General features: G+C 35.6%; 2 protein-coding genes and 1 long non-coding RNA gene across 6 annotated transcripts; 2 read left to right on the top strand and 1 right to left on the bottom strand.

The window, feature by feature from the left end:
- Positions 1-27,675: 27,675 nt before the first annotated feature.
- LOC100248381 (cytochrome P450-like) lies at positions 27,676-56,126 on the top strand. Its single transcript, XM_002266847.4, has 14 exons — positions 27,676-28,103; positions 29,994-30,171; positions 31,281-31,388; positions 40,277-40,361; positions 42,059-42,297; positions 49,771-49,944; positions 51,437-51,484; positions 51,613-51,672; positions 51,992-52,078; positions 52,883-52,971; positions 54,734-54,825; positions 55,372-55,433; positions 55,529-55,675; positions 55,765-56,126. Exons 1-14 carry the CDS (start codon positions 27,979-27,981, stop codon positions 55,987-55,989), a joined length of 1,719 nt encoding a protein of 572 aa, XP_002266883.1. The 5' UTR covers positions 27,676-27,978; the 3' UTR covers positions 55,990-56,126.
- LOC100243250 (pentatricopeptide repeat-containing protein At2g26790, mitochondrial) lies at positions 55,181-62,788 on the bottom strand. 4 transcript variants are annotated; one of them, XM_002268028.4, is made up of 4 exons: positions 59,924-62,788; positions 59,762-59,853; positions 58,180-58,249; positions 55,181-56,234 (listed from the first exon to the last, which is right to left on the bottom strand). In XM_002268028.4, exon 1 carries the CDS (start codon positions 62,444-62,446, stop codon positions 59,993-59,995), a length of 2,454 nt encoding a protein of 817 aa, XP_002268064.1. In that variant the 5' UTR covers positions 62,447-62,788; the 3' UTR covers positions 55,181-56,234; positions 58,180-58,249; positions 59,762-59,853; positions 59,924-59,992. The 4 variants fall into 4 exon arrangements, with proteins under 4 accessions (XP_002268064.1, XP_010648206.1, XP_019074680.1 ...); XM_010649904.3 differs by having other exon boundaries at positions 59,762-59,815; XM_019219135.2 differs by lacking the exons at positions 55,181-56,234; positions 58,180-58,249 and adding an exon at positions 58,257-59,110.
- A 2,047-nt stretch (positions 62,789-64,835) lies between these two features.
- Positions 64,836-67,242, top strand: LOC109122385 (uncharacterized). Its single transcript, XR_002029837.2, has 2 exons — positions 64,836-65,952; positions 66,987-67,242. It is a non-coding gene; the product is annotated as an uncharacterized LOC109122385 (long non-coding RNA).
- Positions 67,243-72,089: the final 4,847 nt, after the last annotated feature.

The following is a 72,089-nucleotide window of genomic DNA, read 5'->3' as shown; positions in this document are numbered from 1 at the left end:
TAGCTGAAAAAAAAGGTAGGCACCAAATAAGTACATCACAGTTGACCATGGGTGGCACTGTGGACTATGACATTTATTTTAATATAAGGTAGAAGGATAAGCTTAGTAGATTAGGACTTCCATATCTAATGTATACACATTTCTCTCTCTCTCTCTCTCTCTCTAAAAGTAAAAAAGACCATTTGAAGTCTATCATTCACATGCTATTTTAAAAAATGAAAAAAAAATAGACTTAATTAATCTCAAAACATTAAAAACTAAAAAAATATTTATAAAATATGTCATAAAATAATATTACTGTATATATTTCATATTATTTTTTATTCATTACACAAATCAAATATAAATATAACATAACATATCTCATTAGATATATGATCTTAAAATATCTATCATATCTTATAAGAAATCATATCTTAAAATAGTATTTCTTATCTAATAAGATATGATATCTTAAGATATACATATACATATCTTAGAATATTATGTTTTATAAGAAATTATATCTTAAGATATCAGATAGAAAATACATATCTTAAGATATAATTTCTTATCAAACATAATATTTTAAGATAGTGTATATGTATATCTTAAGATATTATATTTTAAGATAGTGTATATGTATATATACACCATCCTATTTTATTCCACCAACCAAACGTAACCTTAATAAATATATTTTTACAATGTAAGTATAATCTAATTCCAAAGGATTTTGGAGTTGGTTTATTTGATAGAATAAATCTTAAAATTTTCACCAAATAAACCTTAAAATTTTGTTCAATTTTGAGTTTATTTCATACTTTTTTTAAAACTTTTATGGTATTCTTAATCAAACATAAAATAATCATATTCAAATTTTATTAGGTCCTTCAACTTTATTAAAAAAAATAATAAAAAAATTTAAAATTTATAATGTTTTCATCATTTTTTTCCTTTAAAACAACATAAAAATATTGGAGGAAAAGTCTCTTTTTGACTTCTATTCTCTTCATTATAAAAATTGCTTGTGGCCAATGTTTTCTCATATTTGAAGTAAAATATCTCTAATTCTCTTATTAACATAGCAAATATATTCAAAATTGTCCTTCAAATTACAATCTCCATTTTCAAACCAACATGATTAATAAGCTAAAAAAATTAAGTAATATACAAAAAAAAAAAAAAAATTCTCAGTATTAGATCATCTATTTCTCCTACATGTCAGAAGTTTTCAATTTAAGTCATTACATAATAAAGAATGATAGTAAATCAATATTAGTCGCATAATAAAAACAATCTCGTCTATTCATATATTGTTATCTTAAGTTTCATTTACTTATATCAAAATCTTATTTACTTGAATTTAAATGAATTAATTGATTAAAATGGATGAAATAATCCTCATATTTGTGAATTTAACATCTTTTATATATTTTTTTAAAAACAACTTATTTTTGACATAAATACCCTTAATTATTTCAAATATTTATATATAAGTTTTAAAATAAATAGTTATTTTTATAAGAAAAAAAAGAAGGTATTATTATCAAAATGTAATAAAAAAAAAGGACATTATTTAAATCTGATTTCTTTATATTTGGGTCTCATTTTTTTTTTCAATGTTATTTTCATATCTTTAATAATATTTAAGGTTTGTTGGTCCAAATTACACTATATATATATATATATATATATATATAACTTATAATATTTTTCTTTCAATTTAAATTAAAACGTGTCCTCATATTGACTAGTATATCCTATCATTATTATTTGAAGCACATCATCTCTATTTCTCTAACATACCCACTCTAATTCTACAAAAAATACACCCAACTCTTCATCTTGAAATTAAAACTTGTCTATTTCCAATCTCAATATCAAAAGTTAATGTTTCACCTAACACCATAAATATGTCCGTTTTTGCGTTTTGAATTAAAATCTCCCTCTTCTGATTTTTTGAAAGAGTCGATTTTATTGTCAAATGGAAAAGAGATCTAATTTCAGATAATGAAGATATAGACATTTTTGTATGGCACACATTTCAGTAGTAGTCTGGTGAGAGGTAGGGGGAGATTTTGACTACCATGAGTTATGAATTATTGATTGACTCCTTGGGCATGAAGTATGAACAATATTATTCATTGACTCTTTGGTATATTATTTCCTACATATCCCAAAGAAGTAGATTTATACTTAGACAAACATTCTTCTTCTTTTCTAAAGTCTTGCTAGATGTTTTTTTATATTAAGTCTTATTTTAATATTATGTTTACATAAGAATTTTTTTTAAAAAAATATTGAAATTCAAAGTTTGCATTATAGTCTTATTCTAGATCAACTTTTATACAGATTTCAAACATATTTAAATGTATTCATACTAACAATAGTATCTGATTATTTTAATAGACAAAAATCTCTTCTAACGGTGTGTTATATTTGGTTCTTGAAAAGTAACAAAAAAAAAAAAAATCTAATACTTGATTGTTTCATTCAAACAAAAAAAAAAAAAAACAAAAAACAAACAGATTAAACAATATTTCAAAAAGAAAAAAAGAAAAATACTCAAAAGATTTCTGTCCTTATTTTTCTTATATAAGAATGAATAAAAAAAATTAAAGAAAACACATTCTTTAATGATTTAGGACATGTTTGATAATTATTTTCAAAAATAGTTTTCTATTTGAAAAAAAAAAAATAGAAAACACGTTTAACAATCAGAAAATATAGTATTTTTAAATAATATTTTTAATTATTTTTAGTTGTTTTCATTTTTTTTAAAGTTGTTTTAAAAAATAACTATACATGATAAAAATTATTTTTAAAAATATTAAAAATAAATTAAAAATATTTCAGACTCTCAAACAAACTTTTGTTTTACAAAACATTAAAAACCAATTTTTAAAAACTATTTTTTAGAACCGTTTTTAAAAATAATTACCAAACAAGACTTTAATTTTCTTTCTTAGGTTTTTTCATAAACATCTAGATAAGAGAAACACATTTTATTTCCTTATATTTTTTTCTTCAATTTTTTCTAAATCAAACTAATCTTTAAAGCTTATTCATAAATTGTTTTTGAAAACTATTTTTTGTTTTGTAGTATAAAAACCAATTTTCTATTTTAAAAAATATATTTGAATGTTTTGAGAATTTATTCTAAAATAAGTTATTTTTATTGAATTATTTTTATTTTTTTTATAAAATGTTTTAAGTAATTAACAAAAAGCATGAAAAATACTTTAAAGACTTTTATATTATAAAAAGTTATATAATGCCTTTACAAAAAATAATTTGAAAAAACTATTTTTCATATTTAAATTCTCAAATAAAATTCTATTCTTAATAACCTTTTCGAAACATACCTAAAATCATGTTTTTCTTTGGCAAACAAGCCTACAATTTTGGTGCAAGGTTCCTTGGAGCAAAAAGCCATAGAAGTAGGTGATAATTGGCGTGAAAATTTGTTCATAATACATAGTGACATTGAGTTAAAAATTCCAAGAAAAACCACCAACATATGTATTGACAAAGTCTAATATTCTAAAATGCCACCTTTGTAGGGACCCCTCCCTCCGACAGCACGTGGCACGCATCTTACAGTGACACATGGCACGCATTGTCATCCGGGTCACCCTCATCCGGATCTTCCTATAAAACACACATGGCATGCTTTTCCGGACTACCTCAAGGAAGATCAAACGACACTTATAAATATATCATCCAGACGACTCACACAATACATCCGAATGATCAACATATGCCATCCGGATAAAGTGGTCCGGATCATTGACTGAAGTAAGCAAGTCTCACACGTTACCACAACAGCCTGTCATGGCCCACGTTCCGCCGTCTGCAGGGTGAGAGGACAAGATGAAGTGACAACAAGTCACTTCCTATGATCATTCCGCATGGTCACTTCCCACGATCTCTGACAGTCGCATCACCTGCCACGATCCCTGTCAGCCGCCTGTAGGGTGATGATGGCCATGCTGCCACCTAATGTCATCATGACAACATAAAATATCTCCCCACCATTAATGAGAGGAACAGTATTCCTGGCACTATATATAAACCTTCACACGAAGAGGAAGGTAATCTCCTAAGAGCTAGCAAAAGGCCAACTGATTTATATCTCCCTCTCTAACCATGGCTAACAAAACCATCGGAGGGTGCATCCGGACACCCTGTCCGGATGCCTTTTGTAGGTATAACGACTGAATCAAGAACTTTTGTGTGTTGAGGTCGCGTGTCTTTCCATTTGGCAACTACGTGGAGCACCAGGAGTGCGAGGTATCAACATTGGCGCCGTCTGTGGGAAAACTTTTTTATTTTGATTCAGTCACTAGCGAAGATGGCCACACCTTCCCGAAGCCATTCATCTGGTAGGGGAGAGGAAGATGATTTTGAATGGCGTCAAACCATCGAAAAGAGACAGTTGGCAAGCGAACGACAACTAAAAGCTCTCCTCCAGGAGACAGAAAGATTGAGAGAAGAAAACGTTGTGTTACGCATCCAGGCTTCAACATCAGGGCCTCCTCGACGTCAGCGTTCAAGAGGCCAAGTAGCAAACTCAAGGCCTCAACAAGAACCAGAGTCAATATATCCTGGGACAACAGGAGCCATCCCAGGAGCATGCAACGTAAGGCCTCATGAGCCACACACGCCTATGCCCCGAGCTCCCCGTGAGGAAAGCTCAGACTCTACTCACTTTTCGGCGAAAAGACAACGCGATAGAAGATCTCAGTTGTCAAATTCAATGCGCGCAAGACTAGGCCCCCAAGAGCCTGGAAGATCAAGGCCACCAGTAGCCACAACCTGGGCACCACGCCCTGACCCTATAGTCACCCCCATGGTGCAGAACGTACACCTGCATCGTGACCTCATCGTCACCCCCGTGATGCGGAACGTTCACCCGCACCTAGCGGTACAACAAGCTGGGAGAAACCTCCCAAATGAGCCACCCATTGGCTCCATCAGCAAGAGGTTGGATGACATACTCTCCACGCCTTTCTACTCTCACATCATCCATTACGAGCCCCTAAGGGGATTCCTCGTACCAAAATTTTCCACATACGATGGAACCAACGATCCCTTCAATCACATCATGCATTATCGACAGCTCATGACGCTCGATATTGGCAACGATGCACTACTATGCAAGGTGTTCCCCGCCAGCCTACAGGGGCAGGCCCTCTCATGGTTTCATCGCCTACCTCCTGATTCTGTTGGCAATTTCAGGGACTTGTCCGAAGCTTTCGTGGGACAATACTTGTGCTCCGCTCGACACAAGCAAAATATCAGCACCCTACAGAACATAAAAATGCAAGATAACGAATCCTTGAGGGAATTTGTGAAGCGATTTGGCCAAGCCGTACTTCAAGTAGAGGCTTGCAGCATGGATGTTGTTCTGCAGATCTTCAAGCGAAGCATCTGTCCAGGCACTCCATTTTTCGAATCACTGGCCAAAAAGCCTCTTACGACGATGGACGACTTGTTCAGACGAGCCAACAAATATTCAATGCTCAAAGATGACGTACGTGCAGCCACCCAGCAAGTTTTGGTTGCCGGACGGCCATCTAGAGGTGATGGGAGAGAAATACTAAACCGCCGGATCGGCCAAAACCGTCTGACCGAAGGCACGAAGGGCCAAGTCGCCCGAAAAGGCCGCCTCTCACACCTCTCTTCATATCATATGAAAAACTTCTCCCTATGATCCAAGGCTTGTCTGACTTTAGGTGGCCAAGACCCCAAGGAACAGACCCATCTACAAGGGATCATAGCAAGAGATGTGCCTTCCACAAGGAACACGGTCACACGACAGAGACATGCAGGTGCCTCCATTTCTTGGTCGAGAAGCTCATCAAGGCAGGACATCTAAAGCAATACCTCCGCTCAGATGCTGGGGGAAGAGACGTTCCCCAAAATCGCAACTCTGGAGCCCCCAGGGCCCCAGCTGCCCCCAAGGTCGTTATAAACTATATTAACGGGGGTCCATCTAACAAGGAATATAACTCTAGGCGAAAAAGACAGAGGTTGTTGCGTGCCGCATCAACACGCGAACGCATCAACTCCATCCGCCCTGGGCTCACCGGAGGGGGTCCTCACCCCATAGATGGGACAATTATTTTCCCACCAGTTGACCCCACCCGGACACTGCAGCCACATCGCGATGCCCTCATCTTGTCCCTAGAAATAGGGGACTTCGAGGTGAGACGCATCTTGGTTGACCCAGGCAGCTCGGCCGATCTTATACAAGCGTCGGTCGTCATCCACATGGGACACACTCTCATAGGTCTTGAAAACCCCGGACGAATCCTGTCCGGATTCAACGGGTCATCAACTATGTCCTTGGGAGACATTGTACTGCCGGTCCAAGCAGGCCCAGTCACTCTCAACGTACAATTCTCAGTGGTACAAGAGTTATCACCCTTCAATATCATCTTGGGGCGCACATGGCTACATTACATGAAAGCCATCCCCTCTACATATCATCAAATGGTGAGTTTCCTCACCAACAATGGGCAAATTGACTTATATGGCAGCTAGCTGGCCGCTCGCCAGTGCTATCAGATAGCACAAGAAGCAGGGGCCAACCAGGAGGATGCATCTCCCCCTGAACCCAGCCATGCACATGACCAATAGCAATTATTGGGTCCGGCGGACAAAGATCCCCCGGCAGCAGATCCCTTACAAACAATCCAAATTTCGGAGGAAACCACTCACCTCACGAACATCAGTTCCCTCAAGACAATCGAAGAAACTCAGAGCATGCAAAACATTCTCAGACAGAACCGTGACATCTTCGCATGGGCACATTCTGATATAGAGGGAATTCATCCTTCTATTGCATCTCACAGGCTTAACGTCTTTTCAACTGCCAGACCCGTCCGACAGAAAATTAGACGCTTTCACCCCGATAGACAAAAAGTCATCCGGAATGAGATTGACAAATTGCTGGAAGCCGGATTCATCAGAGAAGTGGCTTATCCGGATTGGTTGGCAAACGTAGTGGTGGTACCCAAAAAAGAAGGAAAATGGTGAGTTTGTGTAGATTACACCAATCTCAACAATGCATGTCCAAAAGACAGTTTTCCCTTGTCGCGAATAGATCAAATTGTGGATTCCACTTCCGGGCAAGGGATGCTCTCTTTCTTGGATGCCTTCTCTGGATATCACTAGATTCCCATGTCCTCGGATGACGAAGAAAAGACAGCATTCATAACGCCACACGACCTCTATTGCTACAAAGTCATGTCATTCGGACTCAAAAATGCTGGCGCCACTTACCAGAGATTGATGACTAAAATCTTCAAACCTCTTATAGGCCACACCGTAGAGGTATATATTGATGATATCGTGGTTAAAAGCGAAACCCGAGAGCAGCATGTCCTTCACTTACAAGAAGTTTTTCACCTCTTACGAAAGTATGACATGAAGCTAAATCCTTCTAAATGCGCCTTTGGCGTAAGTGCTGGCAAATTTCTAGGATTTATGGTCAACCAAAGGGGCATAGAAGTCAGCCCAGATCAAGTCAAGGCAGTCATGGAAACACCCCCTCCCAGGAACAAGAAGGAGCTACAACGGCTCACAGGCAAGCTCGTCGCACTAGGGCGTTTTATAGCCCGCTTCACTGATGAATTGCGACCCTTCTTCTTGGCAATACAAAAAGCTGGAGCGCACGAATGGACGAACAGTTGCCAAAACACTTTCGAAAAGATTAAGCATTGTCTTATGCAACCACCCAACTTGAGCAGCCTCATCCCAAAGGAGAAATTGTACATGTATTTGGCGGTATCAGAATGGGCAATCAGCGCCGTTCTATTCCGCTGCCCCTCACCCAAGGAGCAGAAACCTATCTATTACGTCAGCAGGGCATTGGCAAACGTAGAAACCAGATACTCAAAAATGGAGCTAACAGCCTTAGCCCTTCGAAGCGCTGCCCAGAAGCTCCGCCCTTATTTCCAAGCTTATCTAGTGATCGTACTAACTGACCAGCCCTTTCGCAACATTCTGCACAAGCCAGATTTGACCGGGAGAATGCTACAATGGGCCATTGAATTGAGCGAGTTTGGAATCGAATTCCAACCCAGATTGTCCATGAAAGGCCAAGTAATGGCTGACTTCGTGCTAGAATATTCCCGAAAACCCAGCCAACACCACGAATCAAGTAAACAAGAGTGGTGGACTCTGCGAGTGGACGGAGCCTCACGCTCATCAGGCTCTGGAGTTGGGCTCCTACTATAGTCCCCAACTGGGGAACATTTGGAGCAAGCCATCCGGCTGGGATTCTCTGCCTCTAACAATGAAGCAGAATATGAGGTCATCTTGTCCGGATTGGACCTCGCCCTTGCTCTATCCGTCTCCAGACTCCGGATATACAGCGACTCACAACTCGTGGTAGGGCATGTCCAGAAGGAATATGAGGCTAAGGAAGCACGCATGGCGCGATACTTAGCTAAAGTAAGAAACACCTTGCAGCAATTCACCGAATGGACAATCGAAAAAATCAAGCGAGCTGACAATAGGCGCGCTGACGCCTTGGCCGGCATAGCTGCCTCCCTCCCTATCAAAGAAGCCATTATGTTGCCTATACATGTGCAAACCAACCCCTCTGTCACAGGGAACTCCACTTGCAATACCATTGAGGCAACCCAAGTAAGCAACCAAGAGTGGACGGACAATATTGCAGAATATCTCCGGACAGGCACTCTACCCGGAGATCCCAAACAGGCACACAAAATCCGGGTGCAAGCTGCCCGTTTCACCCTGATTGGGGGGCACATGTACAAGCGATCCTTCATAGGACCTTACCTTCAGTGCCTAGGGCATCCAGAGGCCCAGTATGTGTTAGCTGAGTTGCATGAGGGAATATGCGGGAATCATTCCGGAGGACGATCTCTGGCACATAGAGCCCATTCGCAAGGATACTATTGGCCAACAATGAAGCAAGACGCGGCAGCCTATGTCAAAAAATGCGATAAATGTCAAAGGTATGCTCTCATTCCACATATGCCATCAGCAACGTTGAAATCAATCTCAGGCCCATGACCCTTTGCGCAATGGGGCATGGACATAGTGGGACCCCTCCCGGCAGCGCCTGCCCAGAAAAAGTTCTTCCTTGTCGCCACTGATTATTTCAGTAAGTGGGTGAAAGCTGAAGCATATGCTAGCATCAAAGACAAAGATGTCACAAAGTTCGTATGGAAAAACATTGTTTGTCGTTTTGGAATCCCCCAAACCATCATAGCTGACAATGGTCCACAATTTGACAGTATTGCATTCAGGAATTTCTGTTCGGAGCTGAACATCCGGAATTCATACTCCACACCACGATATCCTCAAAGTAATGGGCAAGCAGAAGCCACAAACAAAACCCTAATCACTGCCCTAAAGAAAAGGCTTGAACAAGCCAAAGGGAAGTGGGTAGAGGAGCTACCCGGCGTCCTATGGGCCTATCGAACCACACCCGGACGACCAACAGGAAACACTCATTTCGCCCTCGCATATGGAATGGACGCAGTCATTCCTACTGAAATAGGTCTTCCTACTATCCGGACTGACGCAGCAAAGCAGGATGATGCAAACACGGAATTAGGAAGAAACTTGGATTGGACGGATGAAGTAAGAGAAAGTGCAGCCATCCGGATGGCAGACTATCAACAAAGAGCATCCGCCCATTACAATCGCAAAGTAAAGCCCAGAAGCTTCAAAAATGGTACGCTAGTCTTTAGAAATTTTTTTGAAAACACTGCTGAAGTGGGCGCAGGGAAGTTTCAAGCTAACTGGGAAGGACCCTATATAGTATCTAAGGCAAGTGAAAGTGGAGCCTATCATTTACAAAAGTTAGACGGAACTCCGTTACTTAGACCATGGAATGTGTCCAATTTAAAACAGTACTACCAATGAAAAGCAAGACAAGTACAAATGGAAAAAAGAAGTATTTTATTGATATATGTAAATGTATGTACAAGGAGGTCTCCGGACCACAAGAAATACAGAAAGAAGATTACAAGAAAAATTGCAAAAAGAAAAAAACTATCAGGGAGCAGGTTTAAAGTTTCTTCTCTTCACCTGGAGGAATTGAAGGGACAATTCGTTTTATGCCGTTCTTCTTCATACAGCAGCAATAGCCGAAGATGAACGTATCATCCACTTGTTTTTTATAGTCCGCTTCAAGCTCCTCCCTCTCTGCAGCAAACTCTCGCTCTAGCTCTTCTTTTTGCGCTGTTAAGCGCAGCTGCAAATCTTCTTTCTGCTTCTTTTCAATTGAAGCCTCAGTCCGGAGTTGCCTCACCTCCCCCCTCAGCCGGGCCATCTCATCCTCTGCCTCATGCAGGCGGGCAATCGTTGATTCCTCCCGGATCGTAGCCTCAGCCAAATCCGCCCGAAGGGCTTCATTGTCCTCTCGAACAGTGGATAAGCTGGCTTCAGCCTCCTCCAGTCTAAGGCGCAATTGGTTTTCACTATCTTTGCGCCAAGAGGCAAAGGTCTTCATATAATCAATGGTCCGCAGCAGGTCAGTGAAAAGATCATGTTGTTGGGCCATGCCGCGGAGACCACTCACCAACTGCATCCAAGCACACAAGCAAGAAAAACAAAGTTATAAATCACACCACAAAGTTATCAGAATGACAAAGAACCTAGAAGCGCAAAAACAGTATATCGTTTCCACCATCTCGAACATCTTGGCTGAGGGTATTATAGTAGTCAAGCCGGGTGGAATCTGTTTCAGCTTATCTTCCAACTCCGCGTAGCTAAAAGGGCTAGCGGATGTACAAGTCGCGTCATTAACAAGATTCCCACCTGATGAGACGATAGAAGGCGACTCTTGTTCCGGATTCGGGGCCTCAACATTTACGGCCGGATGGTTCTCCCCGGGTGCAACCTCATCCGGGACCATCACCGGGGCGGCTGACGTCTCAGTTGCTATCTCTACTTCGCCCTCCTCCGGATGAGTGTCGTGGGCGGATGAACAACTAACTTCAATCTCTTGCTGACGATCTTGAAGCCGCCCGATGAGTCCGGATCTCAGATTGCGCGCCGAACGGGGCCTCTTTGAAGGTGGCCCCTTCACCAGAACAAGAGCCAGACGGTCCGGATCGTCAGAGGGCTGACTCTGACTTTCTGCCCCTGCTTCCTCCATCGGGGTCGCACAAACGGCCTCAGTTGCAGCAGCATCCTGATGGGGAGAACCGGGAATGTTTATAGACACAGCTTCCTTGGCCACAATAGCCAGGCGAGCATCCACCGACATGGAGGGCCCCGAATGGTTCAGCCCCACGACGTGTCCGGGGCCACTTGAAATAGAGTGGGGGGCAGGGTTCACTGGCTCCTCTATTATTACCTCCGCCGCATGAGTAATAGGCGGAGGAACAAATTCCTTGGGAGGAGTGGGCTCTTTCACTCCCTTCCCATTCTTCACCAGCTTCCTCTTTTTCGTTGGAGCTTTCAGTGGAGGGGAGGCTGCGCTTCTGTCCGGGAGCCTTCCGAAAAGTCCCCTCGTTTTTTCTCTTCTCCCTATCATCAAGGAGGGCTCGACGTTTCTCAGCATCGGCTTCTTTCACCTTCTGATAGATAGGAAGATCCTTCACAGTATAATGCTCCCCAGGCACTACCTCCTATGGCAGCTTCCTGGGGAGAATATTGATGACATATTCCTGAGACTCCTGGACGACCGCCATTAGATTCCGCGCAGAAAGCAGCGTCTTGTAGTGCCTCTCCTTGGCGTCTATCTCAAATAATTTGTTGAGACAGGCAAAAGACGCCTTTTCCACCCAATCCACGATGTGACCCATTTTTTCCGGACCTGCATTGGCAGCAACAAAGGATGAGAATATCGTCCGAAAAAATCAACAAAAGACAACAAAGTAAAAGCCGGACAAAAATGGCAAAGCAAACTTACCCGGAATCACTGAGGAGTAGTTTGGAGAGAAAGGCCTCGCCGGGTGCTTCGACCCCGCCCATGCACCCCGGACTACCACGAGTCCCTTCGCCCCTCTCTTCGTGGAGTCCGGCAGCTCCGTCACCAATTGAAGGGAGGGCAGGTGAGCGGACATGCTGAAGATGTCATTTTTTACCTTCTTCAGAGAATAAACAAAAAACACCTCCAGCAGCGTGAGGTCGAGGTTGTATAGCATGTTTATGATGCTGCATCCCATCAGCACCCGCACGATGTTGGGATGAATGAGGGCGGGGGGAATCTGGGTGAAATGGAGGAATTCCTTTAACAACACCGGCAGAGGGAACCGGAGCCCCGCGTTGAATTGTTCCTTTGAGAAGATGATGGCATCTTGTTCAGCTTTCTCAATAGAGACGACATCCTCCCCCTCATTCAGAAATTCCACGATTACGCCATTTGGGATACAGAATCGATCCCGAAACTCCTTTACGCTCAGTTTGTCTGTAGATTTCTCATGAGCGTCGCCGGCGCGGACAGATGAAGTAGTTTTCTGCTTTGAAGACATTTTTTAGCCCGAGGTTGAATCGAAACCTACATGCAAAAAGTGCAACAGTCAAACACAGCAATCCAAAAACTCGCAAACCCTAAACAATACCAACACTCAGAAAACCTCGCACCACCAATGTACCCATCCCAAAATCCTTGACTTTACCCCAACAAGAAACCCCCAACCCACAAGAAACGCAGGGGGGCAATCGAAACCCTTAAAACAAACCAGCAACAAACCAACAACACCAAAGTGCAGAAAAGAGAAGAACAAGGCACGAGGAATACGTACCGAATGTAAGAGAAAAGCAAGGGTTGCAAATCGCAAGGCAAACACCGTCAAAACGCAACAAATCACCGTCAGGAAATTCTAGGGTTTCACTCAGAAAAAGCAGAAGGAATAAGAAGCAAAGGTACGCACAAGGTTGAAGAAGAAAGCAATCTCAGAAAAAACGCAGTAGGAAAAAAGCAACAGTGGGCACAGTATGCTATTTATAAGGAGACAGCCCCTCGGAAAGCCAAACGCCCAACAAACGCCATCATTAAAACGACATGCTGCCTGGGAATACCCAGAGTCGGCGGCTCATCATAAATGCCTTTTTGGCTCCTGCACCCCCACTCGCCACGTGGCCCAACCAGACAAAAAGTCGATTTCGGTTTCAAAAACCAATTATTTTTTAACCCGCCCATTTTTGCTCGGGCAAAATAGGCAAGTTAAAAAGGGGGGCATTGTAGGGACCCCTCCCTCCGACAGCACGTGGCACGCATCTTACAGTGACACATGGCACGCATTGTCATTCGGGTCACCCTCATCCGGATCTTCCTATAAAACACACATGGCATGCTTTTCCGGACTACCTCAAGGAAGATCAAACGACACTTATAAATATATCATCCGGACGACTCACACAATACATCCGGATGATCAACATATGTCATCCGGATAAAGTGGTCCGGATCATTGACTGAAGTAAGCAAGTCTCACACGTTACCACAACAGCCTGTCATGGCCCACATTCCGGCGCCTGCAGGGTGAGAGGACAAGATGAAGTGACAACAAGTCACTTCCTATGATCATTCCGCATGGTCACTTCCCACGATCTCTAACAGCCGCATCACCTGCCACGATCCCTATCAGCCACCTGTAGGGTGATGATGGCCATGCTGCCATCTAATGTCATCATGACAACATAAAATATCTCCCCACCATTAATAAGAGGAATAGTATTCCTGGCACTATATATAAACCTTCACACGAAGAGGAAGGTAATCTCCTAAGAGCTAGCAAAAGGCCAACTGATTTATATCTCCCTCTCTAACCATGGCTAACAAAACCATCGGAGGGTGCGTTTGGACACCCTGTCCGGATGCCTTTTGCAGGTATAACGACTGAATCAAGAACCTTTGTGTGTTGAGGTCGCGTGTCTTTCCATTTGGCAACTACGTGGAGCACCAGGAGCGCGAGATATCAACAACCTTCATCACATCACATGTAATTCATTTTTCAAAATGAACTTAATAATTAAGATTTTGTTTAAAAATAATAGTAACTCTTATAAAATATAAGAATTTTTAATGGCTTCTAAAAATTATTTTAAGTTCATCAAATATTTTATATAAAAATTATTATTCTTTTTTGTTTTCTAAAGAAAATATATATATATATATATATGTTAGGAATTTGAGGCAAATCCAAACTATGGTAATCACCCTGGGGGGGTAAATAGGGTGATGGTCTCTTTTTCACAAATTTAAATTATGCAAAAATAAGAGAAAATTATATGCAAATATATAATAAACAAAATAAACACAATTGCATATAATTTAAAAGAGTTAGGGAAGAGAGAGTGCAAACACGAGAATTTATAGTGGTTCGACACTTCCTTGCCTACATCCACTCTCCTCAACCTCCTAACTGAGTAAGGGTTCCACTATCTTGAAGCTTCAACCAAACTTCCAATCTCTTTACAATTGGATTATGGTTCCAATTCACCATCTTGGACTTTTGGCTCCAAGCACTCTTTACACTTCTTCAAGAGATATCTCTCTCTTGAATAACCTCTCAAGTGATACCCCTCACTTGAGAAATTTCCTCACAAAGATATACAAATAATGATCTCACAAAAATCCTAGTAATAGAATTTTAGGCTCAAAGATAAAAGAAAAACTATGATTGAATGGTACACTAAAGATATGCAAGTTATGAAACAATGGTGCACTCAAAAACACTCTTCCAAGGCTCAAATATAATCAAGAATGATTTGGGAAGGTTAAGTTCATGAAACAATGAAGATTGGAGCCTTTTTATAGAAGAAAAAAGTCAAACTAGCCGTTAAGGGTTCGACCGGTTGACTAACCGTTAGGAAAAGTGACCGTTGGGTCTCAACCGGACCTCAACCGAACCTTGACCGGACCTTAACCGGTTGAGGTTCAACCTTGACCGGGAAGAGAAGGTCACTGGGAGAGAGAGAAACTTTTTGGCCTCCCTCAACCGATCCTCGATCGGTTGAATCTGTTGAGCCATTTTTTTAGCTCAACACAACCTTTTTCAACTTAAAACCTTTTAACACAAGTTTGAAAATCATTTAACACAAGGTTTTAGTTGAAAATATGAAATCATCCAATTTTTAAGATATTTAAAACAATATTACTCTTGGATGATTTTGGTGCATAAATAAATAATGAAATGCATGAAAGTCCTAGTGCACCAACAACCTTACAAAGAGATCTTAAAAAGCTTTGGTCTTGAAAAACTCTTCTCTTTGAGGTGGTCTTCTTCTTCATGATTTCTCCTTGGCTTAATTTGTCTTTGTGATTGCCACTTTGGAAATCATCTTGCCTAATCACACTTGAAATATGATTATTAGTTCTAAACCTTGTTTTGTTATCATCAAAATCAAGATTAACCAAACCAATCCCAAGCCACTAAAAAAGCAGACAAAAAAAAAACTTATGAAAATGGAGTCAATTAATTAATCAAGATAAATATATATATATATATATATATATATATTTTATGGGCTTATATATATATATATATATGAAAAAACTTATATCCAATAACGTAACATCTCGAATGAATGATTTTTAAAAATTATAATATAAGAATTAAATAAAATTGTCAATACATAAAATGTTCTAACAAAATATATATATTGACCTATTGATATCAATCAACATAATTAAAATAAACTTGTTATTAATAGTTTTAATTTAATTATATTGACAGATATCAATAGGTTACTTTTAGGTGAATAGAAAAAACCAAATATTTTGACTCGGATTTGATTTTTAAATCCTTTAAATTCACTTTTGTAATAACAATTTATCACAATTAATTTGTTTGATAAAATAAATAAAAATTTATTTTCAAAGAATATGACTCACTTTAAGTTATTTATTATATCTTCAAATAATTTTATTTTATTGTTTATTGACATTTTTCCTCCTTTTTTTATTGTTTATTATATTAAATGTGTTTTCTAAATTAAAAAATTATTTCACTATCTTAGAAAAATATTAGTTTGATTCCATTGCAATGAACTGGTTTGAAATAAAATGTCTCTCTCTTTGACTTGAAATAATTAATGCATAAAAAATAATTAAAAAAAAAGTCCTTTAGAAACTATTCCCTTGAGGCATAATCATTTGATGGAGGATTTTGATGGATCATGGGTTTGGTGACACCTTGGGTTTAGTCTCCTCAGCACACTTGGATGATCTCGGATACCTACCTCCTTTACATTTCACACCCAGACATTCCACTCTCGATGCCTTCATGCTTATATCTATCCTATTAGAGTTTGACCGGTATTTTCCTTCTTTTGGCTCATACATTTCACGATGACACATGACCTCACACCTTACTCTCTGGATTAGGGAAGGATGTAAACCAATCCTCGACTTCCCTAGTCGAGCTTTCATGTACCTTTTGGACTTTGAGTTCAATATTTTCCATGATAACATGGCTTAACATATTACAATTTTTTTTTTAGTGACGATGCTTTCATTTTGACAATTAACATGTTGAGTTTTAACTTACTTGCATTTTGCATTTTGTGTATTAGTCATCATTATTTTTTTGTCCACCAATCCGTTTTGTTTGTCAGCACGGTATCTCAATACATGGTCATGTTTGGCATTCCCATTTGAGGTTGGACATCTTCATTACATGGTTGATGAACATATCCCAAAGTATAGCAGTTCTTGTAACATTCCACATCTCAATCTTTTCACCAGCACATACTGGGGCATACCCCCCTTGTTTGAGTTCATTAGACCTTCAGCAAGTTTCATTACCTTTAGACATAGTTGTCGACCCTTACGAGGCTCATATTGGGGCATACCCCCTTCTTTGAGATCACCAGATCTTTAGTAGACTTTATTGCATTTTGATCTAGTTGTCGATTCTTATAGGTTGTCATACTAGGGAATATCCTCTTCTATGTCAAGTATGTTTGCATCGCTATCTCCAATATCCTTTGGTTTTGAGTCATTTGGTCGGATCATCATCATGTCAGTTCAGTCTTATCTTTAGCATAGACCACACCTTATATGATTGGTCACATTTTTGTCTTTTCCTTGGTTTTAGATGATTTCGATCATGGTGACCACGTCCTGTCTATTTTAGGTGATTTCAGTCATTGAGGTTGCGTTCCATCTTTCCTTCTGTTTTAAGTGATTTCGGTCATGGTGAACGCATCCCGTTCTTTCCTATAGTTTGGTGATTCCGATCATTACGAGCGCGTCTCATTCATTCCCATATGTTTTAAGTGATTTCAGTCATGGTTACCGCGTCCCGTCTGTTTTAGGTGATTTCGGTCATTACAACCGTGTCCTGTTCTTTTCTTCAGTCTGGTGATTTCTATCATGGTGACCGTGTCCCGTTCATTCCTTTAGTTTGGTGATTTTAGTCATGACGACCGCGTCCTCTCTATTTTAGGTGATTTCGGTCATGACGACCGCATCCAGTTTGTTTTAGGTGATTTCAATAATAACGACTGCGTCCCATCTGTTTTAGGTGATTTCGGTCATGACGACCGCGTCCTTCTGTTTTAAATGATTTCGGTTACGACGACAACATCTCATCTGTTTTATGTGATTTCGGTCATTGCGACGATGTCTCATCTATTTTAGGTGATTTTGGTCATTACGATCTCGTCCCATATGTTTTAGGTGATTTCAGTTATTACGACCGTGTCCTATCCTTCGTATGTTTCAGGTGATTTCGATCATTGAGACCACGTCCCATCTGTTTTAGGTGATTTTAGTCATGGCGATCGCGTCTCGTCCTTCATATGTTTCAGGTGATTTATGTCATTGCGATCACGTCCTATTTATTTTAGGTGATTTCAGTCATGGTGATCGCATCCCGTCATTCCCATCTATTTTAGGTGATTTCGGTCATGGCGATTACGTCCCATCTATTTTAGGAGATTTCGGTCATTGCGACCGCGTCCCATCTGTTTTAGGTGATTTCGGTAATGGCAACCGCATCCCGTCCTTCGTATGTTTCAGGTGATTTCGATCATTGCGACCGTATCTCATATGTTTCAGGTGATTTCAGTCATGGTAATTGTGTCCCGTCCTTCATATGTTTAAGGTGATTTTGGTCATTATGACCACGTCTCATCTGTTTTAGGTGATTTCGGTCATGGTGACCGCATCCCATCCTTCGTATGTTTTAGGTGATTTCGGTCATTGCTACTGCATCCCATCTGTTTTAGGTGATTTCGGTCATGGCGACCACGTCCTGTCATTCATATGTTTCAGATGATTTATGTCATTGTGACCACATCCCGTATGTTTTAAGTGATTTCAGTCATGGTGACCGCATCCTATCCTTCCCATCTAGTTTAGGTGATTTTGGTCATGGTGATCACGTCTCATATGTTTCAAGTGATTTCGGTCATTGTGACCTCATCCCATCTGTTTTAGGTGATTTCGGTCATGGCAACTGTGTCCCGTCCTTCGTATGTTTTAGGTGATTTCAGTCATTGTGACCATGTCCCATATGTTTTAGGTGATTTCGGTCATTATCACCGCGTCCCATTTGTTTTAGGTGATTTCGGTCATGGCGACCGCGTCCCATTCTTTCCATATGTTTTAGGTGATTTCGGTTATTGTAACTATATCACGTTCCTTTCTTCAATCATGACAACCACGTCCCATATGTTTTTGATGATTTCAGTCTTTGCAACCGTGTCCCATTCTTTCCTTTAGTTTGGTGATTTCGGTCATGACAACCGTGTCTCGTCTGTTTTAGGTGATTTCAGTAATTGCGACCACGTCCCATCCTTTTTCCTTATTTTAGTGATTATGATCATTACAATTGTATTCCATCCATTCCTTTAGATTTAGGTGATTCCAGTCTTTGCACACCTTGTCCTCACAACTTCATATTTCATCATACTTCATATAGTACATGTATGGTTTTTCCCTTTGTATGCATTTGTTCATGTGCTCCTTGGTGGTTCGACCACTATTCGACTTCGACATCGATTTCGAGCCACTTTTGGAGACTTTTGGGAGGAAGTCTAGATCCATGGTGTAACTTTAAAGGCACCTTAGGAGTTTTCGTTCTTACTCTTTTTGTTGGATTTTAGAGTCCGTTTGTTCTTGTTTTGGTTTAAGAGAGCCTGTGTCATACTGAGACAAATTTGGTGGTCTTTCTTTTTCTTCGGCAAAGCCCACTTCATTTCGCTTGTATATACACTCACTTTACTCATAGACTCTACCGAAGATGCCCATATTTGTAGATCACAAAATTTGTCCTAATTTTATTTTTACATTCATTTTTAGTCCAATTTTACTCTTAAAATTAAATCCCGATTACTGAATTGTTTGGTCTACTTATACCTTTTAATTCTTAGTTTTTATTATTTTTATTTTTATTATTATTATTATTATATTCTATTATATTATATTTATTTTTTTCTTTTCCCTTTCCTTTCCCATCTCTCGTCCTCTTTTTCCTTATCCTACCCACTCGACCTACTCCCCTTACCTATTCCCTTCTTCTACATGTCTAAACCACTCCTCATACTCCCCTTGAACTTCCCTTTTTTGATTTTTTTCTTTTCTTTTACTCTCATCTCTTCATTCCCCCCCCCCCCCCTAGGATTTCTCTCTCTATTCTTCCTCTTCTGGCTGCCCCCCGACACCCACACACACGACCGAGAACCCAGATGTTTCTTCCACTCTCCTTTTGATTTTTCTTTTGCTTTTTTTTTTGGTTCCTTTTCTTTTTCACTTCCTCTTCTTTTTCTTATCGACCACTGCCACTTTCAGAGACATTCTCCACACCCACACGACCCCCCTTCTCTCCCTCATCTTATTCCAATTTTTTTTTTTTTTTTTACTCTTTCTTTTATTTTATTTCATTTTTTTTCCTCAAAAGCCCGTCAATCTTTCACGTCGGCCGTCACCATCTCCACTACCGGCGACATGTCGTCGACACCACTTCCAATGACCACCCTTTCCACCTATCTCGCACCTCACCACTCTCTCCCATTCTGTTATATTTTTATTTTATTTCTTTTATTTTTATTTTTTTCCATCTCAACACATTGCCACCCAAAACACACTGCCTCTCCTTTCGAGGTATTCGAAAATTATGTAAGATTATTTTGTGTTTTTTTATTATTTAAAATTTAATGTAATCTTATTTTATTTTTTATTTTTTTATTTCAATAATATTTGTTTATGAGATTTTGATTGATGAATTAATATAAAATTTGAGCTTTGGTAGATTACATTAAATTTGGGTTATTTTTGTTTTTACATAAGCCCATTATGCAATTCTGTTGGTTGAGTACGGATTTATAACATGTGTAGCACGGAATTTCATGGAAGAAAGTGAGACTCGAAAAGTTGTAGGAAGATATTGAACTTGTTGTAAGCTTGTTTGGATACATGTTTTATTTCCCACTATTATTTGATTTTTGTAAATATTTGTTTGTATATATTTATTGAGTGTATACAGAATTGGATATCGAACAAACCAAAAATTTTATTTAAATAAGAGGAATAATTCAATAAATATTTTTTAATAAAACAATAATTTTAAGATATTCTTCTTAATAAAAGAAAGTTTTTTATTAATAAAAAATCATAAAAATGTTTTTAGAAAAATCCAAAGTTTTTTTTGTTTTTAATAGAATTTAAAAAATTGTTTTTAATAACAATGGTTCAAAATTTTCTTTGTTTAATAAAAATTGTCCAAAAATTGTTTTGTAAATAAAGTTGTCCCAAAAATTAATTTTTAATAAAATTGTCCAAAAATATTTTTTTTAAATGAATTTTTTTCCTTAATTAAATGGAATTAAAAGTATTTTTTTGAAATAGAGGATTTAATTTTTTTTCTTTTTAATTAAAAATTCTTTGCAAATAAAGTTATGTCTTTTTAAATAATTTGTATAAATCACTTTTTTAAAATGAAAACAAATTGTAAATTTTTTTGTAAAAATATGTAAAAATAATTTTTGTTACCAAATTGAAATTTTGTAATAAATTCTTTTAATATAATAAGTGTAAATAACTTTTTTGAAAATTAAATACAAATGAAATTGAATCAAATCACTTGAAGAAAATATTTTGTAATAAATAAATTGAAATCACTCATTCAAAATTGTTTTTAATAAAATCCTTTGAAATTTTAAAAAAATTAATTTTTTTCAAATATTTTTTTTTAATTAGTTCAATAAATCATTTTGCATAATTATTTTATTATTTATTTTGTGTATTCTTATAATTAGATTTCATCATTATTTTTGTGTATATTGATTTTCACCATGACTTGTACATACTCATTTGCATAATTTTTTTTTATATACATAATTAATTAATTAATTTTCACAATTCTCTTAACTCGTTTAGTAAAAGTCATACGTATACGGGCTTAGAGGGGTGTTATGGCTTAACACCGTGCCTTCCCAATAGGTAACTTGACCACCGAATCCAAATTCTGTTTTTACAAACATGTCTTTTCCAAATAAGAAGTCATACAAGTTTTCTTTCTTATTTGGTTTTCTCTCTTAAAAAAAATTAAAATAAGTGACGACTCCAAGTCTTTTTCTTAAAATCAATTTTTAACAAATAAATAAAAAGCGAGTCTCGTCATTCAAGTGGGGACGGATGTGGAAAACACAGGTCCACCGTAACATCCCGAATGAATGATTTATAAAAATTATAATATAAGAATTAAATAAAATTGTCAATACATAAAATGTTCTAACAAAATATATATATATATTGATCTATTAATATCAATCAACATAATTAAAATAAACTTGTTATTAATAGTTTCAATTTAATTATATTGACGGATATCAGCAGGTTACTTTTAGGTGAATAGAAAAAACCAAATATTTCGACTTGGATTTGATTTTTAAATCCTCTAAATTCACTTTTGTAATAACAATTTATCATAATTAATTTATTTGATAAAATAAACAAAAATTTATTTTCAAAGAATATGACTCACTTTAAGTTATTCATTATATCTTCAAATAATTTTATTTCATTGTTTATTGACATTTTTCTTCCTTTTTTATTGTTTATTATATTAAATGTGTTTTCTAAATTAAAAAATTATTTCACCGTGTTAGAAAAATATTAGTTTGATTCCATTGCGATGAACTGGTTTGAAATAAAATGTCTCTCTCTTTGACTTGCAATAATTAACGCATAAAAAATAATTTTAAAAAAAAAAGTCCTTTAGAAACTATTCCCTTGTCTCACCTGCCTAAAGCATCCTACGTACACTAAAATTTTCTCTCATTAATCAAATCAAAGTTCAAGATGAAACAACTCATTTATCATGATTAATGTGCCAAACTTCTTTGTCCACGCCAACCTCTTTCTCCTCAAGCATGATTAATATTGACAAAAATTAATTAAACATGTTTCATACAAAAATCTCTATCTATTTGGCAATACTAATTTACCACTAATTGGTGTTTAAACTTAAAAAAAAAATACTTTTGATAAACATTCGTGCAGAAAAGAATTTTTTGAAAACTTGTTCCGTAAAAAAGCTATTTTCAAAAACAAATATATGTTTGAAAGAATATTTAAAAGACTTTTACATTGTATATAAGTATATAATATATTTATAAAAAATGAATGAAAAAACTATTATGATAAATTTTTTTTATAACGACTTATTCTTCATTGAAGATTTTAGTTTGTTATTCACTAGACTGAAAAGTCACAAGTAAATTTTAAAAAGTTGAGTAAATGCAAGTTAGTAAAGTAGGATTGAATTGAAAGTTTTAATTAAGTTAAAATATCTCAATTAATTTTTAAAAAAAATTAAATTGAAAATTTAAAAAGAAAAATATTTCCAAATAATGAAAATATTTTGGAAAATAATTTTAAATTGGGGATTTAAATTTAAGAATTTAAAAAAAAAATTAATCTTTTAAATTTAAAATATGAAAATTTTCCAAACCTTTTAAAACTCTTAAATTTATAAATTATTTTTAGTAAAATAAGATTTTTAAATTGATTACAATTCCACTATTTTTTTTTTCTATATATATATCCCACCTAAATGTGGTTTTTGGGAACATATGAAAGAAACTCACTCTAACTTGTTCTATCATTCCCAATATCTCTTAAAGATTGTTACATCATAGATATGGATTAAATTGTAAGTTGTGAAAAGTAAGCTTACTGGGTAAAACAAGCAGGTAATTTTATATGACTCATGGTTTTTTATCTCGTATCCTTGCTTATTTGTTTATTTCACAACTTAAAATTTAATAAAATATTAAACTCTCTATTTAATATTTTTTTATACACACACCTATTCACCTCATTTGTTGTTATCCTATTGGACAATGGTTTGTCAAAAACTATCATATATACATGGGTTCTCAATCTCATTTTATTCTTAAAAACAATAAAAAGTGATTTCTAAGAACAATTTTGAAAAGCAATTTTGTAATATATGTTTGAAATCGTGTAGGATTGATATATATAAAATTAATTCAAAAAAAATCTCAAACACACAAGTTCTCGTCTAGAAGATCTTTATTTAAGCATCAAACTTTGAACATGTTTGTTGTGTTAGGTGAGACATTACTTTTAAGTTTACTAGTCAAGTAAGACAAAAATAAAAAGGATTTAAATTAAACAACTGATTTTTTTAATATATTTGTTGTATCAGAAAAAAATAGAATCTTTTGACTATAATCCATTATTGATTAACTTTTAGGTAGATTAGTCACGCCAAGTCATAGAGAAAGAGATCTAAACCTACTAATGGAATATACAAGATTCTTTAATAAAAAAAATATATATCCTATCCAATTGGTAAAATATTAGACTTTTGATATGTATAGTACCAAAAATGTATCCTTCCGTATAATCAGACCCTTCTTTTATATATTATTTTTATTCTATGAATTTTTTATATGTTAATAATGATGAAATAAAAAACAAAAAAAAAGAATTAAAAGCCAAGAATCAAACAGGAAATGCTACATAAATCCCTTTAACCCCTTCCACTCCATGAAATTCACTTATGGCCAGATGGAAAATTTTCATTTGGTAGAAATGTAGAGACATGGTTGCAATCTTGGGGAAGAAGTCATAATTAGAGTAGGAATTGATAATAGTGAAATTGAATTCAAAGTTCAAAGTTCAAAGGACAAGACCGCCCACGTTTCTATTGACTCATTCTCATATTCCGAAATGTCACTCTCAAGCTCACATGTTCTCTTGCTTAACTGATAGGAAGCATGTTTTGACTGTCTTCCTCGACATCCAAACCGCTACCCCTTTTCATATTCATTCGGGTATTGTGACTTGGGCTTTTGAGTTTTTTCACTTGGGTTTGGGCTGGCCCGGTTCGGAATTTTTGGATAAACCCTAATGAGAGTGACTTTGAACTTGGTTGGGACTTGCTCATGGACTCCCCCTAAGCCACACCACTTCCTTTGAGAATATAATTAGGTGTTTCGGGTTTAGGGTTTGGATTGAGCTTGGGTTCGTGAAGTTTTTGGATAAGCCCAAAAGAAGGTGACTTTGAATTTGGGCTGGGCCTGTCTCATGGGCCCTAACTCCCTTAGCCACTTTTTGATGGATCTTCACTCCTCGTTTGAGAATGGGATTTGGGCTCTTGGGTTTTGGGTTTGGATTGGGATTGGGATTGGGATTGGGTTCACTCACGATATTTTTGAAGTTTTTGGATAAATCCAAAAGAGTGGGACTTGGCCCATTTGGGTTTTGGACTTTGGGTATGGTTTCCATGATTTTGAAGTTTTTGCATAAACCCAATTGAAAGTGATTTAAAATTTGGGCTTATTCTAGCCCATGGGCTCTACTTAGCCCCACTTTGCATAATGTACTTTTAATCCCTTTCTAAATATAGTTTAAAATTTTTGTTTCTTCTACAATTAATCAATTCTCTACATTTCTAAATTTATATCTTTATCTTTATCTTCAATGGCAATTGAACAATAAAAGACATAAAATTTTCTAAGTTTAGCACTTACTTTAAGAGAAGTTTTTATTTTTAATTTAGAACATTATTCATTTTAACCAAATTTCACCTTAATAATTTAAATGAATTTATTTAGAATATTGTTTTCCATTTCTTAAAATAAAATATGATGATAACTCCCAAAATGATATTTTAATGATAGTAAGAATTCTTTAAGATTTATATTAAAAAGATCATGATTTTTAAAACTATTTAAAAAATTTTGAAATATTAAAAAATATTTACTATCTCAAATTTTAATAATTTTTAAAGATATATATATATATATATATATATATATATATATAGAGAGAGAGAGAGAGAGAGAGAGAGAGTTAGAATGTTTTATATAGAAGTTAGCATTATTTTTTATTTTTAAAAATAAAAAATAGGATACCAATCAAAAGTACTTCATGGATTTATTATCAAAATTGTCATGTGACACTAACTTAATTTAGTATATTTTGATATCTATAATCTAAGATTAAATAGATAAATTAGATAATTAAATTTATTATCTACTTTGTTATGTGAGGTTAACCCACTCATCCTAGTGTGTGTATATATGGATTGTTGAAGAAGACTATGACATATAAATAATTTCAAGTATAATTCCCATATTGAAAGTTTGGGTTATTTTTCACATTTAGAGATTATTTTACTTATTATAATTTAATATTTCAAAAAAATGAAATTTAGCGATGACACGATTACCTTTTTTGGAAGGATAATATACAAAATTGGATTTTTCTAACATATCCTAAGAGCAATAAACCAATTAAACTTGCACTTTCTTTTTTGGCCTACACATTTGTTTTGCACTTTTATTTGATAAGAAAAGAAAAAATATATATTAAGAAAAATATATTTTTTTATATTTAAATATATCATTAAAAAAATATATAAGAAAATAAAATATAATTAAAATTAGTTAGAAACTCGTGCATTATAGAACTCTTAACATAAAATAATTAAAATAAATAAAATAAATATGAAATAATAGTAACAATGATTTATTAACTTTAAATCCATTTTTTTATTTTTCTTCATTTTCTATATTTTTCTTCTTTATTTTCTTTCTTCCATACTTTCCTATAATTTTCTTGAAATCAAATATAACCTTAAGAAAAAAAATAGGGAGAAAAAAAAAGAAGAAAATGAAAAAAGAAAAAGACTTAAATTTACATTTATTTCACTTATTTTTTCATTTTAAAATTAAATAATTTAAAATATATACGTATGTTTTTTTTATGAATTAATAACCTCACTCGAATAATAATTTTTTTATAATTCCGCAATGTATTAAATTAATAACCTATCTTAGAGATCCTTAAAGACATAAGAAAGTATAAATTATCATAAATGAAATGCATAAAAAATAGAAAACAAAATTTATAATAAAATATTGAGTAACTTTTTATGATGTCAATTTTCTCAATTTTTTTTTATATATATAAAATATGCATCTAAAATTATATGTGCTTTTTTATACCTAAATTGTATTCAACCTCATCTTTAATTTTTTGCAATGTAATAAACCAATAATCCGATTAGGATAATAATTTCTCCTAATCCTAATAGCATTATTTTATTTGAGTTTTATTGAGATTTTAATTCATTTTAATTATATTTATTTTTTAAATATATATTATTTTGATAGTAAATCAAATATGAAGAAATATTTTTTTTCTTTATTAAGTACTTTGTGGAAGACAACATATCCAGTGAATTTTTATTGAGATTTTGGTTAAAAGACTTGAAATATTCTTAAAATTTGAAAAATAACATCCTTTCTTTTTATCTTTTTTTAAAAACTAAACCAATTTTTTTATTTTATTTTATTTTATAATTTTACCCTTTCTTTATGTCAACAAACATTACCCCTCGTTCCAAATTCATTTTACTCCCATTCTAATTCCTAACTCTCTCCCATTCTCTCACAGTTTGCCCCCTCAAGAGATAAAGACTCACTAAGGAAATAAAATTAACTGTAAAAATCCTTTTATCTTTCTTTCTTCTGCAAGATCGTCATTCTCAAATTTTGCCGTAATTTTTTGTTGGGTTTTTGCTATTGTTTTTTTATTAGAAATATTTGCAATTATTTTTAGTTTATATATTTTTTTTTGAATTTAGGGTTTGCAATTTAACCTTATTTTTTTAAAAATCAAACTTAACTTTCGTATAATTAAGGTGAACACCCTTAATGAAAAATAAAAAATAAAAAAGTGAAAATGAAAAATATTATAAGGTGAAATGAATATAATGAAAAAAAAAATGAGAACATGATTTTTGTTTTTTTAGGCAATGTAGTTTGGGTGAATATGAACAAAAATGAAAATAAGTTATTTGGAAGATAAGAGAGTGGATGGAGCATTAGGAAATGACAAAGAATTTTTTCAAAATAAAGTAAATTAAAAATATAATGAATGTTCATGAAATGAGAAAGAAGGAAAGTTTCAACTCACATTTATAGATGAAGTCATGTAGCGAGAGGGAGTATGCTCGGATCGTGGCAAAGAAAAAAAAAAGTTTGAAAGATATGAGTAGGTAAAAAATGAAATTAATAAAATAAGTAGAAAGATGTGTTTTTGGAGGGAAACAAATCAAAAGGGTAAAAGACTCCAAATTAGATTATTTTTCAATAAAATTAAGAAGGAAGTCAATCTTGCAATTTTACTATTATTTTGGCCTAGCTGACCAAATAACCCATTTTTATTATTAGACTCAATCGAAAGACCCATAGTGGAATTGCATACAAAATTCAAAGAAAATGAGAAAAGAAAGGTAGGCATAACCACAAGAAGAGCACTTCGGTAATGGTTAGGTGCGTCTCACACACAAGCCATGAAATGATTGGGTGAGGAGGGCTCGGTGGAATTCCTGCGTCATCCTCCAATCTATGGGTCCCAGATGTTTTTTCTTTTGTATTTACATCCAATCGTGTTGGTATGCCTGTGATGGGTGTGAAAGACAACTGCTGTGATTTGAGCATGCGTCAAGTGGATATATCATATATGTTTTGGGTCACTACTACTGGGTGTGGAATCTGAGTTGGGCAATGGCTACATGTGTGTTGTTGCAGCATTTTCATGTGAGTGATAGCTGTTTCTCAAGAACCCCTTATTTGCAGTCTTCTAGAACTTCTCAGCTTTCGAAGCTCAGGCCTGGTGGGTCTTCAATCAGGTAATACTTTGTGTTTGGGTGGTGGGAAAATGGAAGAAAACAGGAGGATTTTTTGCGTTATATGACGGTTCTTGGTGCCTTGGTTTACCGAAAATGGAAAAAAAAAAAATTCCCAATTAAGCAGAATAGTTGGTTGTCCATTATTAATAGGCCCAGGAGTTGATGCTTAAGGGGTATTAAATCAGGTAATCCTGTGTTTGGATGGTGTGAAAATGGAGGAAAACAGAAGGATTCTTTGAATTACATGATGGTTCTTGGTGCTTTGGTCTACTAAAAATGGAAAAAACGATACCCAATTAAGCAGAATAGTTGGTAATATTCGACCAAGAAGTTCAAGTCTAAAGGGTATTAAATCCGGTATTCTGTTTTTTAGATGGTGGGAAAATGGAAGAAAACAATCGAATTTTTTAGCAGTGATGGTTCTTTTTGTTTTGGTTGACTAGAAATGGGGGAAAGAAGAGGATACCCAGTTAAGCATTAGAGCAGGTTCTATTAGGCCCAGAAGTCGAAGTCTAAAGGTCTCAATTAGGAGACCCTGTGTTTGGGTAGTGGAAAAATGGATGAGAGCAGTAGGGCTTTGACTTACGTGATGGTTTTTGTTGGTTTGGTTTACTAGAAGCGGAAAATTAATGATTTCCAATTTATAGGCCCACTTAGTTGTGTTTGGCCCAGAAGCTGAAGGAAAGGCTTTCTATCAGGTAACTCTGTGTTTGGGTGGTGGGAAAATGGAGGAAAATAATGCTGTTTTCAGTAACATAGTGGTTTTTATTATCTTTTTTGTTTTGTTGTCTTGAAACAGGACAAAACTGATGCCCAATTAAGCAAAACAGTTGGTTGAACTAGGTGCAGAAGTTGAAGTCTAGACGGCGTTCATAGGTTGGAAAATGGCTAAGATGGTAGAATCTAATAGAAGGGGATGATTGTGGCATAGACATATGTGTCTTTATGACACAATCAATAATTTGATTCTTTTGGGTAACATCATGGCTCTTGTTGTTGTAGTTTCCTAGGGCTAGACGTTCAAGTCCAAAGGGACCTCAATTAGGTAACCCTATGTTTGGGTGGTGAGAAAATGGAGGAAACAGTAGGATTTTTTAGTACTATCATGGTGTTATAGAAATGGGGAAAAAATAAAAGAAAAATGAAGAAAATCGGTGATACCAATTGAGCAAAATAATTTAGTTCTATTATGCCCAGAGATTCAAGCCTAAAGGGTCTTAAACTAGGTAACAATGGGTTTGGATGGTGGGAAAATTGAGGATAACCACTGGATTTTGGGCATCATCTTGGTTCTTCTTGTTTCGTTTCTTAATAATGGGACGAAAAAAAAAATGTCAACCCAATTAAGCAAAATTGTCAGTTTTATTAGGCACATTTGGATGTCGGTTAAAGAATTCTAGGGTCCCAATTGATAAATATCTGAGATGAGAAATCATTTCCTCCTTTTATTTTCTTGCATTTTTCTTTGAGCAACCAAATAGAGCTGGGACAGTTTTCTTTCATTGCTTCCATCTAATTGCAGAGAAAAGAATTGAGACTTTTCTTAGTCTGATATTTATTTTGCCTTGGCTTCCAAACTTCAAAAAATAAGTTGGCATACCTTATGTTTGGTTGCTGAGAAAACTAAGAAAGAGGAAAGTAAATTCAGCTGAGTATAAATTTTTCTTGGGTGGGAATTCTAAGCATAAAAAAATCTTTAATTTTCTCTTCTTTTGAGTTCTCTCAGAAACCAAACAGAGCATATGCAAACTAGGTTCAACAGAGTGGAGGTTTTCATCTTGGTTAATGAGAAGTCTAATATCTAAATTAATTTATTTCCTACTTTTTCCTTGGCAGCCTAAGAGTTACTAATTGGATTTGGGGCTAATTTGTTATTTGTTTCTCATATAGATGCCAATCCACTAGCACGGATAAACAGAAATCAAGAAATCTATTGGACAATGCGAGCAACCTCCTAACCAATTTTTTAAGTGGGGGAAGTATAGGGTCAATGCCTGTAGCTGAAGGTGCAGTTTCTGATCTTTTTGGTCGGCCTCTCTTCTTTTCACTGTATGATTGGTTCATAGAGGTACCATTTCTTTTCAGGAATGTATTCCTAATATTTCATTTGTGTATATTACACATGGCCCCTACTTGTTTAGTGGTAGATGCTTTGATGACTATGTTACTATTTGGTTGCCGATATAAGAGGAAAAGTACAAAAGAATAATAAATCTATAGTCTTATATTTTTGGTTGTGATAGGGCTCATTGGAAAACAAATCTTGACTTGATTTAGCTGATTGGTCATTGAAAACTTCATTGATTTCATCTGTTAGCGAAAGGGACATGAAAAATAGAACCTGGCTGGATAGGTCTGGGATGGTAGTGCCCATTTCTAACCAGTTCCGACAAAGTTTGCTAATGCTGGAGGGGAGCAACCCCACTTAATGATCAGTCTGCAAGTTCATTTAAATCAAACAAAATTTATCATAAACAAGGCTCATGCAGGGAAGCTTGCATGTGTTGTTCTTGCCAGGCTTTCCTGAGGGAAGCTACTAACCTTTCTGGTCTCTGGCACACCTCTCCTAATTGTTACCTATTTATCTGGTGTAATCCTTTTAGGGAGGATAATTTATATATTGTTGCCCTGTTCTGTTGTTAGGCATAGGTAGCATGATATCAATGTGTTTCAATTCTTCTAAATAAGAGACTCCACTGTGTTAATTCTACTTTCTACTTGTATTATGCTAATTTTGATCTCTGATTATAATTCAAATGCCATGTATTTGGCTATTGAGTCTCAAAATTTATCTTATATGTGATATGATAATCAAAAAGGAAGTTTGAACTTCCCATGGAACCCAGCTCAAAATGTATGATCTTGGATGCATTTTTCCCAAAGACCATAAATCTATTAGGTTTTGCTGTTATCCTGCCTGGGGTCTTTATAAATACGTAGAATTATTCCCTTTGAGTAGCATTGATAGAGTATAAATCCATGCCTGAAAACCAAAAAGTTGGAAAATATAAGGGTTTTGACATTTTTTGGTTTCTTTTCCTCCAGTTTCTTGGGTACCAGATGGAGGATTCATGAATTGTAGTCTCATTGTTCTATTTTTTTGCCACTCTTAATATTCTGAGTCTCCCCAATTCCATATCGTTTCATATCCTCTTTTATTTTGGTTTAATTTGGCAGCATGGCTCAGTGTATAAACTTGCTTTTGGGCCAAAGGCATTTGTTGTTGTGTCAGATCCCATTGTTGCAAGGCATATTCTTCGAGAAAATATCTTTGGTTATGACAAGGTATTATCTAATAATGTGCTTCTTTTTGCTGTTCTTTTTATTTCTCCCTTGCTTGCAGAAGATATTGCTTAATGTAGCTTTGTCTCATGGTTTTTGCCATGTTTTATTGTTTGGACTTGACATTTTTTTCTAAAAAAAAATGTGGGTTAAATAGATCATGCTCTTGGCTTGATGTTGTATGTGTTATTCTACAATGTCAACATATATCTCCTGAAATGTTTATCCAAAAATTTTCATGTTTTGCTAGTAATTTCTGCATTCTTTTTGGATCCATATTCAATATTTACTTGATATCTTTCTCAATGACTCCATGTTTTCAAGATGCGAACCTGATGGCCAATATCAATATTTTATTATTTTGTTCCATATATGAAATTGCCTTCAATGAATATGGATTCATGCATGTATATGTGCACATATTTATTTATTCATTATCTCAATGTATTAGTTTTGCTTTAACCTGTTTTGTCTCTTTGAAATTACATATCGAATAGAGAAGCAATATACACAGAAACCTTTTATGCAGTTCTATACCTTCTGAACAATTTACTGAATGCATCATTTTAAATTTTATGTGGAGGCAAACCTTCACCATTTCAAGCTTGCAAACTGAATTTGTTTCATATGTCTTAGTTGGGTCTTGAACCTAATAGGGAGCATAAACTTTGAAGTAATGCATCTTGGTGACAGAAACAACTTGAAATATACTACTTTACTAATGCAATTACTTTTCTAAAACAGTTAATTTTTGGAGACTGTTGTGATAGACAACAGCTGATATTTCTTCCTCCATGTTAGTAATAGATTACCTAGAGAAATAGGTAAAAGAAATTTCCATCCAAGATTTAATAGTTGGTCCATTCTCAGCCTAGGTAAAGTCCATCTTGCTGTGATAGGAATGAACAAGAACAAATAAGTTTTGGCTAATGTAATAAAGATACCTATTGTCGTTCCAAAGACTTCTCTCGCTTTATTTATTTAAAAAAACTAGCCAAGCAGACAAACGACCCTGGATCCTTTTAATTTCTCCTGCATTTTTATTTGATAAGTATTTCACATTTACAATGAAATTTATGTGCTGCTTGTTATTCTGTACAAAAGGATCTTGACTAATTCACCCTTTTTTTTTTTGTTTGTCCACTACTTCTTATATGTAACAAATCTAAAATTATGATAAACCTAGAAAAAAAATCTAAACTAAGAATAGGAATTTTTGACAAAGGTGTCAAGGATCATTATTATTTCGACAAAAGAAAGGGATGTGGAAAATCCAACATGGTATTCTTTCTACCACTATATTAATGCGGAGGTAATTTCAAAATGAATAGTTGGAAATTTTTTTCGGTATCAAACACTCTTGTCAATAAAAAATTCTGAGTGAAAATGGAGGAGAGAGAGAGAGAGAGAGCAAGAGCGACGGAGGAGTGTGAGGATTTCTGAGTGCAACTGAGAATGCAGAGGGCGATGTCCTTACGGGGTCTTGGAAAAGCTTCAGGAAGGGTGGCTTCGGAGTGGAGTCGAAGTCGTTTGAGGTTAAGGTGGAGGAGAAGAAAGGCAGATTGCAAGCTACAATTGTGGAGAGGAAAAGAGGGATTTCCTCGTGGATTAGGCTGGGACCGGCGAGCCTTGGGCTATTCCTCGATTGTCTGGTTCTTTGTATTAAGGATGTGAGAACTATAAAATGAGTAAGAAAGTGGAAAGAAAATGGGAGGGCTTATTCTCTGGTGCGAGATCAAAACAAAGGGGGGTGCTTCCTCCGGTTAGATGTTGTGGACCTGGAAAACAAAAGGTTTAGCATATTTATCCCCAAAGGAAGAGGAGCAAAGGGTGGTTGGGTTTCAATGGTGGAGATGCTACGACGCTTGGGCTGTGCTAATGGAGGAGTGATAAGCCAAAAAGAAGAAGAGCTACGGTTGAAACCAAGTATGGTGAAAACCTTTGCGGAAGTGGTTAAAATGCCGAGGGGTAAAGATAGAGCAACAATCAGGGTGGAGGTCACAAAGAAGGAGCTATGCCGAAACTTAAACAAATTGGCTCACTGTGTGGTTGGGATATGGAACCCTAGCGCAGCAAGGGGGGATGACCTACGAAGTTGGGGGACCCATTTGGCAAAAATCTGGAGTTTGAAGGGCAACCTAGGGTTAGCAAAACTGGAGAGGGGCAAGGTATTGATGGAATTTGAGCTTTTGATAGAAGCAGAGCAAGCCATTAAACTTGGAAGCATCTCGGTTGGGGGGATCTTTCTTCGCCCGGAGAAATGGAGGCCTGAGACGGGATGTCTGAGGGAAGGGGAGAACAAGAGTGAAGCTTGGGTGCGGGTTGTAGGCTTACCCGTCTCCTTATGGGATCGGGACATTCTAAGAAGGATAGGGGAGGAGTGCGGGGGTTTTCTCGTAGTCGACTCCCAAGCGGAGAAGATGGAGGAATTGCAGTGGGCCTGGATATTGGTGAAGCGTAACGGTGAGGAACTCCCCAATGTGGTGGAGGTTTGGGTTGAAGAGCTATGCTACTTGCTAACTCTCTGGTGGGAGGTCAGGCCAGTAATGAGAGCGGCGACGATAGGAAAGAGAGGAAAGAATGTCGCAACAGGAGATGAGGTTGGGGGTGAGGTTTGTACATGCGTGGGTGAGCGCGTGCTGGAGGCGAAGGACAGTTCGAGGATCGAGGCCCTGCCGTTGCCTACCGATGGGACGTAGGGCCAGTCAAGTGGGTCGGGGCAAGTTCTGGATCCTATTCGGAGCTTTGATGGGTCGCCGGGTGGGTCCCAAGGATCAGGTGGACTTACTTTGCTGGGCCTAGCAGAGACTCCTTGGAGTTCTAAGGAATTAGAGCCCATTGGGCTTGCTCATTTCTCAGACTTCCCTTGTGAAAATGGGCCGTCTCTTCTTGGGCTGTCGTCTAGGAAGAATTCTGGGCGGGCTAAGATTTTGGAGCCTTCTGTGGTGCCTGGGCTGGACAACTGAGGCCCGTCTATGCCCTTAGTTGTGGTTAGAGCCCAGTTGGGGGAGGCCTGTCCATCCATGGTAATTGGCCAAAGCCTAGTGGGGGGTCCAGACGCTGGTATTTCTCTTTTCTGGGTGAAGGATGGCTTGCGGAGGCCTTCTGAGGAGGAGATACAGTCCGAGGGGAGATCGAAGATTGACTGTGCCTTGTTGGAGGAAGCTGTAAGGTATGAAAACGACCCTATCACTATTGGACCGATGGTTTCTGGTTCTCTTTTTTCTCCCTCTTCTATTTATGGTCGGACTCCATTGAGGGAGTATTACGACTTTTCTGGGGTTGGCTTGGACTTAACCTAGGGGGTTACACCGGGTCGATTGTGTAACGTCACTGGGTCTACAGAGCAGGAGACAGTTACGTGCTGGGAGTTGATGGAGGTCAATACTGACAGTATTGAAGAGAGTAGAGAGGAATTGTGCTTAGTTCGGTCTATGCCACAAGAAGGTAGAGGATGGAAGGAATTAAGTTGGGAGGAAAGCGATCTGGCTAGGTTTAGCAAGTTTTTGGGATTTTCTACAGAGGGATTGGAGAAAGATATTTTGGAGTTTCTGGTCAAAATTAGAAAGAGAAGGGAGAGAGTTCATAGCAAAACTCTTCTGGAGAAATCGAAATTCGAAAGGGAATTGAAAAGGCTTGAATGTTCCATCAATTATGAGAGGGGGGAAAAGAAGAAGTGTGCTGTGCAAGGAAGAGGGTGCCAGATTATGGAAGTCCAATGAAGATAAGGTTGTTGAGCTGGAATGTGCGTGGAGCTAACGATAGCTCTAAAAGAAAGGTGATTTAAGGCCATGATCAAAAGCCAGGAAGTGGATTTGTTTTGTATCTAGGAGACGAAAATTTAGTCAATGTCAGAGGGTATGGTGAGGAGTTTGGGCTCTGGGAGGTTTCTTGATTGGGGTGCCATGGGTGCTTAGGGAGCTACGGGAGGGATTTTGATATGTTGGGATAAAACGACCCTGGAGGTGCTTGAGATGGAGATGGGGTAGTTCTCAATTTCTTGTAGGCTTAGGAATGTAGAAGATGAGATTGTTTGAATTTTCACAGGAGGGTACGGGCTGTTTTCTAAGGAAGAAAGGGAGATTCTGTGGGAGGAGCTCGGGGTAATAAGGGGCATCTGGGATGACCCTTGGTGTTTAGGGGGCGACTTCAAGGTTACCCTCTCCCAAAGGGAAAGGAGCAATCAGGGAAGGCTGATTGGTGCGACGAGAAGATTTGCTCAGGTTGTTGATGAGTTAGAGCTCCTGGATCTTCCTCTGCAAGGGGGTGTGTTTTCCTGGAGCGGGGGTAGGAACAATCAATCTTGGGCTAGACTGGATCGATTCCTAGTGACCCAGAACTAGCTTGATCATTTTAGTGGGGTTGTCCAGAGTAGGTTACCTAGACCCACTTCTGATCACTTTCCCATCTTGCTGAAGGGTGGTGGGTTAAGACGGGGCCCTTCCCCGTTCAGGTTTGAAAACATGTGGCTCAAAGTTGATGGGTTTAAGGATCTTTTTTGGGGTTGGTGGCAGGGGTCGGGGGGGAGAGGGAGGGCCAGTTTTAGATTGGCTACTAAGCTGAAGGTGATGAAGGAAAAAATCAAAGGGTGGAACAGGGATGTGTTTGGAAGGCTGAAAGTTAATAAAAACTCAGCCCTCCAACAAGTCGCATTCTGGGATGGGGTGGAGAGTGAAAGGAGTCTGACAGAAGGTGAAACGGAGCTGAAAAGAGAAGCTAAGGAAACCTATAAGAAGTGGGTGTTATTGGAAGAAACTCATTGGAGACAAGTGTCAAGGGAGCTGTGGCTTAAGGAAGGGGACAAGAACACACACTTCTTTCACCAGATGGCCAATGCCCACCGAAGAAATAACTCCTTGGATAAAATTAAGATCAATGGGGTGTGGTTGGCTGAGGAGCAGGAGGTGAGAGAGAGGATTGTGAATGCTTTTCAGCAACTGCTTTCAGAGGAGCCAGGCTGGAGAGCTGATATTGAGGGGCTGCACCTTCAAAGTCTAAACCGTAATGAAGCTGAAGTCTTGGAGCTGCCCTTCATTGAGGAAGAAATCCACTTTGCATTGATGGAAATGAATGGAGATAAGGCTCCAGGCCCGGATGGGTTCACAGTGGCTTTTTGGCAATCTTGCTGGGACTTCGTGAAGGAGGAGATTGTGGACCTGTTTAAGGAGTTTTTTGATAAGAAATCTTTTGCTATGAGTCTCAATACTACCTTCCTAGTCCTCATTCCAAAGAAAGGTGGGGCTGAGGACCTTGGGGACTTCAGGCCCATCAGCCTTCTAGGGGGACTGTATAAGCTTTTGGCCAAGGTGCTGGCCAATAGGCTGAAGAAGGTTTTAGACAAGGTGGTCTCTGCGGACCAAAATGCTTTTGTGAGGGGAAGACAGATTTTGGATGCCTCGCTCATAGCTAATGAGGTGATTGATTTTTGGCATAAATGTAAGGAGAAAGGGTTGATTTGTAAACTGGATATTGAAAAAGCCTATGATAGGATTAATTGGAATTTACTCATGAAGGTCTTGCACAAGATGGACTTTGGATCTCGTTGGATGGAGTGGATTTGGTGGTGCATTTCAACTGCAAAATTTTCTGTTCTGGTTAATGGGGTGCCAGCAGGTTATTTCTCCAACTCCAGGGGGCTGCGTCAAGGAGATCCTCTTTCTCCTTACCTTTTTGTTTTGGGTATGGAAGTGCTAAGTGTACTTATAAGAAAGGCTGTTGATGAGAGATTCATTTCAGGCTGTAGTCTTCGAGGGAGGGGGCGAATGGAGATGAATGTGTCCCATTTGCTCTTTGCTGATGACACAATTATTTTCTACGAAGCAAGGAAAGAACACCTAACCTCTCTAAGTTGGATTTTGGCTTGATTTGAGGCAGCCTCTGGTCTAAGAATAAACCTATCTAAAAGCGAATTAATTCCAGTTGGGGAGGTTGAAGACATTGACGAAATGGCAGTGGAGTTAGGGTGTAGAGTGAGGTCTCTTCCTACTCTATATCTGGGGCTGCCCCTTGGAGCCAACCACAAGGCCTCGTCTATTTGGGATGGGGTGGAAGAAAGAATGAGAAGAAGGTTAGCACTTTGGAAAATACAATATTTGTCAAAGGGTGGGAGAATTACCCTCATTAAAAGTACATTGGCCAGCATACCTATTTACCAATTGTCCCTTTTTCGAATGCCCAAGTTAGTAGCAAAAAGGCTCGAAAAATTATGAAGGGACTTTCTTTGAAAAGGAAATCCTTTGGAAGAAGGTGATCGGGGTGAAGTATGACCATGAGGGATTTGGTTGGCGAACTAATGAAGCTCGCGGAACGTTTGGAGTGGGGGTTTAGAAGGAAATTTTGAAGGAGGCGAACTAGTGTTAGGATAACATAGGGTTCAAGGTGGGAGAGGGGACTAGGTCAATTTCTGGACAGATCAGTGGTGTGGTAATGAGGCGCTGTCCCAAACTTTTCCCCAGCTATTTGCCTTGGCGGTCCATAGGAACGCTACGGTCAATGAAGTGTGGGATTCAAGCCTTGGTCAAGGAGTTTGGAACATTAGACTTTCCAGAGATTTTAATGATTGAGAGCTGGATGCTATAGGAGAGCTGTTTCATATGTTGAGGGACTTGAGGATTTCTTCAGAAGAGGACTCAGTGATATGGAAAGGAGGGGGTCATGGTTCTTTTTGGATTAGGGATGCTTATAAGCTGCTGGCAGCTCCTAGTCCCATCACCTTCCCGAAAAAAAGCATTTGGGTGGATAAGGTTCCAACCAAAGTTGCTTCTTTTGCTTGGGAGGCCACGTGGGAGAAGATCCTAACTTTGGATAGGCTCCAAAGACGAGGTTGGCACCTTCCTAATCGTTGCTTTTTGTGTGGTTGTGAAGAGGAAAATGTAAATCATATTATTTTACATTGTATAGTGGTCAGGGTCCTCTAGGAGATCGTCCTTGCTTTGTTTGGGGCTCAATGGGTGTTCCTAGAGACAATCAAAGAGGTATTATTTAGTTGGAGGGGCCCCTTTGTGGGGAAAAAGATTTGGAACTCCATCCCGTTGTGTATTTTTTGGACGGTATGGAAGGAAAGAAATATATTAGCTTTTAGGGGAGGCTCTTTAGCTATACAGAAACTGAAAAATTCTTTTGTATGTAATTTGTGGAGTTGGGTTAGGGTGTATATGGGAGAGGAGTCCTCTTCGCTTTTAGGCTTTTTGGAATGGTTTGCGGTTCCTTAAGGGCTGGTGAGGTTTTTTGTTCATGTGTTTTTTTGTTTATAGGCTACTATGTATACTACCTGTATGCTTTGTGGTTTTTCGCCCTTTAATATATTTGTACTCATTTATCAAAAAAAAAAAAAAAAGAAAACACTCATGTCAATAAAATGATTGAAGAAGGCGTTGTTACTAACATGTTTACTTCCATTGTGGGTAATGTGTTTGGGTTCAAAGCTTTGTGCGCTCTACGTCTAGAGGATTTGCGAATCTCCCCTGCTTATTCTAAAACTTTCCAAGGCCCGCCTCATGGCATCCAAGTTGAGAGAGATAAATTGAACAAGTATGGTTGTGCCTTATTGGGATTGCCAAAAACGGACCACACCTAAAGTTAGATCAAGTTCTAATTGTTCAAGTTGACTCTGTAGTAATAAGATCTAGAAATTTATTTCGGACAATTGAACCTTCTCAAACTGTTTCTTTTTAAGAACCAAAAAGATTTGTGCCAAAATAATAGAAGACAAGAAGAACAAAAGGCCTTGGATACGTAATGGATCTTAAAGTACTATTTCTACATCTCCCTGACCAAATCCACCCACATTAGGATTACTCGTTAATTTCATTAAACATTGCTCAGATGATACCTACCAATGTTAAGAAGAAATCTCTTGAACTCTTTTCCTTTGTATTTAATTGAGTTCAATCTTCTCAAATTGGAGAATCTTTGAGTTATTGCATTCCTCCCAATTGGTTTTCCCAAAAAACAACATTTTGAACCTTGTTTTCTGTATGTTGAATACAACAATTTTTGGATACATTCTTAATCTTGTTGTTAGAGCTGTAATTGCTGTGACAAAAAATTTATAATATGTTAGCTTTAATGGCACTACAGGAGAGGAAGCAATAACAGCCTAAAGTTGGAATAGTAACAGACCGAAAGTTTGCATTTTTGGATGCAATGGCCATACACAGGCTCGAACCTGCAGCTTGATGCTTGACAGTCTTCGAGGTTACCATTGTCCCAAGTAGAAACCACCTATTGTGCATGAAAAGCACCTATCATAAGAGATTGAGATAGTGCCCGACTTACTTTGCTCTCATATTGTTTCAGTAGCTATGAAAGACTCGTGTATGAATCTTCTTATTGCTTGTAGGAGGGCGTTTCCATTCTGGTTATGTTTTAGCCACCCTTCAAGACAGCAAAAATATTTTGAGTTTTCTTTCTTGTTGTATTGCATAGTAGACTTTAACTTTTTGTTCCGTGTATCAGAAAATCTCAAATTTCATGAAATAGAAAGTTAACGTGGCTATCCCTTTTACTTCCCAGTCCCATCAGTGCTATATATCAGCTAACGAATTATTTAGGTTATGATTCTTATGAATACATCACAAAAAAACTGGTCAAAGGAATATTGTTTTGTGGTCCTCTTTCTTATCCCCCTGTTTTCTCTCAAAAGGAGTTTGGTTGTCTATAATGATGAAAGAAAAGGGGAAATGATTATGGTTAATGAAAATAAGGGCCAAGCATTTATATGTGGTTTTTTGTTTGACCAAATAAGCCAAAAAATAGGTTGTTATGTTGGCATCTTTGATTTTGTGCATGTTTATTACTTATATATGCATATATTTTACTTCTAGTCATAATTGTTGCATGTCATTTATCCATTCTGATCTTTGTACCCAAGTTGTCATATCTTTAACTAGGGAGTTCTTGCTGATATACTAGAACCAATAATGGGGAAAGGACTCATACCTGCTGACCTTGACACCTGGAAGCAAAGGAGAAGAGGTGAGGGCTTTGCACTTAGGCTGAGGTTTGCATCTTAGCTTATGACCAAGAATTAAGATTCTGAAATGTATTAACTACATACACATTCATTAACTGATAAAAAATTTCTGTTGTTGAGGTTTTCAACTGTTTATATCCATTCTTGAAAATTGTGGGCATGCAAGTATTGTTTTTGATCAGTACTGTTGAGAGGATTGTATCGCCCATGCATGCTATATCCAAATTGGTAAGTTAGGAGGAACTTGTTGGTTTCAGGATGGTTCTTGTAATATAACATATTGCCTGAGCATCCATTACACTTTGGTTTTACTTCAACCATTTCTAGTCCCTACTTTGGTGGATTTATGCGGCAACTTGTATTCACTTAACAAATCACCAGCACCATCAGTTGGTTATGTAACTAGATCATTTACAGTTCTGTGTTCAACCTTTAAAAAAGAATAATTTTCTTCATTATGTTAAGTAATTATGAGGCCTTACATTTTAAGCAAGATTTCATGGATAGTTATCATGAATCTAGGTTTTTAACTTTTGACAATCATTCTAACTTATTATTTAGATTTCTGTTTTGAATATTGACACTTGATCCTCTCCTATTAAAGTTTGATGAAAATGTTGATTTGAATCCACAATGCTAAACAATATTAATTGTGTAAGCATTGCAGAAAATGTCAAGTGACAAGGAAATTACAATAGAAGCAGTTAAGTACTAGCTGGTCATCTTGGGATTTGGAGATTTTATTGGCAACTGTAGTCTATTATTTAATGAACTTCTAGTATCAGGAAACACTAACATGTGATAATGGATTCATGAGCTGCTGGATGGCTAGTTAGAAGGTGTCTAATCACTTGAGGGCCATTTCTGTGAAGCTAATAACCTAAATATTCTACAAATACTGGACTTTGCATACATTGTCTAAATTCCAAAAAATCATCTACTTTATGAGAACGATTTTTCAAAATAACAAACTGGCTTGGCCTCCTATGTTTTACTTTCTCTGTACTAGGAGCTATTGGTTGGGCTATGAAAGCTGGATTTTAGTCTTACTGAAGATTTGAGAGGCTTTTTCTATAGGGACTGGGCATCTCTTGGTTGAAGGTGCCTTCTAGGTTGTAAGTACTTGGGCAGGTAGATAGTTTAGTTCTGGATGATTTTAATATGATTTTTAGCCTCTATGAGGATTTGAGGTTTTTGTTTACTTATCTTTTTAGTTTCTTCTGTTTTTTCTTGTTTGCACTGTCCTCTAGGTTTTTGAAGATTTCTTATCCCTCTTTTGTAAATTGCCTTTGCTTTTGATCAACAAAATTTTGTTTCTTACAAATATTATTCTGTGATTATTTTTCACTTGTTAAACTGATAAATTGGTAGCATGTTAAGTTTCTTTCATTACTATTGCAATAGAATGGCTGATGGTTCTAAAGAGTGTGAGAAAGCCATGAAATACCATGTATAAGGTTGAAAACACTACATTTAAACCTCTTGTTGGTATAATCATTGCATTTGGTTGACAAAAACTAAAGGGCATGATTTGTGTTGCTAACAAGAAGTGCTTGTGACAATGGTGTATGAATATTCACAGGTTCTGCATTTTCTATTATTGTTCTGGTTTCTACAGATATATTTTCATGGTCTTTGATTTTTGGAGCTCTTTTTTCGTTAAATGGACATCTTTAATTTGTTCCAAATTAAATTGCAGTTATTGCTCCTGGGTTCCATGCTTTATACTTGGAAGCTATGACAAAAGTATTTACTGAGTGTTCAGAAAGAGCAATATTGAAATTTGAGAAGCTTCTAGAAGGAGAGCACTTGCATGGGGGAAAGACAATTGAGTTGGATCTTGAAGCTGAGTTTTCAAATTTGGCACTTGACATTATTGGGCTTGGTGTCTTTAACTATGATTTTGGATCTGTCACGAAAGAATCTCCAGTGATAAAGGTTCATGAAATGAATATACATTCTAGAATTTCTGTCATGGGGTTGCATTTGTCTTTCAATGCATTTAGATTTTGTATATTTATTCAGTAATTTATACTCCTCTCATATATGCATAAAAAAACCTGATTTGGCACTTGACATTATTGGGCTTGGTGTCTTTAACCATGATTTTGGATCTGTTACAAAAGAATCTCCAGTGATAAAGGTTCATGAAATGAATATACATTCTAGAAGCTCTGTCATGGGGTTGCATTTGTCTTTTAATGCGTTTAGATTTTTTATACTTATTCAATAATTTATACTCCTTTTGTATATGCATTAAAAAAACCAGTTTCTATAACGTTTAAGTTACTCTCTTAGATTTTTCATCTGCTTTGCCACTTTTATTTTCCTCAAGTATATTTACTAGATGCAATCAAAGTTAATTTATAATTATAATTTGCTATATACTATGAAATTTTTATTCTCATGAACGAAAATTGTGGCAAATTGCAATTATGTATACTGTCTCACTTTCTTTTCATCATCTCTTCCAAATATCATTGTTTTTCTTCCAAGGTCTGCCACCTTTTATTTTTCTTGTCTATATTTACGTAAAAATTTAAATTTGAATTGGTGTTATCATTGTATATTTGTATGTGCATCATTAATACTCGTATTTGTACTGATGTGATGCTTACAACTTTTATCTTCTTCTTCTTCTTCTTCTTCTCTCTCTCTTTCTCTCTCTCTCTCCTTTTGTTTTTCTTTGTGTCAGAGCCAGTTCTAAACCTGGATAGAGGGATTGTTGCTCTAGGTAGATTGCCAAGATGAAACCTTTTCTTAAATTCTTAAGAACATAAAACATCAACAAACAGTGGTAGGGATCCAATTCAGATTCTTGGGTAAAAATAGAATGAAAAATGGTGTGAAATTGGATTGCACGAAGCTTAAAATGGATTTAGTTGTTGGAATAGATGGCAAAACAGGCATGGTGCTGTTGACCTCAAGTAGTTAGGCAGGTTGTCTTTTTCCATGATTTTAAGGAATGAAAGAAATGATGAGGAAGAGTCATGAACTTATGCAGAAACTAAGGAAAAAGTTAAGGAAGAAAAGGTAGATTACTGCATATCTTTTTTGATGAACACATAACATCACATCTTGCCATGCATTGGTTCTCCTTGTAAAGAAGTTGAAGCTAGATCCCTTGGGGATATGAGATCACCCTAGTCTACTAGTTGTGTACCTGGCTCAAGATATTGATATTGACCAAATTATTGATTGTTCAGATGTATGATACCAATGGAAATACTGGTGTCTAAATTTTTTTTAATGAAACTGATGCAATCATTAGTTTCTATTGTTAGCTTCCTACATCATTAGTTTCTATTTTAGATTAGTTTTTATTTCCATTATTTTCTATTTTTAGTTTCCTGCATCATTAGTTTCTATTTTAGATTTATTTCTATTTCCTACATCATTAGTTTCTATTTTAGGTTAGTTTCCATTTTCTACATTATTAGTTTCTATTGTAGGTTCATCATTAGTTTCCTATTTCTTTCCTAGTTTTCCTAGTTTCCAATTACCTTGGTTTCCTATTTCTAGTTTCCTATTTCAGTTATTTCCTTTATTTTTGTATTACAAACATTATTTAAAGGCTCATTGTAATTGTTAGAGAGGAGTTCAATATATTTTTTCAGAATTATTCTCTAATTTTCAGATCCTATTGTGACCTTTGTGTTGGTTTTTAAGTGCTTTTCTATTTCATTTTGAAACAAACCTTTCGCTGCACCAAAATTGGTATTAGAGCAAGGATTTTTACCTCGATCTGATGGTTGATGACGGTTCTAGTGGAAAACGAACCATCGATGACGAATGATGGTTCGAAAAAATCGAGCAACGACTCAACGGGATCGACAAGACTCTTCGCAACCTCATGCAGATGGTGTCTGCGTTGACTATTGAAGGGAAACATGAACCCATGAAGCGACGACTAGACCAATGTGGTGATTGGCAAGAGGACGACTACGATGACCAATGTCGGCCACAGATCGGTTCAAAAATCAATGGCGGAGGCGTGATTCGCACGAATCCAATCATAAATCGTGATTTTTGTGAGGCCTATCCATTACGAGTGTATGAGGGTCGGAATCGGGGAGCTCTTAGGCACCATGAAGACGACAACCTCCAACGAGGGTTTTTTGATGACCAAGATGAGTTTTGTCCACCTTTTCGAGATGGTGATGATATTCGACTTTCACAGCGGAGGAATATTCAACAAAGGTAGCAACAGAGGTTGGATTATTCATCTAGAGAAGAAGATGATTTTTGTTTCAATTATCGAGCTAACAATCGGGGTCAAAATAACCAAGAATTTAAGATGAAGATGGATTTACCAAGTTTCGATGGTCGACTACACATTGAAGATTTTCTCGATTGGGTCTATACTGTCGGAAACTTTTTCAACTATTTGAGTATTTAAGAAGAAAATCAAGTAAAGCTTGTGGCATATAAGTTGAAGGGCGCAACTTCTGCATGGTGGAAACAACTTCAATATAATCGTCAACGACAAGGAAAACAACGTGTTCGTACTTGGCCTAAGATGAAACAGTTATTACAAGGACAATTTCTCCCTCTGTATTATGAACAATTTTTATACCAACAATATCAAAATTGTTGGCAAGCCAATCAGACTGTGAACAAATACACGGAGGAATTTTATTGATTTAATGCCCGAGTTAATTTGTCTGAGATGGAGGACCAATTAATTGCTCGTTATATTGGGGGCCTAAAGCTGGTCATTCAAGAGTGACTGACTCTTCAAGGGGTTTGGACAATGATAGATGTAGTTAATTTGGCGATGAAAGTGGAAAGTCAAATCCATAGGTCCACGGTGTTCACTCCGAGTAACTTTCGCCGACCAATCCTTCAAGAAGCAATGATAACAACGATAAAGATGCCCCTTCAACTCAAAATTTGATGCAGAATCGAAGTGGAACTTTAACCCCTATTCGATCTAATACTCAAGGCTGAAACCAGCAGTAACAACGAATCAATAATGACCCTCATGTGTGTCCAAATCTAGGGAAGCGTTTTCAGTGCAACCAGCCAGACCATCTTTCAAATAATTGCCCGAATAAACAATTTGTTAACTTTGTAGAAGGTGGTAGAGAAGAGGAACAAGTTCTTGAAGAAGATATCTACGAGGGTGCTGAGTTTGCAGAAGGAGATATGGGAGAAGAAGTGGCGTGCATTGTCCAACGACTTTTGCTTACCCCAAAAAGTCAGATGACTCTCAACGACATAAAATATTCTGGACTCAATGCACTATTCGTAATATAGTGTGCAACGTGATCATTGACAGTGGAAATAGCAAGAATGTTGTTTCCAAGGTTTTTGTGAAAGCACTTAATTTGAAGACTGATAAACACCCTTCTCCATAGAAGATTGCATGGATTAAGAAAGGCCCGGAAGTTTGCAAAGTTCCTTTGTCGATCGGAAAGTATTACAAAGATGAGATCGTATGTGACATGGTGGATATGGACGCTTGTCATATTTTATTGGGGAGGCCGTGACACTATGATGTTGATGCCACTTATAAAGGTCGAGATAATACTTTTATTTTTTGGTGGTTTGATAAGAAGATTGTTTTGATGCCACAGTCTCAATCGTCAGAAAATAATTCGGTTACTAAGAAAGATAAGTCATTATTCACCAACATAACGAGCCTAGATTTCTTTAAGCAAGTAAAAGAGCCACACATACGTCCTTCGGATGAGTTTTCTTTGTAGCCACAAAACTCGAGGGTGAGTTTTCTTCAAGTGGAGGGGATTGATGCAGCACACAATCATCGTTAGTTTCTATTTTTAGTTTCCTACATCCTTAGTTTCTATTTTAGATTAATTTCTATTTCTTACATTGTTAGTTTCTATTTTAGGTTAGTTTTTGTTTTCTACATTATTAGTTTCTATTGTAGGTTCATCATTAGTTTCCTATTTCTTTTCTAGTTTTCCTAGTTTCCAGTTACCTTGGTTTCCTATTTCTAGTTTCTTATTTCAGTTATTTCCTTTATTTTTGCATTACAAACATTATTTAAAGGCTCATTGTAATTGTTAGAGAGGAGTTCAATATATTTTTTCAGAGTTATTCTTTAATTTTCAGATCATATTGTGATCTTTGTGTTGGTTCTTGAGCGTTTTTCTGTTTCTTTTTGAAACAAACCTTCCGCCGCACCAGAAACAACCTAATTTACTAACCTGATAGTAAATGAAACCCTAAGCAATAGGATAAGTATAAACAAGGCTTAATGAGGTGAGAGCTCTCCAGAAGAATGATATAGGGGACTTGTTTTATTTGCCTCTAGGCAAGAAGCTTGGTCGCTAATGGGTTTTCAAAGTGAAATATAATGTTGATGGGACAAATAGAAGTACAATAGCTGAGCGATTTCCTAACACACTGGGAATTGATTATTGGTAAATCTTTGCTCCAATTGCCTAGACAAATTCTCCTTGGGTTGTTCTATCCATAGAAGGCAATGGTAATGGGTTACTGCACCAATTTTGCTGAAAAAAATGCATTTGTACACCGGGAAAAGGAAGAGGAATAAACATGAACATGTTCCTGGCTGGTTTGAGTACACCATAGCTATAAAGACACTTTCAGGTTGAAAAAGGCATTTTACAGTCTAAAAGAGTCTTCTTGAACCTAATTTAGATGTTTTAGGATGTCAATGCCGAAGAGGAAGGTTATCAAATCCCTTACAAAATCTTAGAAGGCAGATTTAGTTTGTTTATAGGAAACAAAAGTTCAGGATATGTTGCTGGACTTGGTGAGTTGGAATGGGGAACAGTGGAGGCCCAGGGTTCCGCTGGTGGAATCCTGCTGTTTTGGGATTACAAGAGTATTGGACTTGATCAAAATGGAAGTGGGAGCTTTTTCAGTCTCTTGTCACTTTATATACTGTGAACATGATTTTGGACAAGTCTTCACTGGGGTGTATGGCCCTACTCTGAGTAGGGAGAGGGAGAATTTTTGGATTGAATTAAGGGACATCAGAGGTTTGTGGAGTGACCCTTGGTGTGTTGGTGGGGATTTTAATATGGTTAGATTTCTGAGCAAAAGAAGGAACAAGATTTCTTTAAGAGCTTCCACAAGATGATTTTCAGAGATTCTTGTGGGTAGTGTCTCGAATGTGGAGGATTTGGGGGTTAAGTTAGGTTGCAGGTAAGGGGAGCTCCCACCTTTTACCTAGGTCTTTCTTTACGAGCACCTTTCAAGTCGAGGGCTTGTTGGCATTCAGTAGAAGAGAGGGTCCACATGAAGTTAGCTATGTAGAAGTGACAATATTTATCTAAGGGTGGGAGCTTCACTCCCATCAAGAGCATTTTGTTTAGCTTGCCCATCTACTAGATGTCTCTTTTTGTCATGCCTAGGAAGGTGAGCGAGAGGCTTGAGATTCAAAGAGACTTTTTATTGGGGGGGGGGGAGGGGGCCTCACTTGGTGAGATGGGAGATTACTTGTAGGGAAAAATTCAATTGGGAACTCGAGATTAAAAAGATCTCAATTCTGAAATGGGCCTCACTAGGAAAATAGAATTGAATATTTGTCTTAAAGAATGGTTTCCTTTGGAAGTGAATCATTATTAGGAAGTACAGGGAGGGGGGGGAAGGGGTTGGTGTACCAAGGAAGGTAGAGGTGGTTTCAAAGTTAGTTTGTGGAGGGCCATTAGGAGAGACTGAGAGAATTTTAATTGCAGAACCTCTTTCTTTGTGGGTAACGATAGAAGAATGAAATTATAAAAGGACAAATGGTGTGGTAATTCATCTTTAAAAGAGTCTTTTCCCTCTTTGTATTGCATAGTGGTGATAAAGAATGCCTGGGTGGCTAATGTGTGGAATCAACAAAGCGAGAGAGGATGTTGAAACCAATGCTTTATAGGAATCTAAATGATTGGTAAATGGGAAGGGTTGAGGCCTTCTTGTTAAGGCTTCAAGGTGTGGCAATGAATAGGGATATGTAAAATGAGATGTCTAGTTGGATGCAAAGAAGGGTAAATTTTCAATCAGGTCCTACAATTTTCTTAAGCAAGAAAGAGTGGAAGAGTTCCCTACTATGGTTGTTTGGAATGTGATGGCACCTTCCAAAGTTTCCACATGGAAGCCCATTGGGGAAAGGTGTTGACATTGGATACGTTGTAAAGGAGGGGATGGACTTTGGTGAATTGCTGCTTTCTTTGAAAGGAAGATGAGGAGTTAGGTGATCGCATCCTATTGCATTGTTCTAGAGCACAAGTGTTGTGGAATACTGTGTTTTTTTTTATCTTTGTTTACGAATGCTTGGGTGATGTCAATCTTGGTAAAAAGGCTCCTCTTGGGATGTCATGGTTCTCTTGTAGGAAAGAAGCAAAAGAGGATGTGGAGGATTATCCCTTTGTGTATTTTATAGTCTTCTTGGAAAGAGAGGAATGAACATGCTTTGGAAAGTAAGGAATTATCTTATCAAAGTTATTGAATTACTGATTTTCCTAAAAGTCTACAATATATACCATGCTTTTAACACTCTTCCTCATGTGTGGCCTTATACCGGCATGTGGGGATGCACTAGGCTCATAGGCAAACAATAACAATCTACCTCTTTTAGAATTACGCATTGGCTTAATAAATTAGGGAAATACATATTATGCAGTGAGGCTCAAACACATGACCTCCTGCCAAATGAGACTTTGATACCATTTTGAATTACCAATTTGGCCCCATAATGTATATCATGCTTTTTAACAGAAGCCTTTAAATCCTCTTTTCTTGGCATCCTTGTGTTATGGGCTAGGTTGCATATAGATGGGGTTCCTCTAACCATGATGGATTTTACCGTTTGGTTGGAGTTTTCGTTAGAGGGCTGTGTTTTTTAGAGTCCCTTGCATTTTTTTGCTTTGCCTCTTGACGCGTCTTGTATATTGCCTATATACTTGGTTGTGTGTTTTATTTGGCACTTTTAATATATTTTTGCTGCCTATCAAAAAGAAAAAATGTTGAAGTATGATTATAGGAAAGATCCAGTAAGTCATACATTGTTATTTTAAGTCTTCTTCAGGGAAAATCATTGCACATTCTTTTGTACATGGATGACTATAATTCCAATAATTTATATCAACTTAATTTGAACCTCATGTTTAAGGAGGTTTCTTTGGCAGGGGCCAGAAGAACTTTAAATACACATCATTCACTCTCTATCAAACATATTGAAAGGAAAACAAATAATAACAACAAATAAATAAAAAAAACTCTCTTGTAAAGATAGTGGACATTTAGATTGATTGCTGCTGATTTCTCTGAATAATTTACTGACTAAATGTTGAGAGTTGAAACTTGTACTCTTTTTAAGTTCTATCAAATACCATTGTCCTGACCAACTTTTAGAATATAAAGATTTGCATTCACTTGTTCTGTCTTGGCTATCACAAAATTTTGATTAGCTCCTCTAAAAATATATCACAGGCAGTATATGGTACTCTTTTTGAAGCTGAGCATAGATCGACCTTCTACATCCCTTATTGGAAAGTTCCTTTGGCAAGATGGATAGTACCAAGGCAGCGAAAGTTCCACAGTGACCTAAAGGTTATTAATGACTGTCTTGATGGACTCATCAAAAATGCAAAAGAGACTAGACAGGTAAGAAGTTCTTTGAGCTGCATGATTGAAGCTGAAAATTCAAAGTCACTTAGTTCTTAATACAAACATCTATTGGGCCTTTATTTGCTGTTTCTTTTTGCTTTAATTCTTATATAAATTTTAAAATTTTACAAAAGAAATTCTCAATTCAATTTTTACAAACACTTTATAGGTTTATTTTTGGGGTTTCCTTTTTGTTTATTTCATTTATTCTTTTTGCTGTAATTATTAGAACAGGTTGTACATATGCAGTTGCAGAATAGTTGTTATGTACTGATAAATCTACCTTTTGCCCTTCTAAAAAAATAAATTGGAAAAATAAAAGAGTATGGCCGGGGGCAGAAATTGATCACAAGTTTGCAAAGAAGTAGCCCACTTGTTTCTGGAGAACAGATGGGTAACATAGCTACCTCTAATGGTTTAAAGTGACAGAAGCAAAAAGCATAAAAGAGCCCAGGGACCTTAAGGCCCAAACTCTCTCATATGGTAGTTTCCAGAAGAGGAAGAACTGGTTTAGGAGTTCTTCTAGCAACTTAGATGTGTTTCAGGGCGGGGTCTCTTGCTTTATTTTCTGTCCTGTTTATTGGTAGCCTTTATATATTTATAATTTGTATTTTCAAAATAATAAAAGTGAATTTACTGTAGCACTACTGTTCTTGCTGCTCTAATAGTGAATTAAGAGTGTTACATTTTTTGTCCTTTTTTATTTGTCCTTAATTATGATTTGAGATTGCTTTGATTTGTGAACAAAAATGAATTTTTTCAGGTTTACAAGTGCAAAAGAATTCATAATTCTCTGTTTATGAAATGATCAATGAACAATGATCAAGATCAAGGATAATTAACATTTCTTGATTATAGGCTGTAATAATTGTCTTCTTCAAAGATGTAATTGCTTAGGGAACTCTAGCTATGATTGCCTTGGTTTTCCTTCCTTCTTATTCTTAATTTTGTTGAGAATAAAAGTGGATGCTGTATGTAATTTAAACCATGTGTAAGAGCCCTCAGTTGGCCCGAAGAAAGCATTAATCTCATCCTAAAGCTGCACTCTATCCTTTCCTAATTGTCTTAAACATTCTCTACAGCAAAGCTCAATCCCCAAACCTGAATTCCCATTATACTGTTGCATTTCAAACCATCCTGTACCAGCTTGGACTTGCTTTGTAATCAACGGTACATCACTAATTAAGCAAATCTCAAATGCTGCATGAAACACAAGGGACCAAAAGATATAGAAGTAGATCTTGCTCTCAAAAAGTGTTTCCTGATAAGAAAATGGACAGCTTTTTGGACAAGTAACAAGTCATGCAAACTGTCTATTACTCTTTCATCTTAACAAATTAAAAAGCTCACCAGTGAATAGTACAGTCATTCTCTCATGTTTTAGTTGTCTCTTATCAACATGTGCTTGACTTAATTGTCTGCTGCATGTTCTTAAACAAAATATCATCTCCAGTGTCTGGAATTTGATTTTGTTGACATTCGGTGACAGGAAACAGATGTTGAGAAACTGCAGCAAAGGGACTACCAAAATCTTAAGGTGGATATTTCTCCTTTATATTGCTTAAATTTCATTGACTTGCAAAATATGGGTTATAATTTAGAAGCTTTATAAATATTTGTATCCCAATCTTGTTAGTTTTGGCATTAAACTATAGAAGCTTGCAGGATGCAAGTCTTTTGCGGTTTTTAGTTGATATGCGAGGAGCTGATGTGGACGACCGTCAGGTGAATATCCATAGCCCTACTTTGGATATAAAGGATTTCTTGTTAGAAAATTTAGCTTGAGATTTACCATAATTGAATATTGTTCAACATTACCAAGTAGCAGCTTTCTTTTCTTTCTCCCTTTTTTCCTCTATTACTAAGGGCTATATGCATGTATACTTTGGCTTGACCTGTTTAACTTTAGGATTTTGAATTGGAACATTTGTTTGTGTGTACCATTTGGTGGGACTTGTCTTGAGCAAATTATTCTCCTACAAGCACTTGATAATTATTAGGGATGTTCTACAGTCCAATGTGGCATTTACTTTTGGTTCTGCAGCTAAGAGATGACCTGATGACAATGCTTATCGCTGGCCATGAAACAACTGCTGCTGTTCTCACTTGGGCTGTTTTCCTACTCGCACAAGTATGTTTCTGGATGATCAACTTTCTTGTGTAGTCTTGTTAAAACTAAAATTATGTCCTTTTACTACAAGGCTGCAACTTGGGTGGGTCCAACCTGGCCATCCCAAGTCAACCCAAGGTTCAGGTTTGTGTGAGCAATGTGTGAATGGGTTGGGGTTGGAGTCGGATTTAGGTTTGAAAATACCAACCAGAAAATATTAGGCTTGCTGCAAATTGAAGGTGTGGCCAATTCATCGAAACCCAAACCCATATATTATGAATTATTATTATTATTATTTTTTAATTATATATCATTTTATTTAAAACATGAAAATATAAAAAGGATAATGAGAGAACTCCAGCCTTTGCCTTTTATAATTGTATTATACTAATAAGTTTATTATTATTATTTAGTTAGTAAAATATTTTTAAATGTTGAAACTTGAGTTTAAGAGTTGCCATTTATATTAAATTAGTGACTGATAATATATTTGATAGCTTGAGACCTATTTAGCTTTTAAAATCGTATTTTATCGTATGATTTATCTTCTATAGCTTTGAAATAAGTATTTTATTTATTGGGTAACTCTATTATAAGCCTTTTGTTTGATAACTTGTGACAATCTGTGAGGACCCATAGGAACCCGAGTCGCCCATTGCTCATGGGCTTGGTGTGGGTTCACATGTGGATAGGCGGGTTTGGCACAAATTAGCCTTCCAACCCACCCAAGTTGCAGCACAATTTACTGCCACTTTGCATGAATTAATTTGTTTTTCCCAAAAATTGTACAGCCATATTAATGTGTATTGAATTTCTGTAGTGCAGAATCCCTCCAAGATGAAAAAAGCTCAAGCTGAGATTGATTCAGTTCTTGGTCAGGGCAGAATATCCTTTGAATCACTAAAAAAATTGGAGTAAGTCATCGAATCAGTTTCTTTTTGAGTGCTTGTTCTACTTATTACAGAAGGTAATTATGTTTCAGTAGGCTTGTGTTTTTACCTGTCTAAACATTTAGGTAAGAGCTCTGAATTTCACAACTCATCTCTGCATACAGGAGGTGTCTTGATGAGTTACATTCAATTCGGTTTCAAATCTTCCCTTCTGTAGAAGGATTTATACAAATTCAGGTCAATGTTGGAAGTATTGGTTAAAATCAGTTTCTATTAAAGTACAAAATATGTTCCAAATTTGCAGTATTTTTTTTTTTTTTTAGTTACGAATCAAATATATGGAATTAATCTTAATGTGACATTTGTAACAAGAATCTTAGGAATCTTCTTCGGTCATCAAAATATTGGTTAAAATTTGTGCTTTTGGGACCTAAACTACAACAAAAACATTGAAAAAAAAAACTTTCAGAAAACTAAAAGGGAACAAAAACAAAGAAATTGCATCTAAAGAAAAAACACAATACTTGATGTTGAAACTGAAAGATTTACTCTAAATGATTCATAAAATGTAAAATAGGCCCTAACAAGTTTAGTTCTGAATATAATTTAATAGATTGATATGTTTGTAGATATGTGAAACAGTAACTACGATACGCACTTATCAAAAAAAAAAAAAAAAAAAAAAAAAAAAACAATCCTACAATATTATGTGCACAAAACATGGATTCCATTGGTTGAGACAGTAATTAATAAAAATTGTGTATTGGAATGCAACCTATTGATAAATATGCAATTGAGTAAAGATATACATCACTTATCAGAAAAGAATATATTTATGGCCCCTCCCCAGTTTCTTGGGTCTTGCTCATAGCATCAGGAACACACCAGTTGGTTGGCATGGGTAGTTTTATTGGTCAGGAGAGGAAGACAATATGGAGAATGAACCCTTCAAACATTTTCGCTTTGTTTGGTTTTTGGAAAAGTTGAGGGAAAATGTAAGAAAAAGAAAATGGAGAGGAAAAGTACATAGAAAGGAGAAGTGAAGGAAGATTAAAAAATAGATTTAAAATCAATAAATTATTTTTATATATTGCTTTAAATGTATTTCACTTTTTTTCAAAGATTAAATAACTTAAAAAATTATAAATTTCTAGCTAATTTTAATTATATTTGATTTTTTTTTTCAAAATTTATGTAATGAAACCAAATATGAGAAAATTATTTTTCCTACCATTTTCTTCTTTCCTTAGTACATTTTGGGAATCAATATAGCCTTTTGAGTTCTTAAGGTTTGGAGCAATCTGAGTTAGCTCTTGAAAAAGCTCATACTTGTTTCTCGCTTCTCTTGGTTGAGGGAAGTTCAGAAGGGTGACATTATGACTGTTAGATTTCATTGGTAACTCAGGAAATGAATAGGATATTGTTTTGCGTGTGTTGCTTTCTGTTTCTTGGTTTTGCCCTTTGATGCTTCATGTATACTCCCTATGAACTTAAGTCCCGTTATTTTTTTGTTTGGCACCTTCTAATACATATCCTCTTTTTTTCTTATAAAAAAAAGAGTACATATTACAACTAACCTCAAATGTCTTTTCCTTTTCTGGCTTTTGTGGGCGAGATTCCTGGAAAATCTAAAGCTGTAAACTGGATTGAAGAACTTGTACCATAGACTCAACTTTCTTTTTTCCTACTCCTAACTTATAGGGGAATCTACTATTGGGACATTTCAGTTGTATAGGCAAGTTTCCTGGCTCAGACTATAAAGATCTGTTATGTTTCATGCATTTAGGTACATAAGACTCATTGTTGCAGAGTCTCTCCGTTTGTATCCTCAGCCCCCATTACTGATCAGACGTTCCCTCAAGTCAGATGCATTACCAGGTAAATCTCCTCATTTGCTATTCTCCAAAAACCACATTTTAATTCTTGAATTAATATTTTATCGATCATTTTTGTTATTTACTTAGAAATGACCTTGCAGTATTGAGTTGATAAATGGTTGTCAGCTATTGAATTATTCTGTTACATTCATTAGATGTTCTTCCAGTCCTTGTAATAACACCTTGCAGTAATTCAGAAAATTGAGCTCCTCAGTTTTGGCAAGGGAAGAAAAAAAAAAAAAATGACTGCACCTTCTGGCAATGATCCAGCGGTTCTGAGTTCGAGTCTCCTCAGTATTTAAGTGGTGTAGGGTAAAGCGATGGGTCCATATCACTTGGGTTTACTTCTCTGACAGTTAAGATAAACGTAGTGTTGATTCTTCATTATCAAAAAAAGGAAAAAAAAAAAAAATGATAATGAATGAACAAAAGAAAAAAACAATGATAATGAACGGACAAGTTCTGCTTTCTTTTTCTTATTGTAGGCATGAGATGGGTTTCCTTGTTTTAATACTCGGGTTAAGCCTAGAAATGTTTGCTTGTGTAGGTGGATACAAGGGTAAAAAGGACGGCCACTCAATTCCTGCTGGGACTGATATCTTTCTTTCAGTGAGTAGAACAACTTCCATCACTTTTGTTTGTGCTCTTGCTTTTCTGCTTTCCACCATGTACACATTTTCTCCATAAACCCGCATCCTTTTCAGGTATATAACCTCCATCGGTCCCCATACTTCTGGGATCGCCCCCATGAATTTGAACCAGAGAGGTTCCTAGTACCAAGGAACAGCGACATTGAAGGATGGTCCGGCTTTGATCCATCACGGAGCCCTGGAGCGTTGTACCCCAATGAGGTTACTACTAACCACTCTTTTTTCCACTTAACCCTCATGTTCATCACATTGCTATAATCAGTAACCGAGTTTGTGGATGCAAATACCAGATTGTTGCAGACTTCGCCTTCTTACCCTTTGGTGGAGGGCCGAGAAAATGTGTGGGAGACCAATTTGCACTCATGGAGTCGACCATTGCATTGACCATGTTGCTGCAGAAATTTGATGTTGAGCTGAAAGGAGGTCCAGAATCTGTGGAGTTGGTCACAGGAGCAACAATCCATACCAAGAATGGCCTTTGGTGCAGGATGATGAAGAGGTCTGATCTTCATTAGAACACAAGAGGTTACATTGAGTAAAATAATTGAATGACGTATGATTTCCTTATCAATGAGCTGCGTCCGTGTTTTGAACATTGGAATAGGGAATGAGAATGGAAAAATCTCAAAATCATTCTGTTTCTCATCGATAACTCTATTTTCTCCATCTCTGGATTGAATCCCCAACAACACCCTTCACACATCTCAACCAATGCCTGTGTTTCTCCATCTTCATGTCCATTCTAAGTTCCTCAAAGCACCTGCATATCATATTAATTAATTTTTATTTTTTAATAAATAAAAATCAAGATAAGATTGATTTATAAAATTATTTATATAGGTTACAAAAGTAACATTTACTTGTATACGCCTTTAACAGCCACAACATCAACAATCATGATCAGGTGACGATGCCTTGCAAGAAACTCATATCAAGGTATAAAGTGTATTTATGTCATCCTAAATAAACTAAGATACACAAATTCATAATAAATACCTAATTTATTTGGAAGCTAAGGCCGAAGCCGAAGTTGTAATTTTTAAAGAGTAATACTAGTATTATAAAAGTTTTATTAAATAGAAGCTTTTATTGAACTTATCTATAACAAAAAACTTTAAACTTAAAAAATAATAAATAAATAATCGATCTCTTAAAAGTCAAGCCAAACAAGACCACAAATGCAATAAGGAAAGCAATTAGTTAGAAAATATTTTTAAAATGTGAAAATTATACTGATTTTAATTAAAAATATTTTAAAAATACTATCCTTAAACACATATTCATTCACACAATTACTCTTATTTATACTCCTATGTTAATGAAGTTAAAACTTAGAGTGTGTTTGACAATAATTGTAGGAAGTATTTTTAATATTTCTAATACTTGAAAAATAAAAATTTTCAAGTATTAGACATGGTAGAAACACTTTCTAGAATCACTGCCAAAAGAACTCTAAAAATATGTTTGATAGTGATTTTAGGAAACGCTTTTAACATTTTTAATACTTGAATGATAAAAATTTTCAGGTGTTAGAAATATTATAAACACTTCCTAAAATTACTACCAAATGGGCTCTTAAAAGTTATACCAAATAGGCTCTAACTATTTACATTGGATGTTACATATTGTTAGATTGTGCTTTTAACATATTTATTTCATTTACTTATGAGAAAAAAAAAATCAATCAAAATATCATAATACATGCTATGTAATTGGTGGATTCATCATCATAGGCAAAATGAGCTATCCTACCATGGCTAAAGCACTTAGTTTTAGTTGGATCTTCCCTATGCTTTTTGTCTTTTGAAAAAAAAATTTCTTTTCTTATTTAGAGCATGATTGTAAGTGACTTTGAGAGGGTTAGAAAAGCTTCCTAATGCTTGATAGCGCTTCCCTATAGAAACTAGGTGTTTGATAAAACTTTGAAAATTACGTTTAATAATTAAAGAATCACTTAAAAATGATTCTTGTACTATCACTTGATAGGTGATTTTTCCAAAAATCATTTATTTATTTATTTATTTTTATATAACACATCATAGAAAACACTACTACCAAAGCAGTATTATTGTTAATATTCAAACACCTGGTGATTTTCTTTAAAAGAGTTCCTAATGGAAACACTACTCACAAAAACACTCAATTAAAAGTGTGTCAACCAAGATCATTCCCAAACAAGGTCTTATTTTCCTAGTTAGTTACTCTTTGTTCCTTTAGAAATTTAGGGGGTCAAAACAATTCTCAAAAAACAGTTCTTGAGAACAATTTTAAAAAACGGTTCTCAATTGCTTTTAAGAACAAAATTATGTTTGAAAACTCAAATATGAAAAACAGTTTTCTTGACTGTTCCAAACAAACCCTATGTCTCTCTTTAGCTTCTTAGAAAACTAAGAAATTTTAGCAATGGACATTATGGATTCAACTTTTGAATTAGGTTCATTTTCCACTTCTTTTGTTGTATTTAACACAACATCATTATCTTTCTTCATCCTAGGTACATCTAGAGTCATTTTGAATGTTTGGTTCAAACCAACCAACTCATCTGTCTTACTTAAATCAACTCCTTTATTGAAGTTCATGACAGATATTGTTCACATCCCCATGACTAACCGCATGCTAAGCTATTGGCCCAAAAGAACAGATATCAGCTTCTGACTCCATAGACTGAAATAAAATTGCACATAAATGTAATACAGAAATAGCACCTTTTTTCTTTGCTTTGTCACTCTGTAAAGCCCTTGAGGATTGTTGTATAAAGCTCACAAGGGAGTTAACCTGAAAGTTTCAGAGGCCAAAAGTCAGGTTGGTTGATATATCAAGAACATCTTAACTCTTAGCTAGTGAACCCCTTCTATGAGGAAAGAACAAAATAATTTTATATAACAGCGCCATTGCCATCTCCTATGACCCCACCATAATCCGAATTCCCAGAGTAGCCTTCCCTACTCCTTTAAAGTTCATTATGTTCATCCTTACTAACATCCCATACAAAAAATGAATGATTTTTTATGGTCTGAACATTGGTTAAAGAAAGAAGTTCCTAACACTACCACAATATACCTAAGTGGACTTCTCTTAACGTGTAGATGCTTTTTAAAGTCTTAAGAGTCCACTGGACCCAACACAAACAACATCTACACAGAAGAGAATTGGTTGTTATAAAACTGCACAGCATACAAATAATACAGCACAACATCATAATCTTGATACATTATCAAAACCAACCTCCTTACTAAAGGGTGAAGACATCTCACTCAATTACCCATTAATGATTTTAAGAAAAGGATAAAAACATTCAGTCCAAAAATAAAATGATTAGTACAATTCAAACAAATCTGTAACCTAGAGCATATTTCAAAGTATGCCTTTTTTTTGGCTATATGATGTCATAAATAGATTACAATGCTTTTAATTATTTTTATCTCATGATATTCAATTTCAATGCTTTTTCTATGATATGATTATGTAATGCTGCAGGATCATTTCACAATTACCAATCAAAGTTAATCAAACCTTAATTGCAATAGCCTCCTATATTAGGTGACTTGCCTGCTTCATAACATTGATTAAGTGCTTCTCAAACTCAGAACCTTGTAAGCCTAATCGTGACAGAATTACAAGTTTATTGAGGCAAACCTGCAGTACAAAACAATAAGCCTAACTTAAAATTCGAGTTTCTATGCTAATGTATTACAAGTTGTTTAGACACTTCCCACATGATCAAACCTCACAAGGACAACTCCCCTGCTCCAACTATGTTTGTTTCAGATTCAAATGTATACAGCCATTTGAGACTAAGAGGTCTTCTCAACTAAAGTGCAGGAAGATGTAACTCATGTCACTTTTACCACCTACTTATGTGAGAAAGGGTAATTGGCTGCATAAATAGATAATGATAGAAAAGGTGGAATGAGTGGAATTTTCATAAAGTTCAAATTGGATTTCAAATTGGAACGAGAGAAATCACCCAACTTATATTATCTATAATAGACGAATGTAAAACACAAATGTCAATTATTAGATTTTGTGATCACCGTGCTTTACGATAATAGACAAAATAAAGTTGGATGTTACAGTAGATGGGTCCATAACTAAAAAGCCATTAAAACACAACTCTCCTTTTTTTTTTTTTAAACAATATTGATAAAGAATATATTAGAGGGGAAAGCAAAATAAGTATGGGACAGGAGCCTCCATAACATTTAGCAATACATAATCAAATAAAGTATAAGGCAAGGATACCTAATGTACACCATCCAGCTCCAACACAATCTACCTTTCACATACCTGAAAATAAATGGCTTCCAAGCATCCCGCCACAAAGCTCCCATTTCTTCAAGCCTGTGCCAACGTCAAGAATTCACTCTTGTATATAAACACTGTAAAAGGTGTTTTCAGAGTATTTCCAAATTAGAATAGAAATCAGTAGCACAATTCATTGCGACCTACCTTACACCACGTGGTTGGGCTAATATAAATAATTTTGGTTCTTCTAGCCACTGATTATCAAAGTGTCTACTACCGAAATTGCACTTTCCGGGCCTTTAAAATACCACGGTGCAGCACTGACATGGCTCGGCTATCTGGTTCTATCCCTTTAAATGACATCTCATTAACAAGGGTTATAGCCCTATCCATATCACCCCTACTGCAACAGCTGGACAGAAGAGCTGTGTATGTCACAATATCAGGTTGTAGTCCTCTAGCAATCATTTCATCATACAGGTTAATAGCATCCTGAAGGTTGTTTGTCTTGCAATGACTATCGATCAAAACAGTGTAACAAACAACATCAGGTTTTATTCCCATTTCCTTCATTTCACTCCAAAAAGGTGAAGCATCCATTTTTTCTTCTTCGCTCCCCTTTGAAAATTGAAGGGAACGAGCCATTTTCAAATTTACCTTCGAATGACCATCAAGCACAACTGTGTAAGTGATAACATCAGGTTTAATTCCTCTCTCCTTCATATCATTGAAAATATCACGGGCTTCTCGCAAGCAGTTCACCCTGCAATAACCATTTATCATCATTGTGTAGGTGATGACATCAGGAGTTATTCCTCTCTCAACCAACATATCAAACACCAATTGAGCCCTTTTCATATCTCCATCCCGACAAAAGGCACCTATGAGTTTACCATACATAATTTGGTTAGGCTCCACATCCAAAGCCAACATTCTCTCTAACAATATAAGAGCTTTGTCATACTCCCCTTCCATACAGAGGCTACTTAGTAGTTTGAAGCATGATTTTTTCTTAACTAAAATTCCCTGCTTAGAAAGCCTAGAAAATAGTTCATATGCCTTTCTTGTAAAGTTTGCTTTGCAGTACCCATCAACCATGGCACTATAATTTTCCAAACACTTATCCTCCAAGGTATTTAAAAATGCTTCAGCTTCCTTCACTTTCCCTGCCATACATAAACCTTCAATGATCCTGTTGTGTGTGGCAGAATTGGGTTTCAGGCCTTGTGTCCCAATGCAATCGAGAAGCTCAAGTGCCTCTTTTTTGAGACCATTTCTAGAAAACCCACCAACTAGTATGTTATAGGTAACAATATCAGGTTCAATGCCCCTTTCCTTCATTTCTTCAAACATATTCTTAGCATCAACAAGTTTACCTTGGAGACAATACCCAGCAATCAAAGTTGTATAATGCACGACATCCAGAGACATGCGCCTACCCTTCATTTCATTCAGCAATTCCACAGCTTCTTCCACTTTCCCCAGTTTACAAAGAGCATCCACCACAATATTGTACAAAACCTCATCAAGGAAAATCCCTGAGTCCCTGAACTCCTTAAATTGATCCACCACTTCAGAAGCCATGCCCATTTCACACAGGCATTGAAGAATTGAGCTAACTATGACACAATTTGTTTTAATTCCATTTGACACCATATCATTGTGCAGAGCCACAGCTTGTAGCAAATTCCCAGCCTTGCAATAAGCATGAATTAAGGCACCATAGATATACCCATCAGGGGCTATCCCTTCATTTACCATATCAATGAAGACGTCCTCTGCTTCTTTTAATTTCATCTCACTACAAAACCCACGAATAACTGCTGTATAAGCAAAGGTATCAATTGGCCAATTTGCTGCTCTTAATGCTCGGAGGGCTTCATAACCCAAATCCGACCTCTTATGGGAACAAAGCCCTTCAATATATGTACTGCATGTGACAGCATTAGGGTTCACTCCAGCTTCTTCCATCTCCCTAAACACATCAACAGCTTCTTCAAAATTACCCTTCCTACAAAGTGCCTTTATGAAAATGCCATAAGTATAATCATTTGGGTTCAAACCCAACCTCTTCAAATGCCGATAAATCGCCACTGCCATATCAATCTTCCCATGTTCAATCAAACGATTCATCAAAAAATTGCAAGACATTATATGAGGAACAAACCCTCGTCTTTTTGTTTGAAACAGAGCATCAATGGCCTCATCAAACATACCAACCCTAACATAAGCCTTAACCAACATATCAAGCACCAGAATCAACACACTCGAATGCTCACCCTCAACTTCCCCCCCTCCCTCCCTCAGAACATCAAACAAAGCTGTAATATCAAAACCCAATACACTCTCTTTTGACCCAACAATCTCCGATAACAAAGACTGCAACTTCCTTTCCAAGCGCCAACGACACAGTACTCTGATTAAAGCCGCATACGTATCAACATTGTGCTGAAAACCGCTTTCTTTCAATTGGGTAAAAAACGACCATGCGAGATTAGGCTCGTTTTTCAAATTATAAAAGATTTCAACAACTCTACTTGTATTTAAATCAATAAAACGATCACCAACAGAGTCCTTGCTATAGGTATAAACAGCTTGTTCTTCAGCAATTGGGTATTGCGCGGCAGGGCTCAAATGGGCAAGACCCCAAACAGAATTAAATCGGGTTAATTGAACGTGGGTGATAAATTTTCTACAAGAAACCCACCTTGTTGAAGAAACCCACATGGGAATTGAAGCACATGGAAGAAAATATAGGGAGTAGGAGTTAAATGAGGAGGCGTATTTGAAGAAATGAGGAGTGAAGAAGAGAGCAGACAGATCTTACTTGATAGTATTGTGGTATAGGGAACAGAGCGAGATGCTGAGGAGCCATGGAAGCCCGGTTTGCAGTGGTGGGCGAAGAGACAAATTAGTTTGGGGTCTAGAAGAGAAGGCTGAGGAGCTTAAACCCTAGCAGTTGGGTCCTAGCTTCATATGACCATATAGACATTTATTGAATAAACCCTAGCAGTTGGGTCCTATCTGTATAAGTAAAACCTCAACATGGGTGCAATGCATTTGAGCAGGTGCAAGTGAAACTCATGTCACGTCGGATCAGGTTGATGGTTAATCCAAGCCGATCCAATCCGAGGTTCGAATCAGATTATATAACTCAAGTTTAACTCAACATTTTTTTTTTTTTTTTTATAGATTAACTATTGTAAATTTTATTAAGGTTATATTTGATTTTAAGAAAATTTAAAGGAAAATGCAAAGGGAAGAAAAGGGAAAGAAAGTGAAAAATAAAAAAAAATTAAAATTAATAAATTATTTTTGTATATTATTTTAAACTCATTTAACTTATTTTAATTTTTTGATATAAAGATTAAATAATTTAAAAATGCATACTTTCAAACTAATTTTAATTATATTTGATTTTTTTTTATATTTTTTTATAAAATATCCAAATATGAGAAAATTATTATTATTATTTTTAATATTTTTTTAAAAATTTTCATAGTACTTTTCAATAACCAAATATTTCACTAAATAACTTAATATTTAATAAATAAAATATTAATAATATTATTTAAGTAAAACTAGAATATTTATAAATTAATATGTGAGTTTATAAACTTACAACATTCATTGTTGCATCAATTCAATAATTATAATCATATGCAAGTCATCACCAAAATGAATATAAAAAAATCTAAAATAAAAAATAAAACAAAAGAAAAGACTATCATATAAGATTATATGACATTTATAAGCAAATCTATAGTTATGGGTAAAAGTTAATATAATATTATTAAATGATATATATATTTAAATATAAATTATTTAAATTTTATACTAGTATATAATAGGGTTGAGGTTAGATTTAAGTTGTGTCATCCATCTAATTTTAACTCAAGTTGGCACTTTTTTTTTCCCCTAAACTCAACCAAAATTACAAATTAAATTGCTTGTAAGAGATTAGGTTGAGTTGGATTGAATAGTCAAAGCTGCAACTCTACTTCAAAGGACATGTAAAATGGAAATAATTTTTTAATATTAAAAATAAAAGTAATTTCTTAATCACTTTTATGTGTTAAAATGCGTATATATTTTTTTCTAAGTATAAAGAATAGCATTTAATATTATTTTTAAAAATTATTCATCTTTAAAATGTAATTTTCAATTCACTTGAAAATGTGTCAACTACCATTTTTTTTTTTTTAACATTTTCATTTTTATATTTTTGAAAATAAAAATTTCACTTTCTCATTAATAAATGAAAAATATTTGAATCATTTTTAATCCATTTATGGAAGTTAATTTCATTTTTTATTTGGAGTTATTTTCATCAAACATGGCCCAACTTTTCACCTTGTACTCCCGCCAACAGTGTAGTTGGGCTAGATTTCCAGGCCCATTAAGTATATGAGGCCAGGACTAGGCAATTGAAGTTCAAACCCAACCCCTATACTTTACTAACAATTACTATAAATATGGAATTCTTAGTTAGGGGTGACAAAATTTGATACGATTCGTCAACATGACTCGAACTTGACACATTTTTTTTTACTAAATTGGGTTGAGTATAATATGTTAACAAAACTTTATGTGGAATAATTATTTTGGAAAATCAATTTGGATGCATAAAACATAATAGATATAAACATTAAAGAAATGATAAAATAATGATTATATTCTTACCTTGATCCATGATATCAATAAAACTTTTAAAGTGAGTCTTAGTTACCTTGTAAATTGTTTTTGCTCAAGATCTTCAACTTACTACTCTTATATAGTGGATGAGTCACATTTGTACTCGGTGTATATTGTTATAAATAAAATAAAATAAAACATAAAAATGAGAGTGTGATTTGAGACCTTAACCTTCTAGAAGGGATCGATTTATAACTCTTAGTCCTCCTATCAAAGATTACATGAGAATTATGTAAAAATTAATGGATCATGGTAGGTTATTAACTTGAATGCATTCATGTAATTGTATAGGTTATACTTTTTCATCTTCCTCCATTACTCATAAACTTTATGCACAAATTAAATCTCATAATGACAGGGCTACAAAAGTTGTAACACTCTGGATAGTAGTTTCTTTCTTTTTCTTGGTTTATGTTTGGGTTTTTTTTTTTCTTGGTTTATCTTTAGTTTACAAGAAACAGGAGTGGAGTAAAGTAGGTTCTTGATTTTTGTTTGGTACTTTGGTTTCTCGTTTTCAAACGTACGTTTTTATCTTTCCTCTTCTGCTTTGTTTGGTTTCCAAGAAAGTGATCTAGGTTTAATATGCACTGTGTTTTCTTTCTTTTTCTCAGTGTTTGTTTGGTTTTAATGAAACAAGAATGAAGTACAGTGTGTTCTTGATTTCTGATTGGTTCCCAAGAAAGTGAAGGAAAATGATATGTCTTGTTATCATTTTTTTTTCTGCATGCCAGAACGATTAATAAAAATGATATATAGAAGGGTTTCACAACTAAGCTCCTTGTTATTTTGGTTGGTGTCTTCTGAAAATTATCTAAAATTGTCTCCAAAATAGCTGAGGTGGAAGGCATGGTTGTGATTGCTTTCAGAAAGGTCTGACTCATGAAAATTTTAGTCATATCCTTGTGCAGTATGTTGCTAAGTTTCTGATTGGAGTATGCATAAAGCCCTTACATTGATTTTGGTAAATCATAAAGATACTTGTGATATTTCTTTGTCCTTATGTTGCAGTGAATTTTTTATTCATATAGATGTCACAATACACTTTGTAAACTAATCATTCATTAGGTCAGCTGTTGTATATAGTCTTTTGTCTTTGTTTTGATTTTGAGAATCATATTATGTTGATCCACAAGCAGCAGCGAAAAGTCTAGGTTGACTTCCAACCCATGCATGTTGTAGGCTTGTAGAATATAGTCTATGTTTTCATGTTGGCATATCGACTTGCTCACTCGCATAACAAAGTTGCTGCCACCATATTTATTTATTAAACTACCCACCAGATCCTATGTTATAGAGAAATTTCTGGTTGTTCCAGTGATGCTTTTTCCCTTTATCATCAAGTGCGCTTGACTATGAACAAATGTAAAGTTATTCAAGACCGCTGTAGAAATTTGATCATAGAAATATGTTGATGCAGGCAAAGAATAACCTTCAGCTTTGATAGGTTTAGAAATCATTTACTTGGATAGCGACATAACTCATAAGCATCTTGTCAGGGCTCTCTTTGCTGAAATGAACAGCTTGAGAGGGGGAAAAAGGTATATTATTGCTATAGTACTGATGCAGAACTTAAAAGTATCTTTAGTGTCCCTTACCCCCAGTTGCATCATACAACATTTAGTGGTTCAAAGGTCAGATGGAAAATTTAACTGTTCTTGTTGCCTATATGTTTGTCTTCACAAATCACGGATGACTTCATTAGCTAGACATATATATGAGCTGACATGACTGTGCACATGGCATATGTTGGATAGGAAAATACATGTCCATATGTTTTCATAGTGTCAGGATAAACATATACCAAACAAACAATTCTGTAAATGAAATATCATTTTATTTATTTTAATTGTTGTCTATAGATGTGATTTCAATATACTCAGTGATTCTTATTTTCGGTCTTTTCTTTGGTGTCAAATTAAGCTAGAGATCCCCACTCTAACTTGTCTTAACATTCAATGTAGGCATGCACTCAAGTTTAAAATAGGTTTCAAGTGTCATTTTATCATTGCATTCATTTTCAAAACAAGTTTAAATGAAATATCATTGTATTTGATATTACGGCGAAGTCTAGGCTACGAATATTAACCAACCCTGTAGGGAACTGAATGTGAAATTGCATGTCTATATATCATGATATTAAATCATTGTTTTGAGGCTTTCATACTAATTTATATACTATGAATAACTTAGGGCTATCTTTGACTTGTATAGTTTGATGGAAACCTTAGACATTTCAGGGAAAGTGTTAGGTTAAAAAATCATAATAATGATCTAAATTGTTAAATATCTTGGTTGAGGTTGGACCAAAACAATAACTTCATTAGGTTAAAATGATTTTTGTTTTAGGTTTTGCTCCTAGTTTTAGTCTCCATATGTTTTTGCTATATCAATATTTTAATATTTGAGAGTTGGTTTGTTTACTTGTGTTATTAAGAAATAATCTATTATTGTCTAATAAAGGTGTAGTGGCTAGCTTGCTATTAAAATTCTTCATAAAGCTTGATATTTGATTGCTTCTCATTATACATTTTTCTTTTTAATTTGTTAATATGCTCTATATTTTTTTCTACAGATTCGAAGTCTGGGTGTTGGAAATTTAAGGCTTTCCTATAAAGTAATGCTTCAAGATGGAGGCAAGAGACTTGGTTGTAGATATATACATGAGCAACTTAATTTAAGTTTATGTATATTGTCTTATAGTGTGTTTTTAATTTCGTTGTATATTATATGAGTTTCTTCTATATAGAGAAATTGGGGACAACTTTAAACAAGTTCTTTGATTTGTGCTTTAATTAATAATCAAATGTATATTAAATATGTTTTGATTATATATAAAATCATGATAATTTGATTGTCATTATCATTCTTAAATAATATCAAATTGATTATACATGGAAACAGGTATAATTTTTCATATTAAAAAATAATTTTAAAATTTTTTGAGGGAACCTTGATAGTACTTATTCCTTACATTGACATACATTATACTCAAATTTGAGATATATGGGAGCAATCATGACACATGTGGTACCTATCCTTAACATATATGGTGCCCACCAAGACATGTGATACCAAACATTGACATATATAAGTCAATTATGATATATATAAAATCCAACCTTGACATATGTATCTAAAAGCCTTGATAAATGTGGGGTTAATCATGACATATATGATACCTAACCTTGACATTTGTAGGACTAATCTTAACAAAAAAGTGAGTTAACCTTGACATAAGATTAAGTAATCTTGATATAAGTTGAATCCAACCTTAACATAAATGAAAGAAACATTGACATATCACATACTAATAAGATTTCATCATTTGTAAAAATGGAGAAAATCTTAACATATGTATATGTTAAGTTACCTTTAAACTTTTCTTGACACTGGCATAATAACATATATGAACAACAACCTACCTTCACAGATATACCTTACATTGATAGTGAAAAACTGTCAATGAAGGCTTTTTTTCTTGTAGTGACCACACTTAGATAAATGAAAAATTTTAACTCCCTATTTATAATTTTAGTCTTCTATACACAAGACTCTTAGATGTTCAATCAATTGATTCACCTACCAATCAATTGATAGTCTTAAATAATATATATCAATTCATTACACAAATATAATTATGAATGACAACACATTATGCTAACAATTTCTCACTTGGCCTACATAATAATATTTTTAATAGATTAAAACATAATATGACTATAACAATTTCCCAAAAATTGGCATTCCTTAAGTTAAAAATTTTGTTTCATGGAATCACCAACACCAAATCATTGAAATGATTGGATCACACAACGATACAATATTCTTCAAAGATAATAGTACCAACACCTCCATTAACATGAATAAATGACTTTTACCAACATTAAGGTGATAATGCTAATTCATTCACATAATGGTCCCATTAACTTTTAAACATCTAGATTGTGCACAAAATTGATATATAAAAGTAACAGAATATTAATCATCAATATATCATAATAAAAAACTTTTATTTTTATTATAATGTGATTACATACATTACACTCTCAATTAATCAAAATTTGACAAACTTGTCACAAGCTCATGCGCGTAACATAATTCTTAAAAAGCTTAAGTGGATAGCCTTTAGTCAATGGATTTGCCAACATAAGTGTATTTTCAATATGTTCAATAGAGACAACTTTATTTTGAATATGAGAGCTAAAGTTTCTTTTTAAATTTATTCTTAAGGATCTAAAATATCTTTATTAAACTTATTTTTAAGAATCCTTGAAGAATTAAATCTTTCCTAATTGGATAAGGTGCTCTCAAGTTTTCAAAATTTTATAAATTAGAAGTTTCCTTATTACACTAGAGTTTCCAATTTAGATAATAAATATCTTATGGAAATTTTCATTAGAAATAATTTATCATTAAAGGTTATTACCAAAAGTATATTTAGTAATTTGATGGAAATAAATTAATTTGAAAATATTTCCTATACAAAATATTTATTAATTGGAATTGTGTGAAAAAAGAGAATATTTGTGAAAATAGATTTTAAAATTTGAGAGTGGACATTTTATTAAAATTAATTTTTGGATAAAATACTCTCATCAAAATTTTAAAATTTTCATATAGACATTTTCTTATAACACTAGGTTTTCTAATTAAGCGATAAATATTTTTAAAAATTCTCAAAAAAGATAATTTATTCACCAAAATAATTACTAAAGTTTTAAAAGCTCTTATTTAGTTTCAAGAGATTAAGTAGAAGAGGGCCATAGGCAAACCCATAACTTCCAAGATTGAGCTCATCTTGATTTTGGGTGCATCACCATCCTAAAGATGAGATAACCTAAGGAATCAAGGGATATGGACTATCCTTTGTAGATGAGACCATATATGTTTGTAGTGGGAGTGACCCATCCTAAAAATGGAGCTTTTCACTTTGTAACATTGATGTTAAGAATCTTAATTACTCACTTAATTTAGACATGAAGTGGTAGAATTAACTAAGCAGTCCCACCTGCATGGGTTAAGGGCTAAACAAAAGGGTATGTTGATCAATGCCTTAAGATAACTTTTAAAGTTTAAGGAAAGTTGATCAATTATACCCTAGTAATAGGAGTCAAAAAGACTTGATTCTTATAATACCAGGATACCTTGCAAAAGGACATGTAGTTTGGGAGCACTAATTACCAACTTACCTTGAATGCTCAGTTCATTTTATTAATGCATGAAATTATAATATTTGTTACAAATATCATGTCTTGAGCCTGTCACTCTTATTTCATGTTTAAATTGGACCTAGTTATAGAATGAAAATAATGTAAATATATTATTAATTGCTTATAAACTAATTTAGATAGAGTTTGTTATTTATTTTAAACAAACCTAACATAAAAAAAAGAGAAGCATATTAAAGGTGGCATAAGATGAATCAAAAGACCAAGTGTCTTATACTTGGGTCTTTGGATAGTATGTTGCAAAAGCAACATATGTCTATTGTCATGGTCTATGGTATTCTTTTTAAAGTTGCAAGGATTATTTGGTGATAAGGGCAAGTCAATTAGACAAGTTACTCTTATGACTATTATGAAAATTGGGATTCATGTTATCTTTAAGATCTCACCAGATTCCTTTGGGATGGGCAAGAAGATTCTCAAAGAGTAGAAGTATGTTCATATAGAAGTCAATGTTTTTTAGGCTCTTCCATCAAGAAGAAGAAGAATAACACCAAATAAGGAAAGTTCAAAAAATGGAATGAAAGAACAAACTCATGGGCAATGATTTCTTTGTAAACCTTTTAGGAAACAAGAAAATGAATGTGTGAATTGCATGAAGATAGACAAGTACACATCATATTCTCATTGTTGAAAAAATAGTGGTGGATTGATTCTAAGACCACTATTTGTAGTTCTCTACAAGGTTTTCAACAAGTGAGAAAGTTAAATGATGGGATTGTACTTACCTTAACTTTAGTTTCAAGGTTAGCTGTGCAGGCTAGTGGGAAGTATTACCTCTTTTACGTTGAATCCATCATCTTTTTGCCAAGTACTAAGAATAATCATATCTCAAGTATGAACATAGCACTAATCAAACATTTGGTTTTCAAAGCCTAGGATGTTAATCTAAACAAGATCCAAAGACTGATTAAATTTGAACCTTTTTATTCCAGAGGATCTTTTAGTCTGCAAATCCTATATAAATGGTAAAATGACTAGGAGACCCCTTTATTTCTAAAGGACATGGAACCAAGGAATATTTGGAGTTAGTGCATACGACGTGTATGGACCTTTTTGTGTTTATGCATGGGAAGTATGAGTATTTGATTATTTTACTAATAAATACTCTAGGTTTGAATATGTAGATAGGAAATTTGATGCCTTAGATACATTCATTGAATTTAAGGTAGAATCAGATAAAATATTGAGTAAACATATCAACGCATTTTGATTACATCAAGGTGGTGTATCTAGTAGGTTCGATTCTTTCCACAAGGAGCATGAGACAATATCCTAGTTGTGTGTACCATGGACTTTATTGCATAATGGAGTAATGGAAAGAAGAAAATGAACTTTTATGGACATAGTGGGATTGATGATTGGTTTCTTATCACTTTTCATGTTCATTTGGGAGTCCCATGCACATTGCATACGATACTATGGATCCAGAGGAGAGACACACCATTCCTATTATTTCTAGTAGATGAGTACCTCATCATAATGTGAGGTTTATATTGTTAGGATAGAGCCTTTAAAAGCATGACATGCTGTAATAAATTTGGAATTCATTATTTATTTAATGATGCTCCAGTTTCATTTTTATCTATCATTATTCCATGTATTATACTTTATGAGCATTCTTGCCCACATCTTTTGCATTGTATGTGACTTAGGTCCATTAGGAGTTGCAAAAAAGATCTAAGTCATGGGTTCCTTGCAAATAAATGACGTGTTCACAACCGATTCATGGGTCTAGGCAACTTATTAGAGGTTGTAGTGCACCACCTCCTAATGGTCTTAGCTATCGAGATGGATTTCCCATGGTGAGTGCACTAGTGTGTATGGTTACACATTGGACAGGACCTATGGTGAGTCATGACTTAAGGCTATTAAGTAGTCATGACCTCACCAAGTTGCTTCATTGTGTTGTTTCTCAACCTTGAGAGAATATTGAACTTGTGCTAAAGTTAACAATGACTTTGACCAACGGGTGAGATCATAAGTTGATTATATATTCCCTTTGGATTGGGTCACTATTGATGGAAATTGGTAACAATATGTATTCTCAATAAAGACACCATGATATCTCTTGGGATTGAGATAGTGTGTCCCATTTGGTGATCCTAAGGAGGTGTGTTCATGGAAACTATGACCATAGTAGTTTCTTAAGCAAAACTTGACATAGACTCTTTGAAAGCTAAGATATGTTGATTGAACACACAATAAAAGGATTTGTAACTCAAGGATGGTAAAGGTAGTCTTGAAAGGCTGATAGCTATCACCTTGTTAGACTATGAACACTAGTTTGTGGGGAGATTGAACACAATGGATAGCAGGTCATGGACTTGAGCACTTGGTGTCTCGTTATTATTTACATAGGATATTAGAGTTCAGTTGATTCTCTGTAGTGAGATGTTGAATCAACTTTAGATTTGGATCTTGAAGGAGCTAGTATTCCTATAGGTCCT

The sequence above is a fragment of the Vitis vinifera genome, chromosome 3, assembly GCF_030704535.1.
Source record: "Vitis vinifera cultivar Pinot Noir 40024 chromosome 3, ASM3070453v1".
Taxonomy (NCBI): Eukaryota; Viridiplantae; Streptophyta; class Magnoliopsida; order Vitales; family Vitaceae; genus Vitis; species Vitis vinifera.
This window is presented reverse-complemented; position numbering and strand designations above follow the sequence as displayed.

Bases quoted from the DNA above. Each gene is read 5' to 3' on its own strand.
- LOC100243250 (XM_002268028.4), bottom strand. From the start codon at position 62,446: ATGTGGGTTTCTTCAACAAGGTGGGTTTCTTGTAGAAAATTTATCACC.
- LOC100248381 (XM_002266847.4), top strand. From the start codon at position 27,979: ATGGCTACATGTGTGTTGTTGCAGCATTTTCATGTGAGTGATAGCTGT. The intron at 31,389-40,276 runs GTATTATCTAAT...ATCTTTAACTAG, and splicing joins ATATCTTTGGTTATGACAAG to GGAGTTCTTGCTGATATACT. The intron at 52,972-54,733 runs GTAAGTCATCGA...TCATGCATTTAG, and splicing joins GAATCACTAAAAAAATTGGA to GTACATAAGACTCATTGTTG.